The sequence below is a fragment of the Bos mutus genome, chromosome 10 (assembly GCF_027580195.1).
Source record: "Bos mutus isolate GX-2022 chromosome 10, NWIPB_WYAK_1.1, whole genome shotgun sequence".
Lineage (NCBI taxonomy): Eukaryota > Metazoa > Chordata > Mammalia > Artiodactyla > Bovidae > Bos > Bos mutus.
In genome coordinates this window covers 91205120-91277208 of record NC_091626.1, presented here as the reverse complement: position 1 = coordinate 91277208, position 72089 = coordinate 91205120, and the positions used below count along the sequence as shown (strand labels likewise).

Below are 72089 nucleotides of genomic sequence, written 5' to 3'. Positions count from 1 at the left end.
AAACGATAGACTACATGATAGTGGTAGTCTGTGCATTGCCTTGGTCTGTGATTTCTTATCACAGGCTGAAGTAGTATTGAGGGAAGTGATTCATAGCTTAGTTCTACCAATGCTCTCCAAGCAAATGCCAGATCAGTGGTGCTTTTGGATAGTTTATATCTGCCTCCTTGATTCAAAACCCAGATTCATCAAGTATCTTGATTATGCTATAGATAGAAAAATGGATGTAGGTAAGGTCACCTTTATACATGGATGCCCTGTGTTCATTCACTGTATTCTGCTTTGGACCAAGTATTGAATACTGTAGTTGAATAGCCTGAAATGAAGCTATTCAAATTAAGACGTATTCTAAAAGCTTAGATGGATGCTTGATAACTGAAAATTATTAATTATGCTTTGAACCATCGAGGTTTACCAGAAAAAGTTGAATTTATTGAATATTTAAGCTACTCAGTTTTCTTACATTCTTATGCATTCAGCTAGAAGTATCAGGTAGAGAATCAAATGCTGTCAAAGGAAGGGGCATTGACCAAACAAAGTCTAGAGAGGGACACCATGACCCTGAATGCTGGTCTGTTTCCTTCAGGCCGTAGCTAGCTTGTATTAGAGTGTGACAAGCTACAGAACTATTGAGTATTTAATCTTACTGTAATTCATCACACGACAACATATGGAGGTGGAAAAGTGATCAATTTTAGAGTTTGTTTTTAATATGTAAGAAGGAGGTTGTATACCGGGCAAGTATAAATCAAAAGGTAATAAATGTCCCAGAAGATTTTAACAAATGTAAATTGCTATATAAATATTAAATAAATTACACAATATTTTTAGGCTCTGAAACATTGAATCACTTTGCAAAGGACTAAATGTCAAATAAATAATGCATGTTTATACATATTTCTTCTATGGATGATTATTACAACTTTAGCAACACTGTTTGCTTTAAAATTTTTATATCCAATGCATATTCATTTTTGGCACTTACCACATACAGCATGATTTTCTTTCAATCACCAATCTTCAATTCTCCAGGGAGCAATGTGAAACTTGAAGCTTCTGTAGCAAGTGGTCTCTCTCCCTTTTGAAGATTGCTAAAGGAAGCTGAAGAATGGGATGATGGTCCTCGGAAAATAGTGGCCCTCAGTATTTGTATGTAGAAGGAATTTGGTTGAACCCAAGTTCAAAGGGAGACTTGGAGAATAAAAATTCATATATTGACAATCTATGTCCTCAGGGGATTACGTGAAAGGAAGTGTGGAAGGAAGAAAACCGTCTTGGTAAGAAAGATATTCCAGTCTGATAATAATACCCAAGTTATATCCATAGCTGTTTCATTATTATTATCATTATCACTGATGTTTTGTGTACTTAAATTGTGGCAGGTTTTCATAAATTATTTCACCTTCAAACCTCACCCCCAGTGCCACAGATTTCTACCCTCATGTTTATAGATGAGGAATTTGTCACTCAGAGCAGTGACACTCTGAGACAACTGACTGCCGTCACACAGCAGGGGAATAGCAGTGGTTTTATGTAATCCCAGATTGTCCAACACTAAGACAACGCTGCAGATGTACCCTCCTGACTACCTCTGTGCCGTGCTTTTTAAGACAGCCTGAATCCTTTTCAGTGCCATAAGTCTTGAATGTCTTCTTTTAGGGTGCCCCCTGGAGTATAACCCCCCTGTAGGTTACCTCTCTTGCAGAGTTGCTGAAGGGGCTCAGCATGGCTATCAGTCAGATACACTGGGATATATATTTTCCTTTGCACCCCTCTGACTGAGCAACCCATATGCTGCTACAATACAGGCTGGGATGTAGTGAAGCATTTACTTGTTTCAGCTATGTCAGAGACATGGGTTTGATTTCTGGGTTGGGAAGACGCCCTAGAGTAGGAAACGTCAACCCAGTCCAGTATTCTTGCTTGAAAATTCCACGGACAGAGGAGACTGGTAGGCAACAGTCCTTGGAATCAGATCACAAAGAGTTGGACATGACTGAGCACGTTCACACATAAACACACACGCACACACACATCTGAGGAAACAACCAGGATAGGACTAGGTCTCTCCTGATGCAGACAATGGGATCTGCAGGGATCCCAAAGTCCTCAGGGATCAGGGACTTCAGAATGAGAAAAGTCTTAAGAGAATGCCATGCTGTCAGGAATATGATTTTCAGTAGGCAAAAGGAAAGAATTCTGATTGGAATGTAAAATGAACATTGTGGGGAGGGGAATGTCTGCACATTTTCAAAATTTGGCAAAGGACAGTGAGATTTATGGGGATGCACTGAAGGACTGGCTGGGATTGGTGCTAGAATTCCAGAACATTATCTCAGCACCTTAAACAGACTTGTAAAACACTGGACCAGGAAACTGTGTAGGCTGCTTCATTATTAAAGCTTCAATCCACAGAAGAAACGTCTTATGCAGAAATTACGTGAAGAGGTCAGTAAGGAATCACTGAAGAGGTCAGTTTCTAGCATCAGAGCACAGAGTGAGAGAAGTTGACTTGATGTCCACCTGTCCATTTACTGCATTTGGCTGACTTATCACAGAGCTGACCAAGGGGAAGGTCTTCATCCACAGCTGGGGACTAGAAAGGACTAAGTGGTTTAGCTTTTGTGTAACAGGCATCAGAAAAAGGCAGTTATGCCATTAAATATCATGATGATAAATGAACTCAATTTCTTACGTTGACATTCAATAATCTGCAGATGTAAGCACTTTGTCAATAATACAGCTGAAATTTATGAACATTGTTTACAGTTTTTATTCCTAAACAGTAAATGTTTGGATGTTTAAAAACCTGTTTGTAAATTTTACATGTAAAATCTAAATTAAAATGATTATTTCTATTTTTTTATTGTCAGGTTTTTGTCTTTGATTCTAAACCATAATGTTTTTGTTCTAGTTACGTCTTTACCTAATGCATCTCTATCACTAAATAATATAAATTAGTCAAAATTGATATATGACAATGTTAATAAAATGACAATACCTATCATTTGAGGATTTAATGAAACTGAGTGTGATTAAAAAGTGCCTCATATGAATTACTATGCTTAAGTCCTATGATGGCCTATCTGAACAGTTGGCTTTATTAGTTTCTAGAGAGATTCAGTAAACTCATCTGTGATTATAGGTAAGAAAGAAACATACCAAGATGCAAACCAAGGCTGTCTAACTCAAAAGGCTTATTCTCAACTGCTGGCAGTATTACAAAATGTAGATACATACCCTACCACTATAAGATTCCTCAAACCCTCTGTCTCATTATGTTTTCAAAAGTCAACTTTTCCCTGAAATGAGAGGGAGGACAGTTATTTTTTTTTCGATTGCCCACCTATCTTGTCTTTCTGCCAATTCACTAAGACAGTCTAAGAGTTAGTTAAAATACTCCCATTTGTTTCAAGCAAAAAATCCATAAGTTTCTAATTCACTGTTTTTATTTTGGCCTTTTGAATAAAAATATATCTTAAAAATTTCAATATATGTGTTCCTTTTAACTGTTTTTGGGGTGTATGGTTGTTTATGATAGTTTCTGCTGTATAGCAAAGTGAATCAGCTATATGGACACATATCCCTCCCCTGACCTCCTCCCACTCTCTCCGTCCAACCCATCTAGGTCATCACATGGCACTGAGCTGAGCAACCTGTGCTTTAGAGCAGATTCCCACTAGCTATCTATTTTACATGTGGTAGTGTATCTATGGGGATTCCCAGGTAGCTCGGCTGGTAAAGAATCTGCCTGCAATGCCAGAGACCCCGGTTTGATTCTTGGGTTGGGAAATTCCCCTGGAGAAGGGATAGGCTATCCACTCCAGTATTCTTGGGTTTTTCTGGTGGCTCAGAGGGTAAAGAATCCACCTGCAATGTGGTAGACTTGGCTTCAATCCCTGGAGGTGGGCATGGCAATTCACTCCATATTTTCTTGCCTGGAGAATCCCCATGGACAGAGGAACCCTGTAGACTAAAGTCCATGGGGTCGCAAAGAGTCAGACATGACTGAGCAACTCAGCACAGCACAGCACAGTGTATTTATGTCAATCCCAGTGTCCCAATTCATCTGGTCTCCTCATCCCCCTGGTGTCCACATATCTGTTCTGTGTCTGCATCTCTATTTCTGCCCTACAGATGGTTCATCTGTACTATTTTTCTAGATTGCAAATATATGTGTTAATATACAATGTGTTTCTCTTTCTGACTTAATTCACTCTGTATGACAGTCTCTAGGTCCACCAATATCTCTACAAATAATCCAGTTTTGTTCCTTTTAATGACTGAATAATATTTCATTGTGTATATGTACTACATCTTCTTTATCCATTCATCTGTTAATGAATATTTAGGTTGCTACTGTGCCCTGGCTCTTGTAAATAATGCTGCGATTAACTCTTTTTTTTTTTTTTTTTTATTGGAGGATAATTTCTTTACAATATTGTGTTGGTTTTCTGCCATACATCAACATGAATCACCACAGACATACATATGTCCCCTCCCTCCCGAACCTCCATCCCATCTCCCTCCCCATCTGAACGCTATATTAATGCATGCCTATGGAATCTGGAATGATGGTGCTGATAAACCTATATGCAGAGCAGCAGTGGAAATGCAGACAAAGAGAACAGACTTGTGAACACAGTGGGGGAAGGAGACGGTGTGATAAACTGAAAGAATGGCATGGAAACATATATATTACCAAGTGTAAAATAGATAACAGGTGGGAATTGCTGTGTGATACAGGGAGCTCAACCCAGTGCTCTGAGATAAACTTTTTAAAAAACATACCAGAAATACCTGAAGCTTGAAAATTTACTACAAGGTATCTACCAGGAACAAGATAGATGAAAAATCTATTCTGTCTAGAAAGGAAAATCTTAGAACTTCAGCCTCAAAATACTAAAGTAAACAGGAAGATAAGCCAGCCTAAGTTATATTTCACTTAATTGATTTTGTTGTTTTGAAAATATTTGTAAATGTCATACTGGTGAGCTGGGCTTGATCGACACTTGCTCAGTTAAATGCTTAATTTAATAACAGCAAAGATTATCCTATGCCTCCTCCCACTATTCACCACCCCAACACTTGTAACTTTATGTGCTACCTGTGCTTATTCATGGGAGAAGGAAATGGCATCCCACTCCAGTACTCTTGCCTGGAAAATCCCATGGATGGAGGAGCCTGGTAGGCTGCAGTCCATGGGGTCGCTAAGAGTCAGACACGACTAAGCGACTTCACTTTCACTTTTCACTTTCATGCATTGGAGGAGGAAATGGCAACCCACTCCAGTGTTCTTGCCTGGAGAATCCCAGGGACGGGGGAGCCTGGTGGGCTGCCTTCTCTGGGGTCGCACAGAGTCGGACACGACTGAAGTGACTTAGCAGCAGCAGTGCTTATTCACTGAGTCATGCCTGACTCTTTGAGACCCCATGGACTGCAGCCCGCCAGGCTTCTCTGTCCATGGGGATTCTCTAGGCAAGAATACTGGAGTGGGTTGCCATGCCCTCCTCCAGGGAATCTTCCCAACTCAGGGATCGAACCCAGATCTCCTGCATTGCAGGGGGACTCTTTACCTACTGAGCCACCAGGGAAGCACAGGACAACTCTGCAAGGGGCCCTAGTGAAGGACCATCCTGAAGTTAAGTTCTTTGATGCAGATATTTCCAGAATTCTCAGAAAGCTTGTTTGTTTTGTCCTTTGAGGCCCATTTTAGACCTGTTCCTGGAATTAAAAGCAGAAATGCTCATTGTCACTTCATGCTACACAATACACTTTTTAGATGACAGATGTCTTAGTCACAATTTACTTAGTCTCAGCATTTTACTTAAAAATTAGGGTACTGGGAAATAATAAGTACCCACACACTAACTGTAACTGGAACCCACATTGCCTGACTTTCAGGTAACAATAAAACTCTGTTACCTACGTTTTTCTTCCTGAACTTGAGAATCTAAGCTCAACTTTATCTTAGGAATTTTCACATTTGTATCATACATATTAAATGGAATTGATTTTATAATGACTTACTGTATCAAACTGGAGAAGGAAATGGCATCCCACTCCAGTACTCTTGCCTGGAAAATCCCATGGACAGAGGAGCCTGGTGGGCTGCAGTCCATGGGGTCGCTAAGAGTCGGACACGACTGAGCGACTTCACTTTCTCTTTTCACTTTCATGCATTGGAGAAGGAAATGGCAACCCACTCCAGTGTTCTTGCCTGGAGAATCCCAGGGACGGGGGAGCCTGGTGGGCTGCCTTCTCTGGGGTCGCACAGAGTCGGACACAACTGAAGTGACTTAGCAGCAGCAGCAGCAGCATACCAAACAGAAGATACAATTACGACAACATTTTCAGGATTTCTGACCTTTAAATGGATTAGGCTGATCTTTTAGAATTAAATAGAAATGGGGAGGAGATATTGGAAGAATATATATATATTTTTTTTTATCAGTAGTTTTATTTTTTATTTTTTTTAAATTAATTTTATTCTATTCTCAAACTTTACATAATTGTATTAGTTCTGCCAAACATCAAAATGAATCCACCACGGGTATACACGTGTTCCCCATCCTGAACCCCCTCCCTCCTCCCTCCCCACACCATCCCTCTGGGTCGTCCCAGTGCACCAGCCCCAAGCACCCAGTATCGTGCATTGAACCTGGACTGGCATCTCGTTTCATACATGATATTTTACATGTTTCAATGCCATTCTCCCAAATCTTCCCACCCTCTCCCTCTCCCACAGAGTCCATAAGACTGTTCTATATGTCAGTGTCTCTTTTGCTGTCTCGTATACAGGGTTATCGTTACCATCTTTCTAAATTCCATATATATGCGTTAGTATACTGTATTGGTGTTTTTCTTTCTGGCTTACTTCACTCTGTATAATAGGCTCCAGTTTCATCCACCTCATTAGAACTGATTCAAATGTATTCTTTTTAATGGCTGAGTAATACTCCATTGTGTATATGTACCATAGCTTTCTTATCCATTCATCTGCTGATGGACATCTAGGTTGCTTCCATGTCCTGGCTATTATAAACAGTGCTGAGATGAACATTGGGGTACACGTGTCTCTTTCCCTTCTGGTTTCCTCAGTGTGTATGCCCAGCAGTGGGATTGCTGGATCATAAGGCAGTTCTATTAAGTAACATTAAAAAATACATTTTTCACAGCACAGTGTGAATGTCAGACAGTGGAAATATGCAATATACTAAATCTCATATTTTTTTCAAAATTTCCTATCAAAAAAGAGAAAGAGAACATACTAAAAGAATCTGAGGTTCTTTGGGGACTCTCTCTCCCACATCCCCAAAATATTTATATCTATGTATTAGTTAGCAATACTATTGCCCTTATAATAACTTACCACAAATAACATGACATTAAACAAGTAGGAAAAGGAGTACGTTAAGGGTGCATATTGTCACCCTACTTATTTAACTTCTATGCAGAGTACATCATGAGAAACGCTGGGCTGGAGGACAAGCTGGAATCAAGATTGCCGGGAGAAATATCAATAACCTCAGATATGCAGATGACACCACCCTTATGGCAGAAAGTGAAGAACTAAAGAGCCTCCTGATGAAAGTGAAAGAGGAGAGTGAAAAAGTTGGCGTAAAGCTCAACATTCAGAAAACGAAGATCATGGCATCCGGTCCCATCACTTGATGGCAAATAGATGGGGAAACAGTGGAAACAGTGGGTAACTTTATTTTTCTGGGCTCCAAAATCACTGTGGATGGTGATTGCAGCCATGAAATTAAAAGACGCTTACTCCTTGGAAGGAAGGTTATGACCAACTTTGACAGCATATTAAAAAGCAGAGACATTACTTTGCCAACAAAGGTCTGTCTGGTCAAAGCTATGGTTTTTCTAATAGTCTTGTATGGATGTGAGAGTTGTACTATAAAGAAAGCTGAGCAGAGAAGATTTGATGCTTTTGAACTGTGATGTTGGAGAAGACTCTTGAGAGTCCCTTGGACAGCAAGGAGATCCAACCAGTCCATCCTAAAGGAGATCAGTCCTGGGCATTCATTGGAAGGACTGATGTTGAAGCTGAAAGTCCAATACTTTGGGTACCTGACTCGAAAAGCTGACTCATTTGAAAAAACCCTGATGCTGGGAAAGATTGAGGGCAGGAGGAGAAGGGGACAACAGAGAACAAGATGGTTGGATGGCATCACTGACTCAATGGACATGGGTCTGGGTGGACTCCAGGAGCTGGTGATGGACAGGGAGGCCTTGTGTGCTGTGGTTCATGGGGTTGCAAAGAGTCGGACACGACTGAACTGAATTGAAACATGTAATGGGTTGGCTAAAGTTCATTTGGGTTTTTTTCTAGAGTCTTACAGAAAAACCCAAATGAACATTTTTGCCAACTCAATATTTATTCTCTCATAATTCTGGAGGCCAGAAGTCCCTCACTTTCCAGGGTTTTGGCAGTTCCACTTCCATCTGGAGACCCTTGGGGAGAGTCTCCCTTCTTGTTTCTAGCTGCCTATAGTTATTAGCATGTCTCCTTCCCCACATGGCTCCAGCCTTTTTTTCTTTTCCTTTTATCATACTTCCTACTACTATTCTTATCTCCCTGCATCTCTTTTACAAGAAATTTTACAATTAACATTGAGTCTACCCATAGGGTCCACTGAGATAATATCCCATCTCAAGATCCTTAAGCTAATTTCTGCAAAATTTCCTTTCAATAACATACTCATAGGTTCTGGAAATTAGAATGTGTTCATCTTGCAGTGGGGTAGGGCGGTGAGCATAATTCAGCCTACTCTGATCTACTGTGAACTTGATAATCTTATTTTGGCTATGCCTCACAGATTTCAGGAGGATTGGTGTTTAAAGTTTGTTCTTTTGCCTGCTGTGACTTCTGTTGGCCCTCCCAGTTACAACACTCCTGTGAGGGAGTGATAGGATTTGTTGTGACAGGAATCCTTTGGTAAAAGGTCAACACTAATCCTATAAACCAATGTGTTATCTCAACTCATTGTTAACAATAAAAATACGCCCAGGAAATGAGACATGAGTCTGCAAGCATTCTATCATTAGAAGTCAATCATTTCAATAGCTTTCTTATTCCTTTACATTTTCCAAATTCATACAAAAATTTATGCCAGCTTAACCCAGGCAGCAAATAAGTAGATGAGAGTGAGAATTAACCTTAATTAAAACCTTAGGATAAGCATAAATTCCATAACCAAATATCTTTGAATGCCCATATTTCATGTACTGATTTTATTTCTAGAGAGTCATTAGTAAGTACCTTTTGTTTTTCACTGTTTTCTATGTTCTTCATTTACTGCATTCATATATATATATATATAAAATATGTGTGTGCATATACATATATGTATATATATATACAAGTCTAGCATATGAGAACTATAAATGTTTGTACCATCTTTTATGTTTGGTTACTCAAAACAGAGAACAGTGTTATTTTAACACAGAGAACATTTGTTGATTACATTTAGAGCTATGTTTTCTTAAAACAATATGAAATAATATATTTATGAATATGTTCTGTGAGAATTTGTTATGTAAATTTATGCTTATATGCATAAAGCTGTATGATGAATGCATGCTAAGTCACTTCAGTTGCGTCCAACTCTTTGTGACACTATAGTCTGTAGCCTGCCAGGCTCCTCTGTCCGTGGGATTCTCCAGGCAAGAATACTGGAGTCGGTTGCCATGCCCTCCTCCAAGGAATGTTCCCGGTCCAAGGATCAAACCCATATCTCCCGTGTTTCCTGCATTGGCAAGTGGCTTCTTTACCTCTAGTACCACCTGGGAAGCTCCAAGCTGTATGATGCACGTTGGGAAAGAGGATCTTCAAAAGCAAGTGGAAGCTTGTCACGTAGATCCTTCTCCCCCTAAAGAAGGTGCCTCAACGGAATAGGTGTATAAAAACTATACCAGCTCATGAAACATGAGTGTGAAGATTGGAGATGGGGGGTGTGAATATGGAGCAAAACAGAGGTTCAGTTCAGTTGCTCAGTCATGTCCAACTCTTTGCGACCCCATGAATCACAGCACGCCAGGCCTCCCTGTCCATCACCAACTCCCAGAGTTCACCCAAACAGGCAAATTTGGCCTTGGAATATGGAATGAAGCAGGGCAAAGGCTAATAGAGGTTTGCCAAGAGAACGCACTGGTCATAGCAAACACCCTCTTCCAACAACACAAGAGAAGACTCTACACACGGACATCACCAGATGGTCAACACTGAAATCCAATTGATTATATTCTTTGCAGCCAAAGATGGAGAAGCTCTATACAGTCAGCAAAAACAAGACTGGGAGCTGACTGTGGCTCAGATCATGAACTCCTTATTGCCAAATTCAGACTGAAATTGAAGAAAGTAGGGAAAACCACTAGACCATTCAGGTATGACCTAAATCAAATCCCTTATGATTAGACAGTGGAAGTGAGAAATAGATTTAAGGGACTAGATCTGATAGACTGAGTACCTGATGAACTAAGTAAGAATGGAGGTTTGTGACACTGTACAGGAGACAGGGATCAAGACCATCCCTATGGAAAAGAAATGCAAAAAACTGGGGTTAGATAGACTCTATTCTAAACAGCATCATTGTGATAACATTAAAAGCTTTTAAATTCACTTCTAAGCATATGTCAACAATGACTCCTTTCCTGCGGTCACCATTGTAGGACAGCAGGAAAGCCAAATGTCTTAAACCCCGTCAGTACAGCATGTCTGATGGTTGATCATCCTTTGCCTGAAAATGAGTCACTGAGCATGAATGATTTTCAAGGCACTAAAAGCCAAAATATGAACAAAATGCAGAGTGGTAAAACTTGTTTTTATCAAAATGAGTCATAGTTTTAAGTTCAGAACAAGGAATATCAAAGTACAGATCATTAAAGCCTTTGCTGAAGCTATATTTAGGGACAGTTTTTCCATGTTAAAGAGATTCACACAATTTTCAAGCTTGCCACTGATCTATGCAGTCAGAAGAGCAGAGAGAGGTTGAGGGTGCTGGGTAGTCCTGTAACCCTCATAGACTAGTGAAACTACATTCCGTGACTTCCATCCTCTGTTCTAAAATAATATGGATTGTCGTTACTATGTAAACTGAGCAATACCAGCTTGCACATGTACAGCCTTTTAACTGCTGGATTCTTGACTACTTCCAGGGAATGTAGCAGAAAATTCAGTTTGACCATTATAGCCATTTTCATGTCTGGGGCATAAAGAGACTGCCAATCTCAGCAACCCCTGCAACCTCGTGTGTGCATGGTCCAGTTAAGCTGTGCTTTTGTGTACTATCTTGCTGCATTTAGACATGAGCCTTTTGAAATGGGTAACTGCAATTCTTCACACCACTTGGAAGAAGAGCTCCTCTCAAGAAAACCTTTGGCAGCAAAGAAGGGATTATTTTATGACTGAGTTGGCTGCCGAAATGTAAACTGACTAAACAATTTGGATTCTCCAGGACATTTCAAGTTTCCTGAAACATTTTATCCAACAATTTAGAAGAATAATAGTGTGGATCTACATGCTAGGTTCTCTGATCTGGTGATACCAAGTTGAATGCAAGATTGCCCTTACCTGATAAGCCTATCTTTTGTTTGGGAGAATACATATTTTTAATAAGGGAGATTTGTTCATTGTGCAATTAACAATGACTTAATTATTTAAGATTTCAAAGCTCTTCTTATGAATATTTCAAATGGAATAAATTGTTTGTCCTACCATATGCCCTAATTTTTGTTTAAAAATAACTATATTGACCTTAAAATGAGTATCTCCTTTTTAGGAAATAAAATCAGTGTACTTAAGTGTTGGTTTCTTCATTTCTCAACATAACTTTCTGTCCCCCACTCCCAAACCAATGTAATTGACTTTTGAATATTCCCATGGTCCCTCTAGTATCATTAACACTTTTCTTAGTTTCAGATGCTAATTATATGAAGGGAATAAAAAAAAAAATTAAGCCAAAATTATACACTAGACTTTGGAAAAGGATATGTGATAATCCAAATTACAGATAATTTCCCCCCCCAAAAAACTACGTTTCATTCTGTCTGTGTTGATTGAGCTTCAAAGCCTGGAAAGGAACCAAATTTTGGTCCAGTCCAAATAAAATTTTGCCAAACTCTTACCAGTTTGGAAAGCCAAGCTTCCACATTTGTTTTTCTTGGGTCAGGTATAAATGTTTTCAAATTATGTTATTACTCATTGCTAATGAGCTAAATTTTCATCGGTACAGCTCCCCTTTTTTAATCTAACACTGATTCAGATATTATCCTGCACAATTTTATTTTTCAATGGCAGTTACTAATACCATGTAATTAAATAGATCCTAGTTTATTATTTTAATAGGTCTTGATATATAGTCTTTTAACTGCTAGGTTCTTGACTATGTCCCGGAAATTTAGCAGAAAGTTAAGAGTTTGACCATTATAGCCATTTTCATGTCTAGGGTACAAAGAAACTATTTTGGAAATGGCTTGAGATTTTGGCAGAAGGTGATTAATGGAATTATATATGACTTCAATAGTTCCTTCTCAAATATTAAAAGAATTTCTCCTCCCATCAAGATCTCTTACCTTAAATTCAACCTGATAACCAATTTTTCATGTTATTTGTTTTGTATTTTTCTTTCTTTATCCCCCCGCCTCTCTTTCTCAGGAGCACAATAAATACATTTAGGTAAGTGTTTTTCACATTTTTGGACTTCGTTACATAGTTGTAACCAAGTACTTTTAAAACGGTTTTTTACTAAAGAATATTGAAAACATGTATTTCTTGATGTGAGATTTTTCACTTACATCCAACTTTCACTTGATTTGTTATGATACCTGAATGTTACAGAACTAATTCAGCTCACCAACCAACATTATGAAAGTGATGTAAGCTCCTAAAGAAGTCATAACATTCTGAGGTTAAACATAATTTAAGCTTAAAATATCTAAAATTAGTTCCCTATCTGATAATACTTGTTGTATGAATAAGTATGAATGGAGGAACCACTGAAAATAAAAGCTAAATATGTCAACTGCCATTCACACTCAGAGTGCAATTGCAGAAAGCAACTTCTTTTCTTTTGCCTGCATATTCCTATTTTTCTGCCTAAAATGAAACTGTACTCATTAGACAATAATTTGTCTCTATGCCTGAAAAATTGGGAGGACCTGAGGCTTTCAAGAGAGATTACTAGTATTACTTGCTCTGCCAAATGGAAATACAGTTTTCTGTGATTCAGTCATCATCACTCCATCAGATTCCTAGCTTTGACCCCCTTAAACACTTGATGGAGTCAGGGTATAGGAGAACCACACCTGGGAAAGGGTAAAACAGGTAGTTACTCACAGCAGATAAGAGACAGGGCCTCTCTCTCATTGCTCCAGGATACCTGTCCATTGGTAAAAAGTTTCTAGGCACAGGAGACAGGGATAACTGGGAAAAAAAAGAAAAGATGCTATTCAAGGAAGCGATTGAAAAGACTTGAGCAGGAAAAGAGGCTTCTAGGAGATTGGCCATGACTCAAAACTGTTATCTGTCTAAAAAGGACATTGGAAGTTAAATAAACAGTATTACTGGGAAAACAAGGGAAGGACAAGCAATTTATGGTGCTGAAAATGCTATTCCATGAAGGCAAAACAGGGCCCCAGGATTCATTTCTGCCATGTGGGATACTATGTTTTATTGTCAAAAGGTTTCTTCCCTTTATAATTTATCAACATCATCATCATACTAGGAGCTATAATTTATTAAACTCCTAAATGACAGACACTGCACCTGATTAATTTAGCATATACTTAAGTGTCATCCTCAAAATAACTCTCTACAATATGCTATTATCTGAATATTACACACACTCACACATGTATAAAGATACTACAGATACATGTGTGTGTCTTTTTAAAATTACTCAGTTATATAACAAAGCACAGTCATAGCAGCCCAAATTTGACCCTAGGTCTATCCAGATCTACCTAAGGCTTGCCTCTACTAACATAAAAATTGGGAGTGCACTTAATCTTCCATCAGAAGCTTTTATTGGATCCATTAATTCCAAATTATATTTCCTTGAAACAATTGTTAAAAAATACTACCTGGAGTGAAAACAATAAAAAACACAAAATAGATTATTCAATCAAATAAGCTTAGAGAAACATGCATAAATATATTTTTTTGAGCTTTGTAATGTGTATTTATATATCAATGGTCATGAGAAATTTTGCAATAAACAAACCAGTTTCAGATTTTTCAATCTCTTTGTTGTGGTTATGTGGCTTGCTAACTTCTTGTGCCAAGTTTTACAAAAAACAAACTTTATTAATCTCCATTTTCTTTGCTAAGGTTATATAATGTGTAAATCTCTTGTGCCAAGTAACATCATAAAGAAATTTCTTTGGAAATCCTTTAGGAATTTTATACTATTAACAAGCAATTTCTAGACATAGTAGTTTTCAAAACTTATTTACTAACTCATTGAATGAATGACTGAATGAATGAGTGAGTTAATTTTAGGAAATTGTGGGAAAAAATTGCTTTCCACAAGACAGTAAAAAAATAAGTCTCTGTCTCTCTCTTTCTCTATTGCTTATAATTTCCTGCCATATTTTTCAGAGCTCTCTGCAGAATTTGTCTTATACAAATCTGTGTTGACTGACTGACTGTCCAAGCCTCACTTTATTGATCCTCATTTGTATTTCTATAAAAATATACTTCTCATAGGGATTTTAATTTGACATTCAGTCGAATAGGAAGAAGAGGTAGAGCCTAATAATAAACGAGATTGTTCCAGCAAAACAAATGAGGAGTGTAGCCTCCTTTCCTTGATGTGCCATGTGGACAGAAGAACCTCACCATCACTTCAGTGCATTGTAAGAGCACAGGAGCCTGGCTTGGGGCCATCCTACCATAAAGTACTTACCAACGTAGTAACTGAAATTCAGGAATGCAATATTGCATTGCCTCTATATCCTGAAGCAATCAAAACTAAAATTTGCTTTTTTATCACTAGTAAAAAAGTAGTGATAAAATTTATTTACTAGCTAGTAAAGCTGATTCTAAGGAAACATGTCATTGAGAATTATAAACAGCAATTATTGAAAAGACTATTAACTTGAGTATTCAAGTTAATTTGTGTTAGATTCACTTTTCTTCCAATAAGTTTGTTGTTTTTTTTTTTTTAATGAAATGTTTATCTTGAAAACATGGTAAATGTCTTCTACAGGAATTTATAAATTAAGAAGGTCATGTCTTTTTACATGCTCAGCCCAAAGGCGGTTTGTTCTTTCTGATGCATCAAGAGGACAGCAAAAGAAAGCTTTTCACCTCTCCTCTTTCAGCTAGGTGCTATTCAGAAACAAACACAGCAAACTGAGGAAAATTCTTCAAGATCTGGGAATACCACACCGCCTTACCTGCCTCCCCAGAAATCTGTATGCAGGTCAAGAAGCAGCAGTTAGAACATGGAACAACAGACTGGTTCCAAATTGGGAAAGGAGTACATCAATGCTGTATATTGTCACCCTGCTTATTTAGCTTATATGCAGAGTACATCATGCGAAATGCCACGCTGGATGAAGCACAAGCTGGAATCAAAATTGCCGGGAGAAATATCAATAACCTCAGATACGCAGATGACACCATCCTTATGGCAGAAAGGCAAAGAAGAACTAAAAAGCCTCTTGATGAAAGTGAAAGAGGAGACTGAAAAACCTGGCTTAAAACTCAGCATTCAAAAAACTAAGATTATAGCATCCAGTCCCATCACTTCAAAACAAATAGATAGGGAAATAATGGAAACAGTGATAAACTTTTTTAGGCTCCAAAATCACTGCAGATGGTGACTGCAGCCATGAAATCCAAAGACACTTGCTCCTTGGAAGAAAGGCTATGACCAACCTAGACTGAATATTAAAAAGTAGAGGCATTCCTTTGCCAACAAAGGAATTGTCTAGTCAAAGTTATCGTTTTTCCAGTAGTCATGTATGGATGTGACAGTTGGACTATAAAGAAAGCTGAGTGCAGAAGAACTGATGCTTTTGAACTGCAGTGTTGGAGAAAACTCTTGAGGGTTCCTTGTACTGCAAGTAGATCCAGCCAGTCCATCCTAAAGGAATCAGTTCTGAATATTCATTGGAAGGACTGATGCTGAAGCTGAAACTCTAATACTTTGGCCACCTGATGTGAAGAACTGATTCAATGGAAAAGAACCTGATGCTGGGAAAGATTGAAGGCAGGAGGAGAAGGGGACGACACAGGATGAGATGGTTGGATGGTATCACCGACTCAATGGACATGGGTTTGAGCAAGCTCTAGGAGTTGATGATGGACGGGGAAGCCTGGCATGCTGCAGTCCATGGTTTTGCAAAGAGGCAAACATGATTGAGCCAACTGAACTGAACTGAATGGAAACAAAAGAAAACAAAATAAAATTCTGTGATGTAGTTGTTTAGTTGCTAAGTCATATTGAACTCTTTGGTGACTCATGGACTATAACACACCAGGCTCCTCTGTCCATAGGATTTCCCAGGCATGAATACCTGAAGTGAGTTGCCATTTCCTCCTCACGGGGATCTTCCTGACCCAGGGAATGAACCCATGTCTCCTGCATTACCAGATGGGTTCTTTACCAGTGAGCCTCCAGGGAAACCTGTTCTGTGATGTTGAACAGATAAAGGATAGTTCTGCGGTCTATGTTAAAGAATGAAAGCGTTCTTGCTCAGTTAATAGTGGAGTGAACATCGCTCAGTCGTGTCTGACTCCATGGACTGTATCTTGCCAGGCTCCTCTATCCATGGAATTCTCTAGGCCAGAATACTGGAGTGGGTAGCTGTTCCATTCTCCAGGGGATCTTCCTGACCCCGGGATTGAACTCAAGTCTCCCACATTGCAGGCAGTTTCTTTACTGTCTGAGCCACCAGGGAGAATTTTGCATTCAAAATTATTCCTTTCCAGTAAGCATCAAGTAATTTTAATGGAATTCTTATATTTAGATAAAATCGCATATGCACTTAATATTTAATAGTATAATTTTACTGATTACAAAGACAAGGGAAGTAAATAGGTTACTTGGAATTCTTGAGTCCCAAAAAATAATTTCTAAAAATATTGCCTTACCTCCTCACCATCCCACTGAAAAATTTATACCAAATTTTTTTCTTTTAATTTTTTCATATAATTATACATGAATTAGATTAAACAATCCATTACTCTTTGAAAATAATAAAATAATAAATTAAACATCCACATATCTATTCAAGATTTTATGGTCTTTAATGACAAGCTTCTTTCACTTAGGATAATATATTCAAGGTTGAATCATGTTTTAGCATTACTTCATTCATTTTATTACTGGTAATAATTATTTGCATATATTGTCTTGTATTTATTCACTCATCAATTGGTCAACAGTTGGGTTGTTTCACTTTTTGGCTGTACTGAAAGATGTTGCAATGAACATTCATTTGTAAGTCTTTGCTTTGGCATTTATCTTGAATATATAACTAGAAATTGAATTCCTAACTCATATGATAATTCTGTGTTTAACTGGGCTAGTGGTCTTAAAGCTCAACATTCAGAAAACTAAGATTATGGCATCTGGTCCCATCACTTAATGGCAAATAGATGGGGAAACAGTGGAAACAGTGTCAGACTTTATTTTTCTGGGCTCCCAAATCACTGCAGATGGTGATTGCAGCCATGAAATTAAAAGACGCTTACTCCTCGGAAGGAAAGTTATGACCAACCTAGATAGCATATTCAAAAGCAGAGACGTTACTTTGCCAGCAAAGTCCATCTAGTCAAGGCTATGGTTTTTCCAATGGTCATGTACGGATGTGAGAGTTGGACTGTGAAGAAGACTGAACACTGAAGAATTGATGCTTTTGAACTGTGGTATTGGAGAAGACTCTTGAGTCCCTTGGACTGCAAGGAGATCCAACCAGTCCATTCTGAAGGAGATCAGCCCTGGGATTTCTTTGGAAGGAATGATGCTAAAGCTGAAACTCCAGTACTTTGGCCACCTCATGCGAAGAGTTGACTCATTGGAAAAGACTCTGATGCTGGGAGGGATTGGGGGCAGGAGGAGAAGGGGACAACAGAGGATGAAATGGCTGGATGGCATCACCAACTCGATGGACATGAGTTTGAGTGAACTCTGGGAGTCGGTGATGGACAGGGAGGCCTGGTGTGCTGCAGTTCATGGGGTTGCAAAGAATCAGACACGATTGAGCGACTGAACTGAACTGAGTGGTCTTATCCCCACAATCTCTGCCTCCCTCTCCCTAACACTTTCTCTGCTGAGTTTGGTCTCTTTCCTATAATGATATCTGTGATGGCTTTTAAAGTTCACCCGGTATTCCAAGGTAAGCTCTTCAATCTCAGTATTCTTAAGTTAATTACATCTGCAAAATCCCTTGTTCTAAATAAGGTAATATTTACAAATTCCTGGGATTAGGACTCGATATCTTTGGCTACTATGCAATATGCTACAACTTTTAAGCACCAGAACCTATACCCTAAGAATGTTTAAAGGCCAGAGTTTTGGAAGGCCAGACTATTGTCTGTTGCTGGGACTAACTACAGTTTTGGATTTAACTTTGTCAGACATTTGTTTTATTTATTTATTTTTATTTTTCCTAAAGTTATTATCCCCTAGAAACAGTGTATGTAATTTGTTTTTATTTTTCCCCTAAGTAAGTAAAGTAATAGAAATATCATACTATTTTGGTTTTTACCACATGCATTTAATTCAGACAACTGGGAGATGCCCTGGATGGGAAAACAGAGACTTGGATTCTAGAGTAACTATATGTTAACTGGGCTTCCCTAGGAACTCAGTGGTAAAGAATTCGCCTGCAATGCAGGAGACACACTTTCAATTGCAGTCAGGAAAATAACCTGGAGAAGGAAATGGCAGCCCACTCTAGTATTCTTGCCTTGGAAATCCCGTGGACAGAGGAGCCTGGTGGGCTTCAGTCCATGGGGCTGCAAAGAGTTGGACATTACTTAGCAACTAAACAACAATAAAATACACTAACTAGTCATGGGACCTTAGGTAAGTCACTTTCCTGGCCTCATTGTCCTCATCTTGGTTTAGTTTTGTAGTCTTGGCAGTACTTTGTCATTCCAAAACTGATGAACTTGTGTTTATAAACCTCTCTCTTTTATGATATCTCTTGATGGCAGAATAGCTGATCCAGCTGTTTCTTATTATCCATATCGACTACAATCCAGGTTGTCTGGGTGAATTACTGGAATATTCTAAAAATGACTCAAAATTTGACATTTTAAAGGGGGGCAAATCATTTTGAAATACAGCCAACATATGTTAAATAATGTTAACCCATTTAACACAACAGTTTGTGTCAAAATGAAACAGAATATACCTTAAATCAGGATTAAAGTATCAAATCACAGATGATAAATTCTTCACACTGGAGGTATTATAAATTGCAATAAAACAATCAGATTGCATTCTAACAATATGGAAAATTTTTTTATCAGCCCATGTACATAAGAGTAATTTTTCAAAATGTATACATAAATATTATGAATCTTTTCAAAATTTCTACAAATAACCACGTCTGTTGTCTAACTTGCATGATTAAAATTTAAAAGTCAAGCACCAAAAAAAAAGCCAGTTATTAAATAATATTGGTGATAATAAGTATAATGACTGCAATGCTGAAAAAGTAGGAAGTTAGCTTTATTTTGTAGTGATGTAAAAATTATGAGGATTTCAATAGTCTTAATTTGATGTGTCTGAAATTGCAGTGGTTCTTTGTAAGTGGTGCTTAGAGCTATTTAAACTATTTTTTAATTATTTGTATTTGAGGCCACCAAATATTAATTCAGAAAACTCAACTAGATGTTTGTAGGTTTAATGAGCAGCAGTATTTCAAGAAGAGATTCTGAAGCCATTTAAATTAGTTATAGAATATACCTTCATCTCATCCAAGTATCCCCTGAATGTTTATTTGGTGTATACTGTTACTTTCATATGGGTGGTGGTCTGGTTATGAAGAATTGAATTTAAGAATCAGTTATGAAAACTAGCTTTTACTATTAGGAAAATATTTCAAATGTATCTTGTACATTTTGTATCTTTGGTATCTTGTATCTTTTCCCACATCTTCACTTTTAATTCTTTAGTCTTGAGTATTGATGACCTGCAAGTGTATTTGCTATACCTGCTTAAGGAATGGTCATCTCTACCAAAATACATGGAATTAAGTTGCTTAATGGGGTTTTTCTTTGTAGATGTTTTAAAGGGGTACACTGTCAGGTAACCAAACTAGCTTACTAAGATCTAGAACATGCAAATGGCAAGAATGTTATAAGGGGGAAGAAGATCAAACTCTCAAGAAAGTGTACAAAATAAGAGAATTCTATTTTTTCCTTGACTCCTCTTAGAAAGTCAGTAAAGTGTGGTATTTGTGAATGGAGATGGATTGCCTGGGCCTGACCACCAGCTCCATCCCTGATTAGCTGTGTAGCACTGGGCGGGTTACTACACTTCACTACGCTTCCATCTCTCCAACTACAGAATGGAGATAATAACTGTATCATGACACGTTTGGGATGCAGATTGAGTACTAATGTTGAATAAATGATTCATAAATGTAAACTATTGATATTATCAATACTTAAAAAGAATTATTATTTTCCATAATTACTTATTTTATTTGTACAGACATGGGAGATAGTGAAAGGCAAGAAAGCCTGGCATGCTGCAGTTCATGGGGTGGCAAAAAGTTGGACATGATTTAGTGGCTTAACAATAACAATAAATACAAAGAATCCATATTCCATTTTCTGAAGCATTTTCTGACTGCTATGGTTGGTGGGGTAAATTGTATTTTTCAAAAATATCTACATCAGTATTTTCTGATCCCATGTGCTTTTTGGAACATTGAAACTTTAAAATCAAAAGGAGTTAAATTTACCACATAAGGTCTCATTCTAGTGAATAGAATGTAGAATGTGCTAGAAGAGATGCTGTATGATTTCTGAGGGTTGGCATATAAGGAAATCTAAGGTAGAGTCTCCCTCTCTCCTCTCTTTTCCTCTCTGTTCTCTGTGTCTCCAGATGTTTAGTCTTGGAACCTAGCCCATGTGCTGTGAGGAAGCTTAGGCCACCCAAAGAAACCATATGAAATCGTTCCTGCTCATTGTCCCAACAAGAAACTCACTGCCAGCCAGACATGTGAGTGAGAAGGGATTTAAGCAGTCTCAGCGTTACAGCTGACACCAAAGTGGAGTTGAGAGGGGCTCTCCTTGCCAGCATCTGCCCAAATTGCAGATTAATGAATAAAATATGTTGCTATTGTTTTAAGCCACATATCTTGTGATAATTTCTTACATAGCCTTAACAACTGCAATAATAAGCAGTGCAGATACATCATAATTTTAAAAGTGCCTATGAAAGTATAAGGGAAGGTGATGGTTAATTTTATGTGTCAACATGACTGGATTCTAGGATGACCAGATAGTAGGCAAAACATTGTCTTTGGGCTTTTCTGTAAGAGAGGGAGAGGGTGGGATGATTTGGGAGAATGGCACTGAAACATGTATAATATCGTATATGAAATAAGTTGCCAGTTCAGGTTCGATGCACGATACTGGATGCTTGGGGCTGGTGCACTGGGACGACCCAGAGGGATGGTACGGGGAGGGAGGAGGGAGGAGGGTTCAGGATGGGGAACACATGTATACCTGTGGCGGATTCATGTTGATATATGGCAAAACCAATACAATATTGTAAAGTTAAAAAATAAAGACAAAAAAGTGATTCTGAGATTAGCCTTTGAATTAGTAGACTGAGTGAAGAAGATCTATTTAATACTACCCCTATGCAGGAAAAAATAAAGAAGAATTGTGCTTGACTTCTATTAACAGATTAGACAATCGACATGGTTATCTGTAGAAATTTTGAAAAGATTCATAATATTTAAGTATATCTTTTTGAGAACCTACTGTTGTGTACATAGACTGATAAGAAAAACAAGAATAAACTTCTGCCATTTTGTTAATATGCATTTTTTTTTAAATTTACAATTTATAATACATCCAACCTATTGAGGGCCTTTATAGGACAGAAAGATAGAGGAAGGGAAAATCTCTCTTTGCTTGAGCCAGGGCATTCATCTTCTCCTGCCCTTGGACAACAGTGTTTGGGTTCTTGGGCCTTCAGACTCAGATTGGACTTGCATCATTGACTCCTTTGCTTTTCAGGCTTTTGACTTTGGACTGAGAGTTGCACCATCAGTTCCCCTGCTTCTCTGGGCCTCAAACAGACTAGGACTGAACCGCCAGCTTCCTCAGGTCTCCAGCTTGCAGATGGCAGACCATGGGCCTTCTTGGCTCCATAATTGTGTCAGCCAATTCCTATAGGAGTTCTCCTCTTAAAAATCTCTCTGTAGAGCCCATTGGCTCTATTTCTCTGGAGAACACTGACTAATACAGTGAGGAATGCAAAAGTCTCCACAGGCCTAGGTAATGACGAGGCTTAAATAAAGATATGAAACTGGTGGGTGTCTGTACTTAGATCAGCAGGATAGAGGTCAAGTTTGGGAATCTGGCATCCGTAGTTTTAAATCTTAACTCTATCCATACCATACTGAGAAATTTTGTGCCTACCATCTTTCTTTCCTTTGGTTGAGTGTCCTTGGTCCCGGGTAGAAATAGTACATACCTTTTGGAATTGATGAAAATAAAAATAGATAACAGACCAGAGTAAAACCTTGACAAATGCCAGCTCTTGTTTAAATTCACTTCCTTGACAATGTTTAGCAAGTGTACTCTATGGTTCAGGCACTTCAATATCCTCTGGAAATACACAAGTAGATGATGTCCCGCCCCATGGAGCTTAGACTGTTTGCACCCAATACCCACTGTTTTGCTTGTTTATATCGATTCTGGTCTGTTACTAACTTATGTTATTTGTTTTTATTCTGATTCCCTATTTTTTAACCACCCTCCCTATCATCTCCTTCCTATTTTATGTAACACCCTTAACAATAATGATCTGTTCAGGAAGCAGATCTGAGTATATACTTAATAAAGCATTAGCCACTTCTCCCTATATCCTCATTATCTATGTATAAGTCTTTCTGATCTTGCTTCCACAAAGTCTATTCATTCTGGTTTTCATTATGCATTTTAGAAATATTACTAAGCTTCATCAAACCCCGCAGCACTGTGGACATTCCTGGGACTCATTGGTCATCAAGATGGCACAGCCCCTGCGCTCATGGCCCTTCAGTCTATCTGGGACAACTGAAGAAGCTATAATAATTCTCTTATGATTAAAGATGATCTGGGAGGACAATGAATGGGGAACTTATGTGAAAAGATCAGTGTTTCTGGGGACAAGGTGTTCGTTTTGAGACTTGAAGGATCCATAGAAGTTAGAAGGTGTCATCATCTGCTGATACTAACCCATATTAGTAACAAAATGGCTCAGACTTTTGTGTTCCTGAGGGAGGGTTTTTTATTTTATATTTCTTTGTGTTCTCAGTGCTGTCTCTGGAACACAGTAAATTCTCATTAGAAGTATTTTAAATGAATAAATGCTTAATTCTCAAAAATTAAATTTAATGCTGAATAGCAAATTGAGTTTGTCTTTCTCATAAATGATTCGCTTACTCAAGTTCCCTATAGAATGGAACAATTATAAAAGAAACACTTGACGACACCCTTTATAACACAGAACTATATTAACTCATATACTCAGAGGTAGTAATTTATAATCTGTTTTCTTTTCATAGCAAGAGTGCTTAGAAAATGAAAGACGGTGAAAGTAAACTTCTAAAACAAAATAATGTCAAACATTTGGTTTTGAAATGAAACATGTAAAAGGGAAATTGACTAGCTGGAAAAACTGGTATTTCGTTAATTGTGCTATCAAAATAAGTGGCTTTTTCGAGGGGACTAAGCAGGGAAGGGAAATCACTTAATGTGGTCTTGTCAGGATTTTCTGTAAGTGTTATGCATGTTTTAACCAGTTTAAGGAGGCAGGAGAGTGAGGCAGGAAAGGTCAAGATCACAAAATCTGTACAGTTTGATTTGCAGCTATTTTTTAAAAAAATATGCCAACTGTTCACATTTTTCTGTGAATTTTTTTATAAAAGAAAAATAGCATTTTTCACAGCTGTCATTGGATAATTTGATTTATTGGCGCCACTGAATAATAAGCAAGTAGATTCACACTGAGCATTCTACTGCAATTAGTATTTTTATGGAAATGGCCTGTATCTGGGGCCTGGACACCCCACTGCCTCCCAGCATGTCTGTTTCAAGGTATTCAGGATTGGTTGTGATTTGCTCTTTTCCAAGAATATTTTTTTTTTTTTTTTAAGACTTTACTTCTTTAGAGTAGTTTTGGATTCATAGCCAAATCGATAGGATGGTACAGAGTTTCTTACATACTTTTTGATCGTGCAAGTACAAGCCTCTCCCATTGTCAATATCCCCTAATTGGGTGTTGCATTTATTATAATTGATGAGCTTACATTGATACATCATTAACATCCAAGGTTCAGAGTTTACATTAGAGCTCACTCTTGGTGTTGTACACACTAAGGGTTTGCACAAACGTATCCATTATTATATTACATAGAGTAATTTCACTGCCTTAAAAATTCTCTTGCGCTCCACCTGTTTATCTCTTCCCTATAATCCTGGTAATCACTGATCTTTTTAACATCTCATAATTTCACTTTTTCAAGAATGTCATACAGTTGGAATCATACAGAGAGTATTTAGCCTTTTCAGATTGGTTTCTTTAATTCGGTCATATGTACTTATATTTCCTCCATGTCTTTTCATAGCTTGATAGCTCATTTATTTTTAGCACTGGATAACATTTTATTTGGAGAAGGAAATGGCAACCCACTCCAGTGTTCTTGCCTGGAGAATCCCAGGGACAGGGGAGCCTGGTGGGCTGCCGTCTGTGGGGTCGCAGAGAGAGGGACACGACTGAAGTGACTTAGCAGCAGCAATATTTTATTAGATGTAACATAGTTTATTTATCCATTCACTTGTTGAAGGACATATTGGTTGCTTCCAGGTTTTGGGAGTTATTAATAAAAGTAGTAGTTGCTCAGTGGTGTCCGACTTTGTGACCCTATGGACTATAGCCTGCCAGGCTCCTCTGTCCATGGAGTTCTCCATGCAAGAATACTGGAGTGGGTTGCCATTCCCTTTTCCAAAGGATCTTCCTGACCCATGGATCAAACCCAGGTCTCCTGCCTTGCAGGCAGATTCTATATAAGTGAAGATTTTGTGTCTTCAGCTCCTTTGATAGCAGAGAATACGGTTGCTGGATTACATGGTAAACTTATATCTGAAACCATCTAATTGTTTTCCAACATAGCTGTACAATTTTGCATTCTCTCCAGCAGTGAATGAGAGCTATTGCTTCACATCCTTATCATGACTTGGTGGTGTCAGCGTTCTGGATTGGCCATTCTTGAAGGTGGCAGTGATATTTCATTGCCATTTTAATTCCCATTTCCCTAATAAAAGGAAAACAGAATTGTGTACTGGCTCTAAAATTCATGATGGAAATAATGTAATTATGAAAGAACAATATGTAAATACAGTAGGGGCTGGAGATTTGAATGAATGTTTATCAACTTAAATGATAAAGTTGACAGGAGATATGTTCATGAATCACATCCCCTTTTTAACCTGAGGAAACTGACACTAGAAGAGATTATTTAACTTGAACTCTGATCACAATTAGGGGCTTCCATGATGGCTCAGTGGTAAAAGAATCTTCCTGCAATGCAGGAGACCTGAGTCTGATCCCTGAGTTGGGAAGATCCCCTGGAGGAGAAAACGGCAACCCACTCCAGTATTATTGCCTAGAAATCTCATGGCAGGGTATACCCTGGCAGGGTATAGTCCATAGATTTGCAAAGAGTCGGACATGACCCAAGCTTCAACAGCGTGATCACAATTAAGGTGACAAAACTGAGGTTTGAAACTCTTTCTGATTCTAGATCATAATCACTGAGACCCTTAACCTCTGTACCACATGGAGACTTCAAGGACAACAATGTTTGCATTTTTCACTTTATATAATCGCATCAACTTTAGAGTTTGGCATACTTACATAGAGAAAAAGTCAGTAAACTCTTATTGCACTAAATCACATTAAAAAAGCCTAAAGTCTTCATACCTGTGAAAACTTCTAGCACCAATCATAGTCTACAAAAAGAAAGAAAAAATATAAAAAGAAAAGCAAAAAATTCCTTTCTTTGTTTCCAATTCTTACGTTTATTGCTTGTACTGATCATTATTTCTCTATCACATATTTGAACTTCAGTAAAATTTTGAATAATCTTAAAGTATTAAGAGTGAATCCTTCTTTTGTGCATTCCTGTTAAGGCAATGCTTCTAATTTTTCATCTCTAAGTAGGATGTTTGCTATATGCTTTGTTGGTTTTCTTAGTATAAGGCTGTTACCTTTAATAAATGCTTTGCAAGAATTTTGTTTGTTTCAGTCATAAATGAACACTAAATTATAAGACAGTTCTCCATCTATTGAAATGATTCTGTAGCTATTAATTTTCCTTTTGATGTGTTAACACCATTAAGCCCAGTTGATACATTTGTTGTTGTTGTTCAGTCGCTAAATCATGTCTGATGTTTGTGAACCCATGGACTGCAATTGGTAAGTTTTCAACTGGGGATGATGCTACCTGCCCTTCCTCTATCAGGAGACATTTAGAATTATCTGGAGACATTTTAAAACTTGTGCCTGGAAGAGGCTTATGCTCCAGTGGGTAGAGGCATCTAGTCAATAGTGACATCTGGTAAGAAGAGGTGAAGGGTACTGTTGATTATCCCATAAAACATGGGATACACTCTCAAGTCAGAGACTCATCCATTCCAAAATGCCAGGAGCACCAAGCTTGAACCACCTTCCTCTAGGTGAATTGGGGACATTCTCACACACTTGCAGAGTTTTGTAATCTTTAAATATATATTGAACATTAATGGCATGCTAATGTGTACACATGGTTCCTTCTCTGACAGAGCTTATTGTCTGGAATGAGACAGACCCCACAGTAATTCAGTGTGACTTGGAATAATGGGAGCTACAAGACCGTAGGATACAGTATTCATTGGAAAAATAAAGGAGGACATTTGCCTAAACAAGTCCCAGCAAGAGTTAAATAGTACATTTTCATTCATTCTTTAAATCATTATTTTACATCAAAACCTCATTAAGGCAATGCTGTTTTATTTTAAATAGCACACTTCAAAGAAAAATTGTACTCCATAGCCAACTAGATGTAACATTGTCAGCTAATAAATAGATGCTATAATCCCAACCACCTCCCTGTCAATTTATCCTTCTTCTCCCCCTTTCACCATCCCATGCCTTTGTCCTTAACGTTTGAAATGAGTTTTTAGTCTTAATACAGAGAAAATAAAAAACTAACACATGTTGGTTTCAGATTAGAAAATATATTTTTTGTAAATCTGTTACAAGATTTTCTATTATTCATTTTTCTCTTCATCTTCAGGGAAATTCTCATTCTCTCTCTCTCTCTCTCTCTCTCCTGCAATGTTATTAATATCCATTTACATTGACAATAAAGAAAAGGCATCTGCAGGGTTGATGATACCCTGATATGTCTTCAAACTTTATGACTTTTCTCCTAGTATTTGAGCTTCATAATGTGCACTTTCTGCTATGATCCAATTAATCTTAAACACAATACCAGGCATGAAGACTGTTTGGTTTTAATTTACTAGGTTATAACTAGTGGTATTTTCTCCTTCAGTATTGCTCTGCACCCATAAATTATTTGGTAGCAATTATCTCTTAAAATGCATCCAAATGCTTTTCACTTGCTTCCTGAATTCCAAGTATGCCATCCGTTAAGATATTCCTAAGAACTTAATCTAAAGTTCTATTTGCTCCTTTCTCTAACAGAGAGATATGTGGGTGATTTTTCTTCTTCTTCTTCTTTTTTTTTGGTTTTAGCATGCAATGTGTGTAACATGAGGAGTGCCAGTAGCTACCCTCACCAAAAAGAACTCCATCTGTGTATAATGCTTTGCAAATTAAAACCAACCAAACAAACAAACAAAAAAAAACAGGTTTAAACTTCAAAACTCTCTGATAACATTTATCAGCTAAACTATTAAAATCAGAATTTAAAATTGGGGGCTTTTAGAAACATAGTTAAGTGCTATGTTTGATGTAAATAATTAAGTAAATCTTTGAAGTGTGGGCCACAGACATAACTGTTTGTGTAAGTGGATGAATCTATAAAAATGTCAATGAGATGCAATAGGAAGAACCAAAAGGGTTCTTATCCTCAGTCTTGTCTTTGAGTCTTTGAAGTGATTCTCATATTCACTTTCACTATAAGCTGTATTACTGTAGCTCCTTCACCCTCTCTAATCATGAGGGTTCTTCCTTGCAAAAAAAGATGATATCTTACCTTGAAGCATTGTTGTACAGAGGAAAAGTCAAGTAATAACAATGATTATGCTACTATTTTTCTGATCTTGTTACATGTACTGTCTAATTTAATACTCAGGAAGTATTAATGCATATAAGAAATGAAATTACAGAGAAGTTAAGTAATTGGCCTCTCGTTTGCACAGCCATTGATATTAATAGGTAGGATTAAGAGTAAATCCAAGCAATGTGGGTCAGAGCCCAAATTTACAACTAGTACACATATAATAGACACTGAATAAATAGCAGGTACGATTATTGAGAAAAAGCAGCATATATATTTGTGTTTAATATTATAGTGAAAAGATTGTTTGATAAAATACTGCAGTCCACTTAATCTGTCTTTTTTTTTCTTGCATATTATGGACAATTATAATAACGAACTGTAGCCTGAGTTTCCCAGCCCCACAAATACTATTAACTATACAAGCAAGTTGGCAGTTAAACCTGTGTTAGAATAAAAAGCTAAAATGTGTTTTGCTGCAGTGTTTATCTAAGCATCAGGTCTCAGCATCGGTTCCTAAACTCAATTTGCTTTCCATAACTATCTAAGTCAGTTGTGTGAATGGCACCATATCTTCTCAATAATAGCACAACTTTGCACTTAATTTTAATTAGCTAAGCATAAAGTAGCTGGGATGGCAATCAAACAGATGGAAAATTGATACCACAATGGCTCAAATGTTGAAGACCATCACACAGAGAAGATTATTTCTTTTTTCCTCTCTACTCTTGAAAATAAAAATATTTCTCCAAGAAATGCTTAGCAGACCTCATGGATCTACTCTTATTTTAAATAGTGCATGAATAACAGTACATAGGCAGGCTTGCAGCGGTATATATAACACCTGTTCACAAGCTTGGTACTATTAAAATAACACACTTATCATCTGAAGTATAATTTCAGAGCTATGAGTTTTCAAATAGCTAATGAGCCTTGGAATATTTCTGTAAATAATTGAAAAATGGCTAATTAAAAAAATGCCATAAAAGACACCATTGGATGAAGCAATATAAGCCTACCACACAATATTCCAAGAAGCCTTACTGGATGGAACTCATTAAGTTTCTGGTAAATCTACCAGGAACTATGTTCTGGCCCTCATATTTGCAATCTCAGTAAATTTAAAGTTTTGCGCTAAAGTTTATGTTACAAGGAAGATTTAAATTAAACAATATCACATGGATAATGCAGTGATGTATTAATGTACAGTGAAAGATCATTCTTACAGGAAGCTGTATACTCTAATGCTAGGATCGGCACATTTTCCTATAAAGGCTCAGACAGTTAATAAATATTATAGGGTTTGCAGGAATAATCATCCTTGTTGCCGTTACTCAACTCTGCTTATGCATTAGGTTGGTGCAAATGAAATTGCTGTTTCAGACTGTGAATTTTAAATCATTTTGCATATGTGCGTACTCAGTCACTTCAGTCGTGTCAACTCTGCGACCCTATGGACTGTAGCCCACCAGGCTCCTTTGCCTATTGGATTCTCTAGACAAAAATACTGGATGTGTTGCCATGTCCTCTTCCAGAGGATCTCCCCTACCCAGGAATCAAACTTGCATTTCTTGCATCTCTTGCTTTGCAGGCAGATTCTTCACTCACTGAGCTACCCGGGAAGCCCTTTAAATCATGATAACTAGGCTCAAACAGATATTTATCAATCAAAATAGGAACCCTTACAATCAACACTTTCTTTTTTTTTTGCCAATGAGAAATAAGTTTGTTTATTCCTGTAGCACGAAAATCCATGCTTTGGGATTCGACAAAATTTTGAAAAGCATTTTCTGCTTCCTCCTGGTTGTGGAGGCATTTTCCGTGCAAAACATTGTCGAGATGCTTTAAGAAGTGATGGTTGGTGAGAGGTCAGGTGAACATGGAAGATGAGGCAAAACTTTGTAGCCCAGTCCTTCAACTTTTGAAGCGTTGGCTGTGTGACATGCAACTGGGCATTGTCCTGGAGAAGAACTGGGCCCTCTCTGTTGACCAGTGCTGGCTGCAGGAATTGCAGTTTTCAGTGCATCTTATCAATTTGCTGAGCATACTTCTCATATGTAATGGTTTTTCTTTGGGTTCATAAAGCTACAGTGCATCAGTTCAGCAGCAGACCACTAAACAGTGACCATGACCTTTTTTGGGTGCAAATTTGGCTTTGGGAAGTGCTTTAGAGCTTTTGCTCAGTCCAACCACTGAGCTGGTCATCACCAATTGTACAAAATCAACTTTTTGTCACATATCACAATCCATCAGGAAATGGGTGGCTGTTGTGTAGAATAAGAAAAGATGACACTTTAAAACAAAGATTTTTTTTGATTTCCGGTCAGCTCATGAGGCACTCACTTATCTAGCTTTTCCACCTTTCCAATTTGCTTTAAGTCGAATGACAGTAGAATGGTTGACATTGAGTTCTTCAGCCACTTCTTGTGTAGTTGTGAGAATCAGCTTTAATAATGTCTCTCAACTGGTCATTGTCAACTGCCCACAGTCAGCCACCTTGCTCCACATCTTCAAGATTCTCGTCTTCTTTGCAAAAGGTTCTGAACCACCAACACATTGTACATTCCTTAGCAGTTCCTGGCCCAAATACGCTGTCAATATGGAGAGTTGTCTCCACTGCTTTATGACCCATTTTGAGTTTGAATAAGAAAATTGCTTGAATTTGCTTTTTTTCTAACAGCATTTCTCTAGTCTAAAATAAATATAAAATAAACAGCAAGGAATAAGTCATTAGCAAAGAAAGCATGAAGTGAGAAATGCTCATTAAAATGATATATACATAACCACAGTTATTTAAGAATGTATTCCAATATCAAAGGGCAAAGTTCAACAATGTAAAACTGCATTTACTTTCACACCAATCTAATAGAACGAAAGTAGCCATGAGCAATTCACAAATCCATGGTCAAGGTTGTATTCCTATAAAACTTATTTATGAACAGTGAAATTTGAACTCTATAACATTTTCACATTATGAAATATAACTCTTCTTTTGTTTCTGTTTTCTAACCATTTCAAAAAATAAAAATGATTCTTAGCTCATGAACTACGGTCTTAGGCTACTGACCCTTGCTCTAATGCAGAGGTCAATAAATTCACGCACAAGTTGGGTGATCATAGAATTTACTGTGTAAATCTGGACACCTTACAGTGGAAGATGCTCTAAAATTATTAAAATTATACATAATTTGAAATGTTATTACTATTTTACAATAGTGCTTTTTTTTATACAGTAATACTTCTTTTGCTACTATTTACATAGTTTTGCAGACTGTTTAATTATAACAAATACACAAGCATCAATTCTTCAGCTTTTAGCCTTCTTTATAGTCCAAATCTAACATCTATACATGACAACTGGAAAAAACATAGCTTTGACTAGATGGACCTTTGTCAGCAAAGTTATGTCTCTGCTTTGTAATATGCTATCTAGGTTTGTCATAGCTTTTCTTCTAAGGAGCAAGCATCTCTTAATTTCATGGCTACTGTCACCCTATGCAGGGATTTTGGAGCCCAAGAAAATAAAGTCTGTCATTGTTTCCATTGTTTCCCCATTTATTTTCCTGTTGGAAAATAACTCATGTCATCTGGTCCTGTGATGGTACCAGATGACATAATCTTCATTTTTTGAATGTTGAGTTTTAAGCCAGCTTTTTCACTCACCTCTTCCACCTTCATGAAGAAACTCTTTAATTCCTCTTCACTTTCTGCCATAAGGGTGGTGTCATCTGCATATCTGATGTTATTGATATTTCTCCCCACAATCATGATTCCAGCTTGTGCTTCATCCAGCCCAGCATTTCTTATGATGTAACCTGCATATAAGTTAAAAAAGCAGGATGGTAACATAAATCCTTGACATACTCCTTTCCCAGTTTGGAACCAGTCTGCAGTTCCATGTCCATTTCTTTCTTTCTTTTTTTTTTTTTAAGGGCTTATTTGTCTTTATTCTTTTTTTTATTTTTAAACTTTACAATATTGTATTGGTTTTGCCATATATCAACATAAATCTGCCACAAGTATACATGTGTTTTCCATCCTGAACCCTCCTCCCTCCCGTACCATCCCTCTGGGTCGTCCCAGTGCACCAGCCCCAAGCATCCAGTATCATGCATCGAACCTGGACTGGTGATTCCTTTCATATATGATATTATACATGTTTCAATGCCATTCTCCCAAATCACCCCACCCTCTCCCTCTCCCACAGAGTCCAAAAGACTGTTCTATACATCAGTGTCTCTTTTGCTGTCTCGTATACAGGGTTGTTGTTACCATCTTTCTAAATTCCATATATATGCATTAGTATACTGTATTGGTGTTTTTCTTTCTGGCTTACTTCACTCTGTATAATAGACTCCAGTTTCATTTCTAACTGTTGCTTCTTTACCTGAATACAGGTTTCTCAGGAGACAGTTAAAGTGGTCTCATATTCCCATCTCTTGAAGAATTTTCCACAGTTTGTTGTGATTCACACAAAACAAAGTCTTTAGCATACTCAATGCAGCAGAAGTAGATTTTTTCTAGAACTCTCTTGCTTTTTTGATGATCCAATGAATGTTGGAAATTTGATCTCTGGTTCCTCTGTCTTTTCTAAAACCACCTTGAACATCTGGCAGTCCTCAGTTCATGTATTATTGAAGCCTGGCTTAGAGAATTTTTAGCATTACTTTGTCAGCATGTGAAATGAGTGCAATTGTGCTGTAGTTTGAATATTCTTTGGCATTGCCTTTCTTTGGGATTGGAATGAAAACTGACATTTTCCAGCCCTGTGTCCATGCTGAGTTTTCCAAATTTGCTGGCATATTGAGTGCAGCACTTTCACAGCATCATCTTTTAGGATTTGAAATAGCTCAACTGGGGTTCCATCACCTCCACTAGCTTTGTTCATAGTGATGTTTCCTGAGGCCCACTTGACTTCACATTCCAGAATGTCTGGCTCTAGGTGAGTGTGAGTGATCAAAGCATCATGATTATCTGGGTTGTGAAGATCTTTTTTGTGCAGTTCTTCTGTGTATTCTTGCCATCTCTTCTTAATATCTTCTACTTCTGTTAGGTCCATACCATATCTGTCCTTTATTGAGCCCATCTTTGCATGAAATGTTCCCTTGGTATCTCTAATTTTCTTGAAGATATCTCTAGTCTTTCCCATTCTCTTGTTTTCCTCCATTTCTTTGCATTGATTGCTGAGGAAGGCTTTCTTATCTCTCCTTGCTATTCTTTGGAACTTTGCATTCAGATGCTTATATCGTTCTTTTTCTCCTTTGCTGTTCACTTCTCTTCTTCTCACAGATATTTGTAAGCCCTCCTCAGATAGCCATTTTGCCTTTTTGCATTTGTTTTGCTTGAGGATGGTCTTGCTCCTTGTCTCTTGTACAATGTCATGAACCTCCATCTATAGTTCATCAGGCACTCTGTCTATCAGATCTAGTCCTTTAAATCTCACTTCCACTGTATAATCATAAAGAATTTGATTTAGGTCATATCTGAATGGTCTAGTGGTTTTTACCCACTTTCTTCAGTTTAAGTCTGAATTTGGCAATAAGGAGTTCATGATCTGAGCCATAGTCAGCTCCTGGTCTTGTTTTTGCTGACTGTATAGAGCTTCTCCATCATTAGCTGCAAAGGATATAATCTGATTTCGGTGTTGACCATCTGGTGACGTCCATGTGTAGAGTCTTCTCTTGTGTTGTGGGAAGAGGGTGTTTGCTATGACCAGTGCGTTCTCTTGGCAAAACTCTATGAGCCTTTGCCCTGCTTCATTCTGTATTCCAAGGCCAAATTTGCCTGTTACTCCAGGTGTTTCTTGACTTCCTACTTTTACATTCCAGTCCCCTATAATGAAAAGGACATCTTTTTTGGGTGTTAGTTCTAAAAGGTCTTGTAGGTCTTCATAGAACTGTTCATCTTTAGCTTCTTCAGCATTATTGGTCGGGGAATAGACTTGGATTACCGTGATATTGAATTCTTTGTCTTGGAAATGAACAGAGATCATTCTGTCATTTTTGAGATTGCGTGCAAGTACTGTATTTTACTTTGCCAACAAAGGTTCATCTAGTCAAGGCTATGGTTTTTCCTGTGGTCATGTATGGATGTGAGAGTTGGACTGTGAAGGAGGCTGAGCACCGAAGAATTGATGCTTTTGAACTGTGGTGTTGGAGAAGACTCTTGAGAGTCCCTTGGACTGCAAGGAGATCCAACCAGTCCATTCTGAAGGAGATCAGCCCTGGGATTTCTTTGGAAGGAATGATGCTAAAGCTGAAACTCCAGTACTTTGGTCACCTGATGTGAAGAGTTGACTCATTGGAAAAGACTCTGATGCTGGGAGGTATTGGGGGCAGGAGGAGAAGGGGACGACAGAGGATGAAATGGCTGGATGGCATCACTGACTCGATGGACGTGAGTCTCAGTGAACTCCGGGAGTTGGTGATGGACAGGGAGGCCTGGCGTGCTGCGATTCATGGGGTCGCAAAGAGTCAGACACGACTGAATGACTGATCTGATCTGATCTGACTGTATTTTGGACTCTTCTTTTTGACTGTGATGACTACTCCAATTCTTCTAAGGGATTCCTGCCCACAGTAGTAGATATAATGGTCATCTGAGCTCAATTCAGCCATTCCAGTCCATCTTAGTTTGCTAATTCCAAGAATGTTGACATTCACTCTTGCCATCTTTTGTTTGATCACTTCCAATTTGCCTTGATTCATGGACCTAACATTCCAGGTTCCTATGCAATATTGCTCTTTACAGCTTTGAACCTTGCTTCTGTCACCAGTCACATCCACAACTGGGTGTTGTTTTTGCTTTGGTTCTGTCCCTTCATTCTTTCTGGAGTTATTTCTCCACTTATCTCCAGTAGCATATTGGGGACCTACCGACCTGGGAAGTTCATCCATCAGTGTCCTATCTTTTTGCCTTTTCATACTATCCATGGAGTTCTCAAGGCGAGAATACTGAAGTGGTTTGCCATTCCCTTCTCCAGTGGACCACATTCTAAGGACACAAATGAGGAATCAAGTGGAGTAAGAGGTGAGGAAAACAAACTACTTAGCTTTCTAGAAGAGAGGAAACAGGAAAAGAGGGGCTTCCGCTGATAGCCCAGTTTGTACAGAATCTTCCTGAAATGCAGGAGACCCTGGTTCAATTCCTGGGTCAGGAAGATCCGCTGGAAAAAATACAGGCTACCCACTCCAGTATTCTTGGGTTTCCCTTGTGGCTCAGTTGGTAAAGAATCTGCCCACAATGTGGGAGACCTGGGTTTGATCCTTGGGTTGGGAAGATCCCCTGGAGAAGGGAAAGGCTACCCACTCCAGTATTCTGGCCTGGAGAATTCCATGGACTGTACAGTCCATGGGGCTGCAAAGAGTCAGACGTGACTGAGTGGCTTTCACTTTCAACAGGAAAAGAGAAGCAAACCTTAGCAGATGTAAGAATTTTCAAGACAAATCTTGATTTGGTTACAGTTTTATTTAGATGCCTATTTTACTGTGATTTTATCCTTCATTTGGTGATGAAACATAATTTAAAATGTTTAACACACACATACACACACAAAAGCTGTTTTTGTCAAAGGTAAGCAAACTAAAAATTTGTAGCTACATAATAATAACACCAGCACTATGACTGGGGTGGCATCCACAACTAGAATGGTGTCTGTAGAGCCTAACATTTCAGTTTATTCAGATAAATAATCCATGCCTCAGAAACAGATTGCTTTTCAAATGCATTTAGCAGAGCTGAAAGGTAATTGACAGCCCCAGAGATAGAATCCCTCCATTAGTTTACAGAAAAGATATCTCATATGCATCATTCTGACTACAATATTGTCTCAAGCAGTTGATGCAACAGTGAGTTTAGTGATTTACATTAAATGACAGAAAAGACTTTCCTTATTCTGGCTGTTTATAATTCAGTAAAACTTCAAAATATACATATACATATTCTCATTCACAACCTGCCAGAGTAAATGAGGAAGCCTGGTGTGTGTGTGTGTGTGTGTGTGTGTGTGTGTGTGTGTGTGTGTGTGTGTGTGCAGTGTTTATCTAATTTGGTTATTACAGTGTTTGGGAATTTGAGTTATTTTTAAAGTATGGCAAATTTACTTTAAAACAAGATCCAATCTCTAATTTTGTTTGAAAAAATTAAAAGATTTGGCAGTAGTGGGCCACGATGCACGCATTATAGATAGAAGGTGAGCTATGGTTGTCTCTTTAAATGAGTTTCCTTTCTCCCTTTTGCCATTTACACTATGTATGGAATGCTGACTTTATTAAGTCACTGATCCCCACCCCGACCCGTGTAGCCATCATGTCCTATTACAGACCAAACGTAAATAACACCCAAGATAATTGTTAAAGGTAACAAGGGAGATTTTAGTCAGACTACTGCAATAGGGGAGAGAAACTTCTGAATAAACTGAGTCCAACTTCAACTAAGACACAGATGACCGAAGTTTTTAAAGGGAGAAATCAAGGGAACAAAAGTGGGGTATGTGGGTAAGTGAAAAAGCTGGAACAAAAATGGGCTAGTTAGGCTGTGGGGAAACAAAAAAAAAATGGCTGTGGGGAAATGGAAAATTGAGAGGGAAATGACTAGAAAAATACTGAAAATAGGCAATGAGAGTAGGGACAGAGTTATGTTTTATGCTTTGTCAGTATTGCATTTTCTTTAGCAAAAAATCAGCATAATCTCCTTTAAAGCCATAACCTAGGGCAGGTAGAAGCCAGGTTACAATTTTGACGAATCCCTTGGTACAGTGTTCTGGTATAAAAGTTAATTTTGCATGTCAACTTGCCTGCACTAAAAGGTGCCCAGATAGCTGGGGAAGCTCTATTTCTGGGTGTGGCCCTAAGGGTGTTTGGGAAGAGATCAGCGCGTGAGTTGGTGAACTGAGCAAAGCAGATGGCCCTCCCTACTGTGGGTGGATACCATCCAATCTGTTGAGGCCCAAATATAACAATAAAGAAGAAGGACGAATTCACCCTTCTCTCTGCTTGATCTAGGACATTTTCTCTTGCCTTCAAACACTGGCACTCCTGGTTCTCAGACTTTCTACCTCATATCAGGGTTTGCCCCATCACTTCCCTGAATCTCTGGCCCTTATTCTCAGACTAGAATTATATCCCACTGGCTTTCCTGGTTCTCAAGCTTGAAAATGACAGACTGTGGGACTTTTGGTCCGCAGATTCCTAGAATAAATCTCCTCTTATATACATCTACTTCTTACAGGTTTTGTTTCTTTGAAGAACCCTGACTAATACATCCAGCAATGTATGTTTGCTATATAGCTGGGTTTTTTGTTTGTTTGTTTGTTTTGCTATATACCTGTTCACAGTTTGCACTTATGCTGCTGCTGCTGCTAAGTTGCCTCAGTCATGTCCGACTCTGTGCGACCCCATAGACAGCAGCCCACCAAGCTCCCCTGTCCCTGGGATTCTCCAGGAAAGAATACTGGAGTGGATTGCCATTTCCTTCTCCACTTATGACTTCTTTATAAAAGAAGAGATAAAGCAGTTGAGCAACATGAAGGCAAGGAGAAGAGGAGAGGGGGTGGCAAGGATCTCTGAGCCCGTCTGCAAACCTTCCATGTGAAGTTTTGCAAACTAACTGCCTGTATCCACTGCAGGGAGAGGGGAGTTGCCAGGAGGTGCTTGAAACCACAGGATGAATAAGACCCCATTGCCCTTGAATAGTCATTTTACTGAAAAAGCCACTTATTTTGAACACATTTATTTTATTTATTTTTTTAGTGCTTGGAAGGTTACTTTATTTTTTTTCCTTTTTTTAAAAATTTTATTTTATTTTTAAACTTCACAATATTGTATTGGTTTTGCCAAATATTCAGGATGGGGAACACATGTATACCTGTGGCAGATTCATTTAGATATTTGAACACATTTTAAAGACCTCCAACTCTACATACTCCATGGAAGAGCAGGACTTGTCTGTATTGCTCACTGTTATTGCAGAGTCTGCCATCATGTGAAGCTCTCATCATTTCACCTTCTCCTCCTCCTCCTCCCTCCCTATCCCTCCACCTCCTCATCCTTCTTCATATATTAATATTTTGTCTTTGATTCTTAAAGTAGTTTATATAAAAAGATGTTCAGAAAATTGAGAGTGGAGATTTCAGTGTGTATTTCCACACTATTAAGAATATAAATCCTTCCAAATCCCTATTTTTAGCAATATTATTATAGTATATAAATGTGTATGTGTAAGAGAGAGAGATGAAAAGAGAGATTCTGGAGTCAAAATAGTTCAAAAGATTGTAATTTCTCTGTGTAAGTTATACGTGCTGAGATTTTCTGTGTGGGCTCAACCTTTTGCTTTACTTCATTTATTTTTGATAAAAGTATTTATGATCTAATTTTAATGTAGAGAAATTCAGTAATTAAACAGAGCAGTTCTGAATGTTGTTAACGCGTAAAAGTCAAGGTGCCAAATAGTCGTTTGGGAACAATAAAAGAAATAGGTTCGGTTTAAATCACTTTCTAAGGTGCTTGGTGTAGGCTTTATAATTTATGCAGATTTTTCTGGTCTCCCAAATATAGCTTGAAAACATGCCGAAAGGGATATAATTCTTCCCCATAACTGTCTGCTCCCATTTGGAATGCAAAGTAGTTCAGAGCAACATCTTACACGGTATTATAACTCTTTCAATTCTGCCGACTGAACTGCAGAGGATAGGAATCCATGTCACTAATATCTGGTAACTTTTTCTAATGTTTGGGGCGAAGTGGAAATTAAGAGGATCAGTGCAAAATAGTAGAAGGACAGGAATGGCTGTTTGAATTTCCATTTCTTGAGTTCACTTGCTAATCCGAGCATTTCATTACTCATCTCCCTTCTTCCTGGAGGAGCTGGTTGACTGGCAGACCTGCTGATAGGTGTATGTCTCATAACCTACAAACTGGCATTTCTTCTTTCTGAACTGAATCTTTTGTTAGTGATGATAAATCCCTTTGAGATTTGATTATTTTTTAAAATTCAAAACTGGGGAAGTGAAGCGTTCCCATAGTTACAGCTATTGTATCATTTCTTTCTTTAATGCCAGTCTTTTCATGGTAAAGTGTTTATTTGGGGGGATGATAGGTGAGAGGTCAATATTACAACCTGTCACTGTGTGGTAACCTGAGCTTGTTTTCTATTAAAGATCAGAAAGAGACTTTTCTTTCCTGCTTCTTGAATTGCGTTGAGCATGTGCGGCACTGGTTTCAGATCTTCCTGGTTCTATAACCTCTTTGCTCTCCAGCTACTGTGTGCTCAGGCTTCCCTGGTGACTTAGTGGTAAAAAACCCACCTGCCAACGCAGGAGATGCAAGTTCAGTCCCCGAGTGGGGAAGATCACCTGGAGAAGGAAATGGCAGCAACCCACTCCAGTATTGCCTGGGAAATCCCATGGACAGAGGATACTGGTGGGCTACAGTCCATGGGGTCACAAAAGAGTCAAATACGGCATAGCAACTAAACAGCAACACCCTGTGCTTAGTGATTCTAGAGAAAGAGATACTACTCCCTGGTATGAGTAGCAGGTATTAAGACTATCATTTTTATTGAGAGAGATTTTAAAAAATCAAGATTACTTGAAGAGATAAAATTACTTTTACTGCAATTTTATGAAAAAGAAAGCTAAAGCAAATAGTTTGTAATGATAAAACCTGAGCCCCGAATGTGTGTCAATTACTATGCTGATGTTGAAGGACCTGTAAATAGACCTCATCTTCTATACTCAAGGAGTTAAGAAGTAGGAAAGAAAAACATTTAAACACTGACTCAGGACTCCCCTGGTGGTCCAGTGGCTAAGACTCCATGCTCCCAACGCAGGGGCCTGGGGTTCAATCTCTGGTCAGAGAACTAGATTCCACATGCAGCAATTAAGAGTTGGCAAGCTGCAGTGAAGACTGAAGAGCCCAAGTGCTGCAACTAAGACCTAGCACAGCCAAATAAATAAAATACATATTTAAACACTGACTCTAAAAACTATGCATAGAATAAACTGTCACTTGTTAGGACTGTGATGGGGAAAATCTAGTGGAAAAAAGGAAAATAAATAGGTTGGGCCTTGAAGTATGCATAGGAGTTCACTAGCCCCAAAGAGGAGAATGGAAAAGGAAGGAGATGGTTCCTTGAGATGGTTCTCCTCAAGGAAAGAGACTTGTCAGGTTGCTGTCTTAATAGCATGGGCTTAGGCAAAGGCAAGCAGAGCCCAGCAAACACAAAAGTGGCCCGCCTTTGGCATGCCTGGGTACCGAAGGAGAGCGGGTGAGACTGGAAGAGACACTTTTCCAAGGGCCCGTGTCCTAAGGCCAGGTAGAGAATAAGCAGGTTCTTGATAAAGATATACTTAGCCCCGTTCATTCGAATGAGTTCCAAGTGTGTTTGTAAGTCTGGCACATTAGAAAGTATGACAGTTAGCTTAGGTAACACAATCAGCTATATAGTTCAGTTCAGTTCAGTCACTCAGTCGTGTCTGACTCTTTGCGACCCCATGGACCGCAGCACGCCAGGCCTTCCTGTCCATCACCAACTCCCAGAGTTCACCCAAACTCATGTCCATTGAGTCAGTGATGCCATCCAGCCATATCATCCTCTCTCGTCCCCTTCTCCTCCTGCCCTCAATCTTTCCCAGCATCAGGGTCTATTCAAATGAGTCAGTTCTTCACATCAGGTGGCCAAATTATTGGAATTTCAGCTTCAACATCAGTCTTTCCAGTGAATATTCAGAACTGATTTCCTTCAGGATGGACTGGTTTGATCTTGCAGTCCAAGGGACTCTCAAGAGTCTTCTCCAACACCACAGTTCAAAAGCATCAATTCTTCGGCACTCAGCTTTCTTCACAGTCCAACTCTCACATCCATACATGACCACTGGAAAAACCATAGACTTGACTGGATGGACCTTTGTTGGCAAAGTAATGTCTCTGCTTTTTAATATGCTGTCTAGGTTGATCATAACTTTCTTGCCAAGGAGTAAGAGGTTTTTAATTTCATGGCTGCATATAGTACAATAGCTATATAGTACTATACAGTAATAGGTTTATAGTACTTTTCACACAAATAATACATATAAAAAGCAAACAAAAAATAAAGAAAACACTTGTAACCTTACAGTGCAATACCCTGAAAAGTATAGTAGTGCAATTCAACAGCTAGCATACAAGGGCTGGCATCGAGTGAGCAGGCAAGAAGAATTCTTGACTGGAGGAGGAAGCAGAGGTGGGAGATGGCAGAGCTGAAGCATCGCCAGCAACAGGAGATGGAGGGCAAGCTGCAAAGTCCCTCACACCTGCCGTTGATGGCACAGGTTCTGGCTCCTTACTGGCACCAATTGCACGTCTGCATCTTTGAAAATTCACAACTTGAAGGGTTGTATGTAGAGGACTCACTGTATAACATAGGGAAAGGGCAAAAAGGTTTTCCACACTGTATAAGGAAAATATATTTCTCTCTTTTCAGAAAAAAAAAAAAAAAAAAAACCCAGAGGGCTAGATTGCCACAGAAGCCTTACTGAAGGTAGCAGAGAAAGAGAAGAGAAGAGTGTATCAGATGCTACGATTAAGGAGTAACAGCTTTATCTGCAGGGAGCATGAGGGGTCAGTTGCAGGAATCAAAGCAGAAAGAGGACATATGCAGAGCCCGTGTGTAGGAAGATTCATCTGGCAGAGTGATGGCTCAGAGGGACAAACGGGAGGTGGCCAGGGGCTGGGAACAAGCTATTAGTTCAAAGCCAAAGTGATAAAGGTTGCTATGAGGATGGTGTCTGGGAAACTGAGATCACACAGCGGCCATAAGCAATGAACTTACACACACAGTGTAACTTCTTATTCTCCAGCTCCTCCACTCACCCAAGTTGCCCCCTCTAGTGCAAGGCCAGGATGGACCTGAGACACGGCCTTCCTTCACAGGTGAGCAGTTACTTTTGCAGCACAGATTTCCACTAGATCTTCTGATTTTGAGAATGAACTAGAAAAGACCAGGAGGAGCCGCTTGTACAACCTACAGCAGGAATAAAGGAGGCAATAAACGTTTTCATGTTCCTTTACTTTGGCAGTGAGAACCCTTCCTCCCTTTCATCTGCTCCGTGCTTGGAGCAGCGAGTCAGAAGACAGCAGATGAGTGTAACTGCAAAGCCTTTGTTTTGCTACCAGAGGCATTAAACATAACCCCTTGTTTCATGACATTCTGTCCCAGAAAAATGGAATACTTCTTCTGCATGGCCTCGGCTTTCTCTGCTCTACTCAGATTCAGTATAAGGAGAAAAACACCAGGGGGTGAAGGGGAGAAGCCAGCCTGATATTCTGTGCACTGTGGGGGAGAATCCTGCTGAATAATTCACTGATAATGCAAACAGGCTCCAACTGGCAAATAATTCCTGTTCATCCAAATGATTTATCTGAAAATTAAAAAGTCTAACTAAAATCAAAATAGTAGTATTAATTTACAGAACTCAGAGCATGAATTAGAGGGAAACATTCAATATGTATACCAAGAGAGCATTTTGGGAATGGAACTAAAACAGTACAATTTTTTAAACTTAAAAAAAAAAATCTATGAGCAACTGCCATTTATATTCAGTTCAACCTGGAAATTAGATCGCAATGATATATAGATGCTATTAAGGTACAGATAGTAGGGCTATACTCTGGTCCCCAAGAACTGCTAATTGAATTGTTTCTGTGATAATGGATAAATGTTAAAATTGCTCTGTGCAGAAAGAAAAAATATATATATATATGTATTTCCTGTGATCCATTTTATACTCACGCCACAGGCAAAGCCCACTAAAGACATTCAGCCTTTATTCAGTCTCCTTAAGTCCCCATCCTAAAGGTAACATTTCAACCACTTTTCTAAATGATGATAAATACATGAAGCCAAGATATCCAAAGGATGGAATTATTTTATCAAAGTTAATTCCTCCACAGAATCACCACCTTACCGTTTTCCGTCAAAGGTGAGTGGCCAAGGCTGAGTTGAATTATGTTACCTAGGCAAGAGAAGGATCAGAAATAATGAGTGGAAGATTGGATGCTGTCTCTAAGAGGCTTCTTTCTTTCTGACACAGAGGATTTATCTGTTTTCCAGAAATCAGCTAGGCGGATGTGTGTGAGAGAGAAAGTTCCACACATGTGCTTCATACATAATATACCCTAAAATCATTTAAGAGTTTAAAAAATTGGATAATTAGAGTTTCTAAACTTTAGTTGCCCTCCTGGTTTACCAAAGAGTCGAGAAAAATAAGTAGATGGTAATGCAAATTTATATGATATGTGTGTAACAATGAGATAAATTCACGTGGGTTCAAGGTTTCATTTGAGCGCCCGTATGAAAATGCAATAGCTTTCCCGAAACCTTTCTGAATGCAAAATTGGCTCTAGAATTCCCATGCGAAGCAGGCTCCCAAGTGATATTCTTGGCACTTGCGCTGTTAATACCTCCTGGAATCCAAAGGGGAGATGGCACATGAAAATGAGAAAGTATGGTAAAATAGGTTCAAATAATGGCCACAGAAATGAAAATTACAGAAGCCGAATAACACCCTGAGATTAAGGTTTGGGGGAGGTGCTTGTCTATTTTATAGAAAAGATTATGATTTTTGTAACTAAAATCATTCTCCTTTCTTCTTCTCTTTATATCTCTTATCATCAGATTGTGCCTCCAACAAATTATATTGCCTTGTTGGAGTTATTCATAGGCCTCTGCCTCACTGGTCTTTGTTTATGTACAAAGTAAGGTTTAAGTAGCATTGACATAAGGGGCTTCCTTGGTGACTCAGTGGTAAAAAGGTGGCTAGTGGTGAAGAACCTGCCTGCAGTGTAGGAGATGAAAGACATGTGGGTTTGATCCCAGGGTCAAGAAGATTCCCTGGAGAAGGAAATGGCAACCCACTCCAATATTCTTGCCTGGGAAATCCCATAGACAGAGGAGCCTGGTGTGCTGCAGTCCATGGGGTCACAAAAGAGTCAGACATGACTGAGCGATTGAACAACAGCACTGAAATAGCCTGTTTTGTCTGCCACCCCCAATTACCTCCTAAACTTTAAGCCCGGTCTCCTTCATTTCTTTACTCCAATGCCACTTCTGCAGTGTCCCTCCCATCCATTAGCCAGAACACATAATCTACTTTATTTTTCCACAGTCATTACCTAATATTAATTTCTTCACTCACAATTTTGTCTTTATTCTTTGATTTCTCTCACTCCAAATACAATCTCTGTAAGGAATGGCACTTAGAATTGTCTCCTGCATGGAGATATTAAATAAATATCTTGTTACAAGAACTATTTTTCTTAGGAAGAACCAACCTCTGGAAGTTTGTATAACCTTTGCTAATGATTGGAAAAATGTCAGCTCTAGCTGCTAATGAATCTGGGAATTAAGTACAACAACAAAAGACAGGAGGAAGTGATGAAAAGTGGAATTTTCTGTTTCTGAGGCCTCCAATTTTAAAGGGAAAAAAAAAGGCAAACTATAATTCACTATAATTTAAATTTTGAGGATCCCTACAGAATTCTATAGCATCAATTAGAAATTAACTATCTTCCTTTTGATGGGGACTATTTTTTAGATAAATTTAAGTCCTGCATAAGAAACTAATAGAGTGAAGGAATAGATATTGTTGTTCATATTGAATCTATGACTTTGAAAGAAACAGGAAATTTGGAAAGTAGGTGTGGGTGGTATCCTCTTTATGAGTTATATTTGTAGACCACGATTTCCATATACAAGCACAAAGCACTCCTGATGGGTAAAAGCAATCACACCATTGTGAAGTTGGGAATGCCCAAGGAATACTAGCACTAATGTGATAAGGCACGGGCGTATATTCTCTCTCTTTTGCAAACACACACACACATGTGTGCCTATTCACACATACACATACTTAAGCCCACAGGTGAGCAATCAGAACAGTAAAGATTTATGAGTAACAATTGAAAGATGAGATGTGAATTGAAGGATTTTAACAGCCCTTAGTTAAACATTTTCATGATTATCTAGATATAAGGAGGTCTCCCAGGTGGCGTTAGTGGTAAAGAACTCGCCTGCCAATGCAGGAGACGCAAGAGGGTTCGATCCCTGGGTGGGGAAGATCCCCTGGAGGAGGGCATGGCAACCTACTACAGTATTCTTGCCTGGCGAAGCCCATGGACAAAGGAGCTTAGGGGGCTGCAGTCCATGGGGTCGTAAAGAGTCAGACACGATTGAAGGGACGGCAGGTATGCATGCAAGAAGGAGGTTTAGTTTCTGTCTTTTCACTCATTCAATAAACGTTAAGTATTTTTGCCCACTGCCAGGACACATACTAAAGGATATAGTTTTAGATGGTAACAATAACCCTGTATACGAGACAGCAAAAGAGACACTGATGTATAGAACAGTCTTTTGGACTCTGTGGGAGAGGGAGAGGGTGGGATGATTTGGGAGAATGGCATTGAAACATGTATAATATCATATATGAACTGAGTCGCCAGTCCAGGTTCGATGCACGATACTGGATGCTTGGGGCTGGTGCACTGGGACGACCCAGAGGGATGGTATGGGGAGGGAGGAGGGAGGAGGGTTCAGGATGGGGAACACATGTATACCTGTGGCGGATTCATTTTGATATATGGCAAAACCAATACAATATTGTAAAGTTAAATAAAATAAAATTTAAAAAAAATGCACTTGATAAAAGCTTCACCCTGATGAAGCTTACACTCTTGTGAGAAACAGTAGAAACAAATGGATTGAAATGGACTAGTGTATAAAATTAAAAGGAAGAATAATTTAACTTAATTGGAGAATGTGATCTTCAGAAATAAAATATATTTCTTGTGAAGACTGAGCTCTTTATCACTAGAAATAATTGTCTAGAAACTCATGGAAACTTTAAAAATGTTCTCTAAAATCTTACCATGTCGGAGAGAGGATAATTCGAAAAGTTTAAGTGTTAGTCGCTCAGTCGTGCCCGACTCTTTGTGACCCCGTGGACTGTAGCCCACCAAGTTCCTCTGTCTATGGGATTCTCCAGGCAAGAATACTGGAGTGGGTTGCCATTTCCTCCTCCAGGGGATCTTCCCAACCCAGGGATCAAACCCAGGTCTCCGGCAGTGCAGACAGATTCTGTACCATGTGAGATACCAGGGAGGATAATTTAGACAATTCTTAAGCTACTTTCCTGGAGAAGGGAATGCCAACTCACTCCATTATTCTTGCCTGGAGAATGCCATGGACAGAGGAGCCTGGTGGGCCACAGTCCATGGGGTCGCAAAGAGTTGGACACACACACACACACACACACATGCGATAATTTCCAGGCTTCTCTGGTGGCTCAGACAGTAATGAATCTGTCTGCAATGCAGGGGGCCTGGGTTCGATCCCTGTGGACGGTCCCTGGAGAAGGGAATGGCAGCCCATTCCAGTATGTTTGAGTGGAGAATTTCAGGGACAGAGGAGCTTGGCTGGGTTGGAAAAGAGTCAGAGACAAATGAGCAGCTAACACTTTCACTTTTCACAAGGTACTTTTCAACTCATGAATTCTATGATTCACTATTCAAGGGGCTCAGTATCCACAACAGGATTATTTAGTTTATTGATCTATTATATAGCTGTGGGAGAAATTTACCATCAAACTAATTGCCTGGAGTGGCCCAGTGGCTAAAAATTCATGCTCCCAATGCAGGGGGCCCAGATTCCATCCCTGGTCAGGGAACTAGATCCCACATACCTCAACTAAGTGTTCATATGTTGCAGCTAAAACAATTCATGTGCCACACCTAAGACCTGGTGCTTCCAAGTAAATAAATCATTCAGTCACTAAGTCGTGTCTGACTTTTTGCAACCCCGTGAACTGCAGCAAGCCAGGCTTCCCTGTCCTTCACCATCTCCTGGAGTTACTCAAAGTCGTGTCCAGTTAGTCAGTGATGTCATCCAGTCATCTTATCCTTAGTCACCCTCTTTTTCTGCCTTCAGTCTTCCACAGCATCAGAGTCTTTTCCAATAATTCAGCTCTTCGAATCAGAAGGCCAAAATATTGGAGCTTCAGCTTCAGCATCATTCCTTCCAATAAATACTCAGGGTAGATTTCCTTGAGGACTGACTAGTTTGATATCCTTTCTGTCCAAGGGATTCTCAAGAGTCTTCTCTATCACCACAGTTTGAAAGCATCAGTTCTTTGGTGCTCAGCCTTCTTGATGGTTCAACTCTCACATTTGTACACGACTACTGGAAAAATCCTAGCTTTGACTATACAGACCTCTGTCAGCGAAGTGAAGTCTCTGCTTTTTAATACACTGTCTAGCTTTGTTATAGCTTTTCTTTCAAGGAGCAAGCCTCTTAATTTCATGGCTGCAGTCTCCATCTGCAGTAATTTTGGAGCCCAAGAAAATAAAATCTGTCACTTTATTTACTAATAATTTTTTTTTGTTAATAAAAACATTTATTTTGCATTTTATACAGAACAACCTGAAGTCTGCATCATGACAGTTACCCAGGGGTTTACAGACAGTATTATCCATCTCAACAGCATGGTTCTGGGGATTAGGAATCCACACAAACACAGGCAGGAGTTGCAAGGGAGGAAGCGGGGCACAGCAGGAGTATATTTTTAATCCTTTCTTAAAAAGGCAGTAAAACCTTCTGAGTCACTTGAAACCTGTGCATATGGGGATTCTAAAACAAACAGTGTACTGTGAGCTCTTGGGGAAGGGACAGGATAAGAACCTTGATAAATAAAGGGATATTGGCTTGTGGCAGGGGATGAGGAGGGAGGTTTACTATTTTTAATGTCCTCAGCCCCAGCACCTGATAGTCAAAGGAGACCATGCCCAATCTTAAAAATCATTTCCCTGTTCAGAAAGAGGTACTAGTACTCCTGGGATCAGGCCATGAAGATATCATGCTGGTCTTTCCTAAGTCCCTGTTCTATAGCCCATAGCATATTAAAGGGGAAAAAAAAAAAAGGTCAGAGGGTAGTGGTTTGTGTTCCAAGGAAGTAAAAACTTAGTTCACATTAAGCACTGATAAAGCCAAATAACTAGGAAAGACCACATAATAGACAGTGCTGTATATACCCACTGAAAAGAGGTCTCTAGGAAAGACCAGTAGGGAAGGTCCACAGCAACCTTGGCTTGAGGTGCAGCAGGTATAGAAAGTCTGGAAAGAGGTGAGTATTCAAGTAATGGGGAATAGAACACTCCTAGATCTTAATTTTAATAGGATAATTTTAAAAAAGAAAAATAAGAAAAATAAAAACCAAATATTGGTTGCCAGTCAACAACAAATACCATGGCCTTTATGATCATCTGGTAGCTTAACCAAAAAAAAAAAAAAAAAGGCCACAGCATCACCCAATAGATCTTGCTAGGAAGTGTCTGTGTGCATGGGAGAAGTTAATGGGGCTTAGTACAGCTGACAATCCAACATGATTCCTATGGAAACAGAAGGGGTAGAGTCCTGGTTTGCTGGTCTATTAAAGGGTGGACAGAGTAGAACCAAAAGTTCTGAAGTGATGGCAAATTCTCTGCAACCAGCTTTGACCTAGGGAAAGAGGAGCCAGATTCCCACTCTGAAGATGGGGGTGAGGTGAAACCTAACCCACACTACATGCATTAGTCCTGGTCATCCTACAGTTGGTGGGCAACTCACACCAGGCAGGGGAAAGGAGCTGGTCAGGGAAGAACGGGTTACTTTTCTTCTTTTAAAAATCTTAATTTATATTTTAACCTCAGACTTATCATCAGTGCCTCAGATACAATTTAATCTTAAGTCTTTAAAAACCCTGAAACAAAAGTATACTTTTTTTTTTAAAGATCCCTCACTCTCTGGTGGATAGTTTCCTCCCCATCTTCAGTTTCACCCTGACTTAGAGTCCACAAACTTCATCAGACCATCTGTGCTCATGGACTTGGGTCTCTCTAGAGGGAAGCCTAGGGCTCGGCTCCAAATGAGCTGTGCTAATACACCTAGTGCCCGTGATACCCCAAACAGGACTGTGTAGTAATTCATCTCTGTCATGCCATAGTACTGGAGCAGCACCCCGCTGTGAGCATCTACATTGGGCCACGGATTCTTTGCCTTGCCCCGCTCTAGGAGGATATTGGGCACAATCTTGTACAGCTGAGCAACCAGCTTAAACATGGGGTCCTGAGGCAGGTGTTTCAGAGCAAACTCTCGTTTACAGGTATATTGTGGATCAGTCTTCCTTAGTATTGCATGGCCATAGCCCGGGATGACCCGTCCTGAGTTGAGTGTGTTCCAGATGTAGTCTCGTAACTTCTCATCTGACACATCCTTGCCAACTTCCTTCTGAAGTTGTGTCAGCCAAACAAGCACTTCCTGATTTGCCAGTCCATGCAGGGGCCCTGCCAGCGCATTCATGGCTGCTGCAAAGGACAAATAGGGGTCTGAAAGGGCACTGCCCACCAAGTGGCTGGTGTGGGCACTTACGTTGCCACCTTCATGGTCACTGTGGATGGTGAGGTACAAGCGCATGAGCTCTGTGAACTGAGCGTCAGTATAGCCTAACATGTTGGTGAAATTGTGGGACAAGTCCAGCTTAGGGTCAATGGCCCCAGTACTGCTGCCCTCTCGGTACAGGTTCCAGTAGATCTTTGCTGCAACACAAGGAAGCTTTGCGATCAGATCCATACAGTCTTCGTAAATCAACTCCCAGTACTTGGTTCAGTTGATACCCTCTGAATATGCTCGGGCAAAGTTACTTTCACTGTTGAGAGCTGTAACAGCTGCACTGAGCTGAGACATGGGGTGTAGATTAGTGGGAAAGTTGTCCAGCATGGTGACCACGTGGGAAGGCAGAGCTGCCCTCTTTGCCCACTCCTGTGAGAGCCAAGATACCTGTTCCTCTGTTGGGATTTGTCCAGTTACCAGCAGCCAAAATAAGCCCTCTGGCAAGGGTTCTTCGCCCCCTTTAGCCTTTGGCAGCAGTTTCTGGCATTCAGGGATGCTGTAGCCTCTAAAATGGATGTCCTCATCAGGATCAAGAACTGATGTTTCATATACCAATCCCTTCATGCCTCGCATGCCACCATACATCATGTCCACAATGATCTGGCCCACCACCGTCTTGCCATGTTGCTGCCCGAAGGCCTTCACTCTGGTCTGCTCCTTAGGTATCACATCAGCCAATATGTCTTTCAAATTCGTGGAAGTGCTTCTTCCACGAATTTAAATAAATATTTTTTAAAAATAATTGCCTAACACCTATAAACTGCAGCCCCATCTCTCTCCTATTATTAAAAGACAATATATGATACAATTTGAACATTGGCAAGTCTGGCTTTTTACTGGCTGTGAAGCAGTTTAATCAGTAATCTGCAATTAAAAAAAAAATGATTGTATATACCCCACTCCGCCCGAAAAAAAAAAAATCTGCAAGAAAGCTTTTCATTGCTTTTTTAAAAATACCAGAATTGAGCAAGCTGTGGAAATCCTCCAGGACTATGGCTTTGGAGGAGTTATCCTTCACTATGAGTCACAGTACAGATTTTTACTGAAGTCTATTTGATATGATCTCTGATTTATATTGTGCTTGGGAATCCACTTAATGGGGGCTCCTGACAAATGACACCCAGCTTTATTTGTGACAATTGCCAGAGGGATAGTCTGCATGATGCATTCTGATAGCTCCTAATAAATGATAAATGTGGCATTGAGTTTGAGTGTGCATAGCACACCTGGCTCCGCAAACCCACACAGCTGTTGACAGGTGAGAACACTTGTTTACCTGTGTTACTGGCATTTGCTCATGTGAGCCGTCTTCCCGGGTTTACCACCGCTGCTAAATGAGGCAAACTTATCTTCATAGCCGTGTTCCCAGTGTCTGTGCTTTCCTGCCCTGCTTAATTTAGAAGAAATCGGTGTAATTGAAGAGTGACTTTCTTACAGCTCATTTTGGTTTGATCTTCCCAGGAGTGGGGACTTGGTTTCCAGGGCACATATCTGTTTACTCTGGGGTTTCTGCCAAAGAAGAGAGTCTGCCATACCAGCAATGCATTTGCAATGATCAGACCTTGCTGGAGGGAAGCGTTCATGAATTGGAAAACTGCCTGAATGTATCCAGGAAGAAAGTTCAGAGAGTGGAGACGAAGGGAACTCTTTCTCCCTCGAGCATTTTACAGCATATTACGGTTTAGATTCATCTGGCAAAGTTTAAAATCAATGGTCTCTCCCTGGGTAATATTTTCTTTGCAACAATTCTACCTCTATACCCTCGAGGATCAGGGTTTCATGTTGGTTATAGGAGTTAAACTTCACCTAAGCTTTCAGGGGGAAAAAAAGGATACTCAAAGGGTTTTTGATACAAATTCCTGTAGCTGTACTGTGAATGTTGTTGGCATGGAGACGATTTGACAGTATTTGGGTTCTCTTTTACAGCCGACACCAGCAGTACACGATTCCCCCCTGTCACTGAGGAGGTGTTCCCAGGCCTGAACGTGACTTGTCATTGGTACAGACCACGATTCCCCCCTGTCACTGAGGAGGTGTTCCCAGGCCTGAACGTGACTTGTCATTGGTACAGACCTCAGTGTACAAAGACACTGCTGAAGTGAGACCAGTTTGTCCTTATCTGGGAGGAGGGCACACAACAGGCTCAAACGGAATTGGATCCGTTAGGTTGTGAGGGGTGAACGGAGAAGGGGAGCAAAGTTCAACATCCCTCGTAGACCATGATTAAGGAGCAAAGAGCAGGGCAGAGAACACTTGGCTAAGAACAACTCTCCCGCAGCCCCATGTGACAGGCTTCTGTACATTATTTAATCATGTAGGTCTCACTAAAACTGAAAGAACATTCCGTCATCAAGCAAAAAAAATTTTAATAATTTTATCCATATTTTAAGGACAACTGTTATGAATAATTAAATCAGGTGATGCTTTGACAAGCCAGATCTATATGCCAGGCCTATACATGTGTGCTCAGTCATGTCTGACTCTGTGAGACCCCAGGTACTGTAGCCCCCCAGGTGCATGCCTCTGTCCATGGCACTTTGCAGGCAAGAATACTGGAGCAGGTTGCCATTTCCTCCTCCAGGGGATCTTCCTGACCCAGGGATCCAACCCATATCACCCGCATCTCCCTCATTGGCAGGCATATTTTTCAGCACAGCGCCACCTGGGAAGCCCATTGGCAAACCAGAGATGATTCTACTGAAAAAAAAAAATCACAAGAGTTGACTACATAAAGGGAGACCCTCAATAGCAAACCAGGTTTCTTAACCAAATGTAATCTTGTTATCTCTGGGCCACTTCTTTCTTAGCAATGGTTATTAATCCTTTATACAGTGCTATTTTCCCGATGTTATTAAATCACCATAGATGATTAAGATCAAATATTAGAACCTATTTATAAAAGAGCAGTCAGTTGTTCTTGTTCTGAAGCCAAACTTAGGATCCTCTCATGTTCTTTATAATTAGTCTCTTGGCTCAGATTATAGCTTCGCCTCCTCTCTGCTGTTTCAGAGGCTGGTGTCACTGTGAGAAAGACAGGCAGGCCTCATCTTGAGTACACTCTGCTTGGTGATGGCAGGGTTCTAGGGAAGAAACCACACTGTAGGCTGACTTTTAATTGCAAAATTCCTTACAGTTATTTCTCCTTTGTCTCTCAGTTAATGCTGGTGTTACAGTATAAACAAACTCACCTAGGACATTGTCAGCAGAGCATCCCATCGCTTTCTTGAATTGACTACATTCTCAGGGAGTAAGCCGAGCAATTTCTGACACCCCGGGGTGACTTTTCCAGGTACTAATTAATCCCTGTTGGAAGGTAATGTAGAAGGATCCTCGGGGTGTTGCTTGAGATTCTGTAGAGCTGAGTACCTGAAAATTACATCGACTTATAGAAATAGAGAAACTTTGAGGGCTTTCCAGGTGGGACAGTGAGAAAGAATCCACCTGCAATGCAGGAGACGAAAGAGATGTGGGTTCAATCCCTGGGTTGGGAAGATCTGGAGAAGGAAATGACAACCCACTGCAGTGTTTTTGCCTGGAGAATCCCACGGACAGAGGAGCCTGGCAGGCTACAGTCCATGGGATTACACAGAGTTGGACATGACTAAACAGGCAGACACTTGCACACTTGAACCACAGAGTGCTCAGTTGTGTCCGATTCTTTGCAACCCCAGGACTGTAGCCTGCTGGGCTCATCTGTCTGGCAAGAGTACCGGAGTGGGTTGCCATTTCCTTCTCCAGAGGATCTTCCCGACGCAGGGATCAAACCCTGGTCTCCCGCATTGTAGGCAGACACTTTACCACCTGAGCTCCCAGGGAAGTCACCTATATACTGCACAATACGTGCCTTTGTTGTGTTTATTTGCCCATATGCATCTTTCTGAGTCTTCCACAGAAGTGTTTCCTCGCACCCTGTGGCATTAAAGGAAGGAAGAATAATAGAAGAATTGGATTAAGCACATTTCTTTAGCCTATTCTAGAATTTAGGGACCAAAAATACTAGATACAACTGAACACGTAAGAGAAAAGCCTTTGAGCTCCACACATATATAGCTAGGTAGATAGATAGAGAAAGAGAGAGAGAGAGAGGCTTCTTCTGGTTTTATAAGAGAAATATCTTTGTGTTAGATAAGATTTAATTTACTAGGAGAATGTGAAGGGTCAGTCTCTATGACATTTACCTCTCCAGAAGAATTCATTCAGTTTAATTTCTATCCCTACCACCAAGCTTGCTTCTCAATTTATTTAAACACCAACCCAGTTATACTTACTGAATTCTTTTTAAAAATGTGTGTTTATTTGGCTGTCTTGGGTCTTAATTGTCACATGTGGGATCTAGTTCCCTAACCAGAGACCAAACCTGGACCCGTGCATCGGGAGTGAGAGTCTTAGTCACTGTACCACCAAGGGAGTTCCATGAATTCTTTTTAAATCATTAGAGAAAGCCAAAATTTCAGCAAAACCCTCATCTTGTTGTCACTTAATGCAGTTTCCCATCCTTCAAGGTCTGTATTTATCACACTTCTTGCTTCCTGGGAACACACCACCGATCGCTCTAATCCCAGCCACCAACAGTGCAAGAAAACTCATTGAGTTTCAGTGTGTGTGTTTCCTCCCCCCATTTCAGATCAGTTTCCAGCTAAGAAAGAGGTCTCTTCTACATTATATTGAGAATAGAAAAAAAAAAAATCAATAAATCTCTGGAGCTGAGATGACTAGCTCCTAAAAAAAGCAGGCGGAGAGCCTTTATTAAAGGACTTTTTCATTAGAGCACTACTTCAATCATAAAATAATCATAAAGGAATTATGCAAATGTGCTGAAATCATATCATGCATGCTAACATTCAGTTCCAAGTCACTCTGAAGAGAACCTGAGATCAGACCTTGTTGGGAGAAAACATGAAGACCTTCAGAGTTAGCTGATAAGAACTTGACTGATTATAAAACTTATGACTGCCTGTGTGCTCAGTTGCTCTGTCCTGTCCCACTCTTTGTGACCCCGTGGATTGTAGCCTACCAGTGTCCTCTGTCCATGTAATCTTTCCAACGAAGAACACAGGAGCGGGTTGTCATTTCCTACTCCAGAGAATCTTCAAGACTCAGGGACGGAACCCATGTCTCCTGCATGTCCTGCATTGGCAGGTGAATTTACCACTGTTTTCCCTTGGAAAGCCCCAAGTGACTACATTAAGTAAGCACAATTTTAGCTAACATCAAATTAGGTTACTCTTCAGGGAAGAAGTCGCTGAATTGTCTGATAGAACATGCGCAAAGGTTTTAAAAATATTTACTCTTTTATCTAAAACATCACTCATTGATTAAGAAGTTACCATGTCAGACAGAATTCTAACCACTTATGTGTATTATCCCAACTAATTTCATTTATATAACAACCTTGTAAGATCCTAGTAGATTTTCCATTTTACAAATCAAGAAAATTAACTTCAGAAAGGTTAGGCAATATGTCCTGGGTTACAAAGCTGTGAAAAGCATATTTTTAAACACTATCCTATAAAATTTGGAAACTTCAGAACATCAAGCCTAGGAGACATTTCAGACATTGTTTTTCCATGTTACTCAAGCTTCTACAAATGACTCAAAACTGAGCTTCACATGTTAATGACTTGCTTGAGGTCGTATATAAAGGCTCTGCCTCCAGGCTCCTACCTCAAAACAACAGCTTTAGCAACTTGTCTTCATTCATTTACCTATTCACATGGGTCAGTGTTGTCATATTCCATAGTTTGTATTATCTCTTGCTGAGAAAATGCAGTCTCTGCTCCCAAAGTAAACTTTCTAATGATATTTTTATGCATATTTGTAGAAAAGGCAATTCTGTGACTGTCTTTATTCCAACTTGAATAAGTGAACCTCATTATGTGATGAGCCACAGTGTGCCAAGACTAACTCCACTTGAAACCTGTACTCCTGTTTGTCTTATGAAATCTTTGTCATTCTAGCTTTGGTTGTTCGGTCACTTAGTCATGTCTGACTCTTAGCGACCCCATGGACTGTAGCCCACCAGGTTCCTCCATCCATTGGATTTTGCAGGCAAGAATACTGGAGTAGTCTGACATTTCCTTCTCCAGGGGATCTTTCCAACCCAGGGATTGCCTGTGCTGCAGGCAGATTTTTTACTACTGAGCCACCAGGAAAGCCCTTGAAATCTTTATACAGAAGAATTAAGACTTCTTAGGACAGCTATCTATTAGTCTAACTCTTTTCCCCACTCCATCCATAAAATCCACAGCATTTGAACTTTTCTCTCCCAAACTTCTATGGGTCTCAGGCAAGATTGACTTAGAAGTGGTTTATGATCAGATGCAAGCATGCTCAGTTGCTCAATTGTTTCCAACTCTTTGTGACCCCATAGATTGTAACCAGTCAGGATCCTCTGTCCATGGGATTTTCCAGGCAAGAATGCTGGAGTGGTTGCCATTTCCTACTCCAGAGGATCTTCCCTACCTAGGGATGGAAACTGCTTCTCCTGTGTCTCCTGAATTGGCAGGCAGATTCTTTACCATGAAGCCACCTGGGAAGCCCCAGGTGGCATTCATGAGTACACTTTAGAAAAAAAGAACTACTTCATTTGTAAAAGTGTCAAATGTATTTGTCTCACATGCTAACAAATTGCATAGTTATTAACAATAAAATTCAGAGCTTTTAGAGATCTGTTTATAATGATGGGGATATATATATATTTTTCCTTATCATCATTCAAGGCCAGTCTATTGACCCTGAGTTAAAGGCCCGTATCCTAAAAAATGTAAACCAAACCAAAACAAGAACATAATAATAATGAGTGAAAAGTGAGTGAAAGGAAGAACGAGAGCTCTTAAACTTTGATGTTTTCTAAGACTATAGGTTGAGTTATATAAACTTTATAATTAGCCTTTAGATGAAAATCCAGGTCACAAGTTAGTTCAATTAACCTCTTGAGTGTCTCATTAATCAAAACCTGCTTAAAATGATTTTCTCATTCTTAGCACAATGTAATGTGAAATACACTATGTTTATAAATCCCCAGCAATGTTTGCTCCAGCAATGTTATAGCAGACTTTTGTGTGTTTCTGTCTTTGTTTATGTGGTTGGTTTGGGGTTTGTTTACTTCTTTGCCTTATCTTTCAAGACATTTATGAGAAAAGAATTACCTGCCCATTTCATGGTGTATACCTTTCCATTCACTAGTCCACTGCTTTAGGAAATATGAGATACATACAAAGAGGAAAGTTAGTTTAAATTTAAAATGTGTAAGTCATGGTAGACAAGCAGCTCAGAGATTGTATCAATGCTATTACAGTCACTGACAGATCTGGAGAAAGCAAAAAAAAAATATATATATATATATCAGATCAGGACAGTTGGAATCTGCCTACCATTCTCCCCTAACATGTATTAAGTTAGATATGACTGAAACAGTAACTGCAGAATTTTCTCAATCTGTCCATCACTTTACTCAACAGTAGCCACAAGGATAAAAATGACACATCTATAGGTTATGATAACTTTAAAGGAAAATGTGTTATGGTGCACTCGGTAAAATATGCAAATTATCAAGGCAGCAGAGATAATTAAATTTTCTCAAATCAGAACAAAATGACCTTCTTTGATTGAACCCCCCTTTTTTTTGGAAGAGACACAAATTCACTGCACTCATTGTTATAAGAGCATGTCTTATAATAGTCAAACTTGACAGATGTGGAAACTAAGAAGCTTGAGGATTTATAAGAAAAAAAAAGAATCAGTAAATTGAGGCAAAGAAGATGCTAGATTCCTGACATACGCCTCCTTTTCCTCTCTACTATTTCAGTTGTTTTGATAATTCTTGTATGTACATGCTCAGTCACTCAGTCATGTCTGCCTCTTTTGCAACCACATGGACTGTAGCCTGTCAGGCTCCTCTCACCATGAGATTCTCCAGGCAAGAATACTGGAGTGTGTTGCTATTTCCTCTTCTAGGGGATCTTTCTCACCCAGGGATCGAGTCTGTGTCTCCTGTGTCTCCTGGCAGGCAGATTGGCAGGCAGATTCTTTACCACGGTGCCAGCTGGCAAGCCTTTGATAATTCATGAAAGTGAAAGTGAAATCGCTCAGTCCTGTCCAACTCTTTGCGACCCCGTGGACTGTGTAGCCCACCAGGTTCCTCCGTCCATGGGATTCTCCAAGCAAGAATACTGGAATGGGTTGCCATTTCTTTCTCCAGGGGAATCTTCTTGATCCAGGGATGGAACCCAGGTCTCCGCATTGCAGTCAGACATTTTAACCTCAGAGCCAGCAGGGAAGCCCCTGATAATTCATAGGTGCTGTTAATTAAATCTAGCAGAGTGCTGTATACAATTAAGCAGAGCTATGTCAGAAGAAGTGAAAATGCTTATTTAATCAGTGGTGGATCTATGATACTCTTATTGAAAATAGATATGCATGCTTTTGTTATTTACATTTTCACTGTGACCTGACACTTAGGAAAGTGAAAGTGAAGTCCTTAAGTTGTGTCCGATTCTTTCTTTGTGACCCCATGGATTGTAGCCTATCAGACTCCCCGGTCCATGGGATTTTCAGGCAAGAATACTAGAGTGGGCTGCCATTTCTTTCTCCAGGGGATCTTCCCAACCCAGAAATCGAACCTGGGTCTCCTGCATTGCAGACAGACGCTTTACTGTCTGAGCTACTAGGGAAGCCCAGTGAAAGTTGCTCAGTCATGTCTGACTCTTTGAGACCCCGAGGACTATACAGTCCATGGAATTCTCCAGGCCAGAATACTGGAGTGGATAAGCTTTCCCTTCCCAACCCAGGGATCGAACCCAGGTCTCCAGCATTGCAGGCAGATTCTTTGCCAGCTAAGCCACAAGGGAAGACCAAGAATACTGGAGTGGGTAGCCTATCCCTTGTCCAGTGGATCTTCCCTATCCAGGAATTGAATCGGGGTCTCCTGCATCTCAGGCGGATTCTTTATCAACTGAGCTATCAGAGCTACCTTGACACTTAGTAAAATGTTTGGAAATTCAAAAGAACTCAATATTTGTAGAATTAATGACTAAATAAAATAATTAAAAAGTTATTATAGTTTATTGATTCAGTTTCTCATTTCAGACTCAATGTAAATGTCTGTGTGATATTAGTGCCACCCAAGTTGTTATTTTCTTTAAGCTAGATAGATTTCTCAGTGAATAGTTGGGCTTGAACAGATTAAAATAAAGATCTGAAAGCTCATTTTGTCACAGGTGCATACTAAACATTTTAAAGTCAGTTATCTGCCTACCTTGTCCACTGCACTGATCCTCCTTGTTTTAAGTTAAAACTAGAAATGGTGTGGGTGCACACATGTGAGTGTGCAGGTGTGTGTACACACTCACATGCATGCATGAATGCATGGTTTTCCTAACTGGACATCTTTCGATTTGGCAAACCTATTGTTTCCTCCTGGGCGATCCTACCTGCACCATAATCAGAACATTAATTTGGCTTTTAAAGTCAGCAATAAGACTATGAAATGAGCTTTGGGTTGTAAATCACTGCTTATATCCAGAATTACCAATTAGAAGATCTTTGACTTGGAGACAGTAATTTCATTTCTCTGGGCCTTGCTTTTCTTGTCAAAAATAAGAAGGACTTAATCTGTAATTACTCTCAATATTGTCCATAGCTATTTTGAGATGCAAAGAAATTTTGGGTTCTAAAGAGCTATAAGTGAGAAATTTTCTAAATTAACCAATATGGTTTCAATAAACTTATTTAAAGGGCTTCCCAGGTGACTCGGTGGTAAAGAATCTGCCTGCCAATGCAGGAAACACAAAAGTCAGGAGTTCAGTCTCTAGCTTGGGAAGAGCTCATGGAGAAGGGAATGACGACCCACTCCAGTCTTTTTGCCTGGAAAATTCCATGGCCAGAGGATCCTGGCAGGCTACAGTCCATGGAGTTGCAAAGAGCCAGACGGGACAAAGCAAGTGAGTATGCATACACGCAGCTTATTTGAGAAACACTTGTAATGCCTCTAAGAACACATCTAGTTCTATATCTAGCAGTTTGCCAATGAAGATGCGGTGGGCAAGGCAGTGTAGTGGCTGCTGTATGTACAAAGGTGGGAGTGGGGGCTTCCTCTGTCACCGCGTTTGTTGTAGCTACAAGTCGCTACACCTTTCTCTCCTTTTAGCCACCTCTTCCATCCCTGGGATTCTCCAGGCAAGAACACTAGAGTGGGTTGCCATTTCCTTCTCCAATGCATGAAAGTGAAAAGTGAAAGTGAAGTTGCTCAGTCATGTCCGACTCTTCGCAACCCCATGGACTGCAGCCTACCAGGCTCCTCCATCCATGGGATTTTCTAGGCAAAAGTACTGGAGTGGGGTGCCATTTCCTTCTCCGTCTTAAAAGTATATATTTTGGAAAACCCCTCCTAAATTAAAAGAAAAAAATCTAGGGCTAAAATACTTAGATTTGATAATGCAAATTAAATGTCTAGACAAATCATGGAAGGGTAAGGAGAAAGTATGACTTGATATGGACATTTCATTATCTTTTTCTGTACAGACTTTCACTTTCTTTTTTTTTTTTTTTTTTTAAATTTTATTTTTAAAAAAAAATCACATGCTCACAGACTTTCACTTTCTTTACTACAGATATGGCTTTGAAGTCATGGTCATGGATTATTTGTCTCTATTTGCACTGCTCAGACGGTGAAGAGTCTGCCTGCAGTGCAGGAGACCCAGGTTCAATCTCTGTGTCAGGAAGATCCCCTGGAGAAGGGCATGGCAACCTACTCCAGTATTCCTTCCTGGAGAATCCCATGGACAGAGGAGCCTGATGAATTATAGTCTATGAGGTCGCAGAGTCAGAGGAGACTGAGCAACATCACTTTCACTTTCCCACTTTATTTTTTCAAATAGCTCACTCTTCTCTAGACATCGATATTCAGCCCCTAGTCAGGAGTATGGAGAATGCAATGACACCCCACTCCAGTACTCTTGCCTGGAAAATTCCATGGATGGAGGAGCCTGGTAGGCTGCAGTCCATGGGGTCGCTAGGAGCTGGACACTACTGAGTGGCTTCACTTTCACTTTTCACTTTTATGCACTGGAGAAGGAAATGGCAACCCACTCCAGTGTTCTTGCCTGGAGAATCCCAGGGACAGGGGAGCCTGGTGGGCTGCTGTCTATGGGGCTGCACAGAGTCAGACACAACTGAATCGACTTAGCAGCAGTCAAGAGTAAACCCTAAACTTCATAGTCAATAGAGTTCCAAATTAGCTGGGAATCCCTTGCTATGGTGCACAGACATCCTTAAAACTTCTCTTTCCCAGTTTCCTGAACATAACAGCCTGCTAAGTACCTCCTACCTGTCATTCCTTTTATCTGTATTTACCATTAGTTTTAGCACATTCTTAGTCTTTATTTTCTGTTGAGCATACATTTCTCATAAGCTAGTTTCCTTTTCCTTCTCCAGTCTCAATCATGTCATGCTTAGTTAACGTTTCTTATTGAAACCAAATTTCATTTCTATCCTGTTCTCTTTTTAATTCACACTATTATGCTCACTTTGCCCCAATCACATTTAATCCTAATTTTCCTTCCTTTTCTTCTCATCTGTGGTGCAAATTCTCAACTGTTTCCTGCCTGAGTCTAAGTTAAGTTCCTGAGTCTAAGTTAAGTTCTCATCTGTGGTGCAAATTCTCAACTGTTTCCTGCCTGAGTTAAGTCAGTTCTGTCTAATTTGATTTCAAGCTTAAGGATATTCGTGTAGATGAAATTTATGACACTGTATTATAAAGAAAGGAAACTGTTGATATTTAATGTGTTAATTAGTAAAAAGAAACTAGTTCCATTTCTTTCTTTCTAAGATGTTAGCACACAACTAATCCTGGAGAGTAGTTTTAAAAAGATGTTTCAAAGAATGTAAATTGTATACTTATTGTTAGTATGGATATTGATAATTTAAAAATATATAATTTCTTGAGGGCAAGGGCCATGTATTATCTTCATAGCCTCAATAATGAAAATTAATTACAGTATCAAACAATTATTATATTCTGTCTTTAACATATCTTGTATAATTGAATCTGGCCTCTTCTATTACTTGGGTCATGACAATTTTATACATTTATCAATCTTGGTCAACAATGGATCCTACCTAATTGATTCAATTATTGATCTCTTATGTCAAGTATTTTTCTCAGCACTTGTAGAAAAATAAGTGGTTTTATATTATATATTAATTGTTTAATAATATAAATTTTCATACGTTATGTAAATATTTTGAAAATACTGCCTAAATTATTTTGTTCAACCATTAAGTTGACAAGCCCCATTCCTAGTGTTGCCTATATTTGTAGATTGCTCATCACTGTTGCTGCATGGTATTCCCTGATGTGTGTACATCATAATTGCTTGAACTGTTTCACTGTTGATGGATATTTGGGCAGTTTTCAGCTTGGAGTTATTAAAAATAATATGCTGCTATAAATATTCTAGTCCATTAATATGTGAACCATGAACTTCCTGATGTTCAAGCTGGTTTTAGAAAAGGCAGAGGAACCAGAGATCAAATTGCCAACATCTGCTGGATCATAGAAAAAGCAAGAGAGTTCCAGAAAAACATCTATTTCTGCTTTATTGACTATGCCAAAGCCTTTGACTGTGTGGATCACAATAAACTGTGGAAAATTCTTCAAGAGATGGGAATACCAGACCACCTGATCTGCCTCTTGAGAAATTTGTATGCAGATCAGGAAGCAACAGTTAGAACTGGACATGGAACAACAGACTGGTTCCAAATAGGAAAAGGAGTTCGTCAAGGCTGTATATTGTCACCCTGCTTATTTAACTTATATGCAGAGTACATCATGAGAAATGCTGGGCTGGAAGAAACACAAACTGGAATCAAGATTGCCGGGAGAAATATCAGTCACCTCAGATATGCAGATGACACCACCCTTATGGCAGTAAGTGAAGAGGAACTCAAAAGCCTCTTGATGAAAGTGAAAGTGGAGAGTGAAAAAGTTGGCTTAAAGCTCAACATTCAGAAAACAAAGATCATGGCATCCGGTCCCACCACTTCATGGGAAATAGATGGGGAAACAGTGGAAATAGGGTCAGACTTTATTTTTCTGGGCTCCAAAATCATTGCAGATGGTGACTGCAGCCATGAAATTAAAAGATGCTTACTCCTTGGAAGGAAAGGTATGACCAACCTAGATAGCATATTCAAAAGCAGAGACATTACTTTGCCAACAAAGGTCTGTCTAGTCAAGGCTATGGTTTTTCCAGTGGTCTTGTATAGATGTGAGAGTTGGACTGTGAAGAAAGCTGAGTGCCAAAGAATTGATGCTTTTGAACTGTGGTGCTGGAGAAGACTCTTGAGAGTCCCTTGGACTGCAAGGAGATCCAACCAGTCCATTCTGAAGGAGATCAGCCCTGGGATTTCTTTGGAAGGAATGATGCTAAAGCTGAAACTCCAGTACTTTGGCCACCTCATGCGAAGAGTTGGCTCATTGGAAGACTCTGATGCTGGGAGGGATTGGGGGTAGGAGGAGAAGGGGACGACAGAGGATGAGATGGCTGGATGGCATCACTGACTAGATGGATGTGAGTCTGAGTGAACTCCGGGAGTTGGTGATGGACAGGGAGGCCTAGCGTGCTGTGATTCATGAGGTCACAAAGAGTCGGACATGCCTGAGCGACTGATCTGATCTGATCTGATGTTACCATTTCTGAAGGCAGGTTGGATTCCCCTGATTTTAATTCTTCTATATAATTCAAATAAATTGCCAAACACAAAAAATAGAGATAGAATTCATCTTGACTACATATCCACTTTTTGGTTGAGCCTCATTCCTCTACGAGCTTCCCTGGGGGCTCAGAGGTATAGAATCTGCCTGCAATGTTCAAGAGATGCGGGCTTGATCCCTGGGTCAGGAAGATCCCTTAGAGCAGGGCATGGCAACCCACTTGAGCATTCTTGACTGGAGAATTCCATGGACAAAGGAGACTGACAGCCTATGGTCCATGCAGTTACAAAAGAGGCAGACATGACTGAGTGACTGAGCATGTACACACACACAAGAATTATCAAAACAACTGAAATAATAAAGAGGAAAAGGAAGCCTATATCATGAATCTAGCATCTTTTTGAGAAGGCAATGGCAATCCACTCCAGTACTCTTGACTGGAAAATCCCATGGAGAGAGGAACCTGGTAGGCTGCAGTCCATGGGGTCGCTAGGAGTCGGACATGACTGAGCGACTTCACTTTCACTTTTCACTTTCATGCATTGGAGAAGGAAATGGCAACCCACTCCAGTGTTCTTGCCTGGAGAATCCCAGGGACGGGGGAGCCTGGTGGGCTGCTGTCTATGGGGTCGCACAGAGTCGGACACGACTGAAGTGACTTAGCAGCAGCAGCAGCAGCAGCAGCAGCATCTTCTTTGCCTCAATTTATTGATTCATTTTTTTTTTCTTCCTGGGGCAGAGGAGCCTGGCAGGCTACAGTGCATAGGATCACAAAGAGTTGAACACGACTGAAGCAACTGAGCACATATGCAGGCAGGCATTCCTTACTCCCATTAGGAGAAAATGTCCTACAGAGAGTTATTTATACTTTTTCTCTTTTTTTTCCTTGAAATCTCTCCTAGCTAAAATGAAGTTTCGGATTGTCGAATTGGAGTTAGATGTTTCACTACTTTAAGCATCACTATTAATTTGAAGGAAATAAGCAATCAAGGAGCACACGTGAAGCCAAGTGTCCCCTGTGTTCTTCGCTGCACTCTCAGACGTGAAGCCAAGTGTCCCCTGTGTTCTTCGCTGCACTCTCAGACGTCTCAGACGTCCCCTGTGTTCTTCGCTGCACTCTCAGACGTGCCAAGTGTCCCCTGTGTTCTTCGCTGCCAGATGTGTCCCCTGTGTTCTTCGTCCCCTGTGTTCTTCGCTGCACTCTCAGACGTTCTATTTGACCCAGGTCAAAAGTAGTCTCAACTGAAACGGGCTTCCCTGGTGGCTCAGATGGCAATCTGCCTGCAATGTGGGAGACCTGGGTTTTATCCCTGGGTTGGGAAGAACCCCTGGAGAAGAGGATGGGAACCCACTCCAGTATTCTTACCTGGAGAATTCCAGAGGAGTCTGGTGAGCTACAGTCCATGGGACTGCAAAGAGTTGGACAAAACTGAGTGATGCATAGACATATTAACTGAAATAAAAGTTATCTCACACAAGAGGAGAAATTTAGGTAGTGAAAGGTTTCCATTCTAAATTCAAATGGTTACATATTTTATACAGTACTTTTCCAGGAACTCAGACCTTATAAATCTTGTAAAACAATGATACTCTACCAAATTAATTCAATGAGTAAGAACTCTCCTCCAGTACTATAGGTTTATTTGATAAAATATTCTTATCAATGTGCTAAACGGAAAGAAAACTGGAGTCACCTGTGTTCATTTGTCCCTGGAAAGGTAAACAGACCACAAGCCAGCTGGTAATATCTTTCTTTCATACTGCGAGGGAGTATCTTTCCACACCTATTTATGAAGGCCATCAATGAAACCTAATATTTTTTTTTTTAAGTTCAGTGATTCATTCTGGATGCTTTACCTACTTATCTATCAGCAGCAGTTGACATAGCTGATTATCCCACACACTTTCCTCACTTGGATTCCAGGGCAGCATTTATTTTTCTCTGTCTCTCTCTTATTTTGCCTGTCTCACTGACCACTCCTTTTTTTTCTTCTTTATGATTGCTTCTTATCTTTGGGATGCCTTAAAATGGGAATGCACCAAAGGGTATGGTCCTTGGAAGTCTCCTCTCTTATTCCCTTTTTATTTCACACAGTCTCCTGACTTTAATTCCCATCTATAAGCTGAAGATTCCCAAATTTGCATCTTCCTTCCGGTCCTTCACCTACCTTTCTTTTGTTCCCCTAGGCTTATTGAGGTATACTTTACAAATAATATTGTATATGATTAAATAATTAATATTGAATATTTAAATTATTGTATACAACATGGTGACCTGATATAAATATGTATTGTGAAATTATGCTTTCTACCCCCACCCCCGATCTCCAGATTTATGCATCCAGATGCCTTTCTAACATCTCTATTTGTACATCGATGACCTATGTAAATTTGATATGCCCGAAACTGAATTTCCCATTCTTAATCTCAATTCAGTCCCAAATATTCATTGGAAGGACTGATGCTGAAGCTGAAACTTCAATACTTTGGCCACCTGATTTGAAGAACTGAACCATTTGAAAAGACCCTGATACTGGGAAAGATTGAAGGCAGGAGGAGAAGGGGATGACAGAGGGTGAGATGGTTGGATGGCATCACTGAGTTAATGGACATGGGTTTGAATAAACTCCTGGAGTTGGTGATGGACAGGGAGGCCTGGCGTGCTGCATTCCATGGGGTCACAAAGAGTCGGACACGACCGAGCGACTGAACTGATTCTCAAATATTCCCCTCCCATTGTCTTCTCCATCTGAAAAGATGACAACTCTCCTCCTCTATTAACTCAAGCTAGAACCATGGTGCCTTCCTTGCCCACTTTCCTTCCCTTACACTCACACTGACTCCATCATTGTCTTCTTGATTCTATCATCAACATTTATAAAGAATTAGACTTTTTTTTCCCCCCATCTCCAATTTCAAGAGTAGACTTCACTTCAAAGTAATAAAGCTTAAACTTTATAACCTTTTTGTGCCAGCTCTTTATACCCCTCTGGGGATTCAAGAGAAAGTAATCTAGCCATGGGCTGGAGGCACAGAGTATAGTCTGCACTGTGATACCCTCCAAAGGGGGGCCTGAAGCTGGGAATAGGGTGTAAGATGCTAGCAGCACCCTTCTCCAGAGCAACACTTGCTCCTGGCCGATCTTACCAGTGTCTGGACTCTCCCACTCACACCAAGGGGAACTCCCTAACAGCATCATGGTTCTTCTGTCTGCTGGGTGACCGTTATGACCCAGGCTTATCCAGCCCCTAGGGACTGACCCTGTGGGAGTGATGGCCAGGGGAAGTAAGAAACCCCAGGAGATAAAGATTAAGTCAAGATAAACCACAGTATGGGGCCATGGATTTCTCCTCTCCAGTGGTTGAGGAAGGGAGATTAAATGGCTGGAGCTTTTGAGGGCTTCCATCCATCAGTTGGCACAGCCTCAGCAAGAACCACAAAGGGAGTTGGGAAATTAAAAGTTATTTTTCTACACTGTCAAAAATAAAAGGCAAATTTTGTCCAAGCAAGTTTGCACAAAAGAACAAGTTTTGATTTTTCAATGAGAGAATTATCCTTCTATTCTCTCTACCATAAAATTGCTACATGAAATTGTGATCAAGGAAAATGCTTTTAGACATGTAGGGGAAAAAAAACAGCAGAGAAGTGTATCAGGCACCTAATAATAAGAATAATTTATAAATTTGAAGACTTTTATGATGCCTGTGTTATTTGTCAGCTTTTTAACGTTTGTAATGTCTTATATTTTGAGAGGACACCAGAGCAGCCCTTCTGCTCCTCTGCGTTGTTATCACCTGTGTCCAGAGGTCCATCAGTCTCTAGCCTGGATTAACTCAGGAGTCTGCAAACTTCCGATCTGGTTTGACCCGCCCCTCCCCGCCCCTTCCTAGTTAATTCACACAACAGCCGTCAGAGTGCTTATGTTAAACTCTAACCCAGGCCACGCCCCTCTTCTACTTGAAACCTGCCAGTCCATTCCTGTCTTGCTCAGAGTCAAAGCCAAAGCGCTTACCTTGGTCTGCTTCTTGTCTCGCCTAACTCCCTGAGCATGTCTGTCCTCTCTCTTCTCTTCCTCATTCAGCTTCATTCGGGTCTGTCTCTTTACTGCTTTGGCTACGTATCTTTCTGCCTTGGGAACTTCTTAAATGAATGACTCCCTCTTCCTGGAGGATTCTCCCCAAGACACACAGACAGCCTTTCACCTGGTCTCTTTAGGCTGCTTGTAAATAGCAGTGTCTCAGTGAGATCTCCCCGATCATCCCACGTAAAAGTGATTGTTCCCATCACATGCGACGTCTTCTCCTCTCTTTTGTTTTTCCACATACTCTTATCATCTTCTAAAACACTCTAAAGTCAGCTTTCTTATTTCTCCATTCCCTTCTCCTCTCATCGTTCCATGAAGACTGGGGTATTGTTTTCTGGTAGGTCTACTACTATTCTCTCTTCCGATATCTAAGCAATGCCTGGCACATAGTTGGCCCTCACTAAATGTTTTATGCATTCATGAATGAATAAATAATTGGATGAATGACTTATGTTTCCTGTGTTCTTGCAGACCAGAGTTTAGAGACAGAAATATCTTAAGAGATTGTTTGGAGGTTCTGGCAAGGGAGCTCAGTTACTCGTATACCCTTGACCAAACAACAGTCCTCCTCTGTGGGGGAAGGTAGTCCTCTTCGACGGAGAGTGTGGCTTCAGGAGGGACACACATGCAGAGGTGGGGGAAGAAGGGGACACCCGTCTAGCCATCTGAATCAGCTGAATCAATCCTGGCGGATCAACCAGATGACAGGTGTCACAATCAGATCAGCCTCACATACTAGAGATAGAACTATCTCAACAAATATTGTTTTGGTTCTACATGTAACAGAAAGTCGTTAAAGGTTGTTGACTGAGTAAGTAACATCATGAGACCTTTGTTTATGCAAGATGGTTAAGAAAATGTCCCTGAAGATGATCTGATTAGAGTCAGAACAGAGACAAGCAGACCAACTATTTAGGAGTATTGCAATAATGGTCTGCACTAAGATAATAGAACAGAGGCTATAGTCCTTGGCACGTTGATGCTGAAAATTTTGTAAATGACATTCTGGGGGTCTCGGGGGGGTGCTTTTCTAATTTAACCCAAATATTTAAGCTGTGTGGGAAAATCCTGAATTTAAAGTTGAATAACCAAAGGGTATCCAAAGGATACCCAAAGAATTCAAATGTAGCATTGGTGGGATGACATGTCTTCAAGATATTTCTTCCAGAAGGGTAAAGTTTAATACATAAATATGCATTTGTTACCAAAATTTTAGCCTTTGAGGAATACCTGTGAAAAATACCACCTTAGCATTTGTTGTAAAAGTACATCCATCAGTTGCGTCTATCTATAAAACAGTAGAGCATAGAGCATCTTATCACATGGGATACAAAAGAGTTGCATGGGAAGAGTAGGTGTTTCTTCAACCTTGGGTCCCAATGTCTGTGGGCATCCCCTCCCCCACAAAACTGAAGATAGCAAATTGATTTTCACAGACAAAAACACATGAGAAACTGGTGAAAAAGGAAACCAGATGGAGAGGGAGAAGGAGGGGGTGGAAAGAAATGGAAGCGAAGCACGCTGACACCTGTTTTCCAGCACAATGATCATTAAAGTTATTGCATGTTATGCCAGAAGCTTTATTTTAAGTATCTGTCTGCTACCTTCTGGGTTAAATAAATAGTTTTGAATATGCATCTCATTCAAATTACTTTCCATCACAATCAGTGACTGCAATTAAAGTTACAGTGCTGAGTAGCTTTGAGTTCTTCTAGAAAACGACAAGGCGTAAAAGCAATACTATCCCCATCTTGTTAACTCTGGAACACACCTTGCTCCTGGATGTAGTCATGTTCAGTACCTCAAAAAAATGCTCACTTATAGGGCCTGCTATTAGTATTCCAAAGTCAGTGTCACCACCACCATCATCATCATCATCACCATCATTTCATAGGGGATGAGTAACAGGCAGTTGTTTAGTCTCTGAGCCATGCCCAACTCTTTGTGACCCTGTGAGCTGTTGTCCCCCAGGCTCCTCCATCCATGGGATTCTCCAGGCAAGAATACTGGAATGGGTTGTCATTTCCTCCTCCAGTGGATATTCCTGCCTCAGGAATCAAACACGTATCTCCTGCATTGGCAGGCAGATTCTTTACCACTGACCCACAAGGGGAGCCTGAGTAATGGATTGGGACAGGCAATAATTTGATAGATTAGCACTGGTCCCAAGAGAATTTCTCATCATTAGGCAGAAATTAATCTTCAAATGGAAATATCTGGATATAAAAGCCATACTTACATCAACTAAATTTTTTTTAAACAAAGAAGTAGTGTGTTGTGTTAGCAACTATTTCTCTATATATAAATAATACATACACACACACATATGTATATCAGCACTGGTAAGTACAATGTCCACCTATGTATAGCAAGAAATTTTTAAGTTAGTTTTTATTGATTAGTAAATATTCATATGCTTCACTGTTATCCCAGTAATAATTATATGAAAGTAATAATTGTTGCTGAGCACAACAGTTGGATTCTGTTTTCTCTTGATATTTATATGTTTATTGCAATAAACATATTGATGATCTGGAAATCTTAAGTTCTTACTGTGCTAACACTTAAGTTTCTAAACTAGTTTTTGATATAATTAGTAGTTATAGAATTTATTACAGGCTCTTAGCGTAACTGGTTGCCTGGCAAAATGGTTGTCTGAGGAGGACTTAAAAATAGCTGAGAAAAGAAGAGGAGCTAACGGCAAAGGAGAAAAGAAAAGGTATACCCATTTGAATGCAGAGTTCCAAAGAATAGCAAGGGGAGATAAGAAAGTCTTCCTCAGTGATCAATGCAAAAAAAAAAAAAAAATAGAGGAAAACAAAAGAATGAGAAAGACTAAAGATCTCTTCAAAAAAAGTAGAGATATCAAGGGAACATTTCATGCAAAGATGGGCACAATAAAGGACAGAAATAGTATGGACCTAACAGAAACAGAAGATATTAAGAAGAGGTGGCAAGAATACGCAGAAGAACTGTACAAAAAAGATCTTCATGACCCAGATAATCATGATGGTGTGATCACTCACATAGAGCCAGACATCCTAGAAGCCAAAGTCAAGTGGGCCTTAGGAAGCATCACTATAAACAAAAGCTAATGGATATGATGGAATTCCAGTTAAGCTACTTCAAATGCTAAAAGATGATGCTGTGAAAGTGCTGCACTCAATATGCCAGCAAATTTGGAAAACTCAGCAGTGGCCACTGGACTGGAAAAGGTCAGTTTTCATTCCAATCCCAAAGAAAGGCAATGCCAAAGAATGCTCAAACTACTGCACAGTTGCACTCATTTCACACACTAGCAAAGTAATGCTCAAAATCCTCCAAGCCAGGCTTCAGCAGTACACGAAACGTGAATTTCCAGATGTTCAAGCTGCATTTAGAAAAGGCAGAGGAACCAGAATGCAAATGGGCCTCATCCACTGGGTTATCAAAAAAGCAAGAGAGTTCCAGAAAAATATCTACTTCTGCTTTATTGACCACACAAAGCCTTTGGCTGTGTGGATCACAACAAACTGGAACCACCTTACCTGCCTCCTGGGAAATCTGTATGCAGGTCAAGAAGCAACAGGTAGAACTGGACATGGAACAACAGACTGGTTCCAAATAGGAAAAGGAGTACGTCAAGGCTGTGTATTGTCACCCTGCTTATGTAACTTATATGCAGATTACTTCATGCAAATGCCTGGCTAGATGAAGCACAAACTGGAATCAAGGTTGCTGGAAGAAATATCAATAACCTCAGATATGCAGATGACACCACCCTTATGGAAGAACGTGAAGAAGAACTAAACAGCCTCTTGATGAAAGTGAAAGAGGAGAGTGAAAAGTTGGCTTAAAACTCAACATTCATATATCAACATGCATCTGCCACAGGTATACACAGGATAAAATAAAATTAAAAAAATAAAAATAAACAAAAAAAACAAACAAAAAACTCAACATTCAGAAAATTAAGATCATGGCATCAAAATTAAGATTCATGACAAATCAATGGGGAAACAATGGAAACAGTGAGAGACTACTTTAAGGGGCTTCAAAATCACTGCAAATGGTGACTGCAGCCATGAAATTAGAAGACCCTTGCTCCTTGGAAGGAAAGCTATGACAAACCTAGACAGCATATTAAAAAGCAGAGAGATAACATTGCCAACAAAAGTCTGTCTAGTCAAAGCCATGGTTTTTCCAGTAGTCATGTATGGATGTGAGAGTTGGACTAAAAAGAAAGCTGAGCACCGGAGAACTGATGCTTTAGAACTGTAGTGTTAGAGAAGACTCTTGAGAGTCCCTTGGACAGCAAGGAGATCCATCCAGCCAATCCTAAAGCAAATCAATCCTAAATATTCATTG

At 39.6% G+C, this 72089-nt stretch overlaps 1 protein-coding gene across 1 annotated transcript; it reads right to left on the bottom strand.

Moving 5' to 3' along the window:
- Positions 1-48787: 48787 nt before the first annotated feature.
- Positions 48788-67745, bottom strand: LOC138989592 (citrate synthase, mitochondrial-like). Its single transcript, XM_070378574.1, is given in 4 exon segments — positions 48788-50650; positions 51380-51453; positions 51697-51750; positions 67671-67745. Coding segments are annotated over 4 exon segments (1524 nt in total). The 3' UTR covers positions 48788-49329.
- Between the last annotated feature and the right edge of the window lie 4344 nt (positions 67746-72089).